The sequence below is a fragment of the Nelumbo lutea genome, chromosome 7, assembly GCF_056320005.1.
Source record: "Nelumbo lutea isolate HS-2025 chromosome 7, American lotus-T2T, whole genome shotgun sequence".
Classification (NCBI taxonomy): Eukaryota; Viridiplantae; Streptophyta; class Magnoliopsida; order Proteales; family Nelumbonaceae; genus Nelumbo; species Nelumbo lutea.
This window is the reverse complement of record NC_142690.1, coordinates 32779156-32851244: the sequence shown is the minus strand read 5'-3', so window position 1 is coordinate 32851244 and position 72089 is coordinate 32779156. Positions and strand designations below refer to the sequence as shown.

The 72089-nt window shown below is 41.2% G+C and overlaps 1 protein-coding gene across 3 annotated transcripts; it reads right to left on the bottom strand.

Annotated features, from left to right (window-relative positions):
- Window positions 1-22843: 22843 nt before the first annotated feature.
- Window positions 22844-59125, bottom strand: LOC148846016 (putative serine/threonine-protein kinase PBL3). Of its 3 annotated transcripts, none has more exons than XM_088954211.1 (6): window positions 58805-59125; window positions 54012-54352; window positions 53791-53926; window positions 38877-39013; window positions 38670-38793; window positions 22844-23521 (listed from the first exon to the last, which is right to left on the bottom strand). In XM_088954211.1, the coding sequence occupies exons 1-6, from the start codon at window positions 58866-58868 to the stop codon at window positions 23073-23075; spliced, it is 1251 nt and encodes a 416-aa protein (XP_088810337.1). In that variant the 5' UTR covers window positions 58869-59125; the 3' UTR covers window positions 22844-23072. The 3 variants fall into 3 exon arrangements, with proteins under 3 accessions (XP_088810337.1, XP_088810340.1, XP_088810339.1); XM_088954214.1 differs by having other exon boundaries at window positions 54012-54282; window positions 58805-59121; XM_088954213.1 differs by having other exon boundaries at window positions 54012-54349; window positions 58805-59117.
- Between the last annotated feature and the right edge of the window lie 12964 nt (window positions 59126-72089).

Sequence of the window (72089 nt, the reverse complement as noted above, 5' to 3'; positions counted from 1 at the left end):
AACAGATGGCAGAACAAATCCAGTCCGTCCAAAACGCCGTGAAGCAGAAGCTAGAGCAATCCAACACCAAGTACAAGATGGCCGCAGATAAACACCGCCGACCTCAAGTGTTTGATGTAGGTGATGAGGTTATGGTCTTCTTAAGGAAGGAAAGAATTCCCATAGGTACCTACAGCAAGTTGAAGCCTCGGAAGTACGGTCCATACAAGATCGTGAAGAAGATTAATGATAATGCCTATATAGTGGACCTACCAGATCATATGGGTATATCCAAGACCTTCAACGTTGCTGACCTTCACTGGTACCTGCCAGAGATAACACTTGCCTATCCTCATCACGACTCGGGGTCGAGTTCTCTCCAAGTGGGGGAGAATGATGGAGGCCCATCCCAAGGCCCATCTCACCCCTAGGGGCGGCAGCTCCTAGGATAAGGACAAGAGTCCAAGATAAGTCAAGAGATCAAGAATTCAAGACTCATCCAGAATTCAAAGAATCCAAGACTCATCAAGAATTCAAGAATTCTAGATAATCCAAGATTCATGCATGGATAAGATCAAGGGAGATCGGACGGGGGAGATCAAGTCAAGCAGAGTTCGATCCTATCTACAAGTTTGAGATGTTTAGATCAAATCTAATTCATTTTCCTAGTTCTTTTATAATTTCTCAATGTATTATAAATACTGCTATTTCGCAGAATTATTAATTAATTCATATTTCATATTTTCAGAATTTCTTCAAGTTCTCTTCTTCCTATTTTCGCTACCTTTTTCTCTCTCCTAGAGAAATCGGTGTTTTTCGCTAAGTGCTAGCGAACGCCCGGTGCTTGCATAGCCAGCTCCGGTTCTTATTACTTCCACGCTGCGTCATCTGAATATCCTATATAATTTTGTTTGTGGTCCTAAGGATCTTAATTTATTTTTAATTTAATTAGGTTATAGCTTGGTTAATGTTTCTTTTTGTTTTAGTTTAATAAAGGCATCATTTTCAATTAATTTGATCATTTGTGCATCTTACAGGCAAATTCTATTTGGCTTTATGATGTGCCATGGGGTTGAGCATTATGGGAATCTGACTGTGATTATAGATGAAAATGGTATGATATATCATATATGAAGCATCATGTTAGTATAGAGATTAGCATTTAGACCAGCAAGGATGGTATCTAAATTTCCATCCCTGCCCATTTTATCAGTTGTCCACTTGTCCTTACAGCTTTGTCCTTATATGGGGCTTGGCTAAACCTATGAGGAGAAGAGTCATTTGGGCTCCATGAGAAAACCGTCTCCTTATTTCTCATGGAGATTGGTGGTTGAGATTGGATGTTTTAGAAAAGCCACTGATCTTACTTTTCAACAAAAGGACTGATAAAAGAAGAACATGTTGAAGCTTTTTTTGAAAGTTGGCTCCCTTTAGCCTGATAAGATAGAAGAGTCCCCACCTTACCCATTATCAGAATCTACTCCATTAATCGTGGTTTCACTGAGTCATCCAGAACCTTCCTAGATTTCATTCTTGGCCATCTGGGCCCACCATTAATCCTCTGAACTTTGAAGTATGAAGGCAGCTTGAATGTCATTACCAGTGACATTAGACTATTAGAGAAGTAAATTTATATCATGGATCGGGCCCACAAGACAATACCTTAGCAGTTTACGTGTCAAATCTTCATAGGATTTAGGCCCATTATCAGATGGGCCCATGTAAGGGGATAGATGGGCCAGGAATCAGATTGAACAGATAGATGATCATCACAACTGTCTCATTCAGGGTCTCTCTGTGAGAGCGGTGGAAAACTTAGAAGATTAAAAATATGTAAATTTAATCATATTGATTTTTGATGTTAGGCAATCTTTCATGTGGGACAGTCATAGTGGTTAGTCCAAATTCTTTGAACATGGGAAGTGGTTGAGATTGGATCTCTACAAGTGATGTACACAACACTTCAAGATTGGATGTTTTAGAAAAGCCAATACATTGGAAGAAATGTATGGTTTACTTTTGCCTCTTTTGATTGTGTGATAGTGCTGCAAGTCGGGCTGGTTTAGGTTGGATTGAAGCCGGCCCTAGCTCAATTCTAAGTTTTAAACCCCCAATCCCAATCTTAACCCAATTTGACTTTCAACCTGATTTACCTAATTCAACCCAATCTAACACAAAGTCAACTTCAGGTTGGGTTGTGCCTATCCAACCTCCTTCCCATCTCTTATAATCTTGTAGAACTTCTTAATTTCATATCTTAACTCAACTTTCACTATATATATTAATCCTATGCTTTATTAGTATTTTTTTTGTTGATGTTTTTATTGGTTCTTTAAGTACAAAATTTAGAAAAAAAAAGTATTTGAAATGACTATAGTTTATTATGAGTTATGACTTCTAATAGATCTTTTGTGAATAACAAGCTATAGGTGGTAAAACAACAGAGAGAAGATAAAGAATAAAATATTCAAAAATATAAAATATGTTATTAAGGTTTTAGTATAAAATCGGGTTCGGATTGGATTGGATTGCCCAAGAGGTCAACCCTAACTCAACCTAAAATAAAGTTGAATTCATAAATTTCAACCTTAACCCTAACCCCAACATCAACCTGACCCAACTTAACCCAACTTTTTCGAATTGAGTTAAAGTTGGGTTCGGACTGACCTGGCCCAAGTTGCAGCCTTATTGTGTTCAAATATTTATTTCTTAATGAGTTCAAATATGCAAGTGGTAGTTGTTGTGGTGGTTGTTTTCTTTTTCCATGAACTGAGTTGAGTTGCCTTTTGCATCATTCTTTACAAAAGTAAAAATAAGGCACTTCTTTGTAGGCTAAATACACAAGATAAGGTTCCATAATATACGCATACACATGAAGCAATGCAGTTTTAAGAATTTATGAACCATGCTACTTAGGCTAAACATAAAAATTAACTAAACTTGGCCTTTTCATCTGACAATGTTCTTTTGTTTAGTCCCAAGATAAGAAGGTTTACCATGTTAAAACTGCCTTAATGAAAGTTCTATGGTCTTTTATGGTTAGTTTTCCCTAGGTGACTATACCATCCTACCCATTTAATAATTACAGAGTGAAGTTAAACCATCAAATTGGAATCATCATCATTGTAGGTTTTTCATATGACGTTGTTTTATCCTTTGCTGCCCCTTTTTGTACCACTAGGCTTAACATATAAACCCCAGTTCCTCACTTCATTAAGTAGCTCTGGTTTCTCATCGATATTTTGTTTTTTCATTTGAATTTCCATGTGAGTCTAACGACTGATCAACCATTGGTAGTAATAGATATATTAGCGGAGGGGTTTTGCTTCGCAAGGGTTGGAATGGAATTGTTGACCTGTTGATTTGGTCTCTAGCCAAAAACTATTGAATCGGTCAATGATTTATTGATCCAAGCGGTTGACCCGTTGATCCGTTCAATGGTTTTTAGTCGATTTTTTATTTTTTTAATTTTTGTTGTTAGAATGGGCCATCAGTTCGAGCCAAACACTCGAACCGGTGACCCAAAAACCAGTGGCTAAAACGGTTCCATTTTCAAGTCATATGAGTCACACGTTCGAATGACAACACTATAATACTGCTTAATGGACCTCACACACTCAATTTTTTGCCTGCAATTTTTTTTTTGTCAGAATGGGCCGTTCGTTCTTTTTATATTTTTTTAATTGGGAACCATCTAGGCAATCAATTCCGTTTTACCCAAATCCCGATCCCTGACCAAAAACCATTGAATTGGTTAATGACCCATTGACCGAGTGGTCAAACCGTTAACCTGTTGACCCGTTCAATGGTTTTTAGCTATTTTTTTTTATTTTTTAATTTTTGTTGTTAGAATGGGCCGTTCGTTCGAACCGGATGGTCAAACCGTCAACCTAAAAACCGATGGCAAAAATAGTTCCATTTTCAGGTCATATGAGTCACACGCTCAAATGACATAACATGTATGGTACTACTTAATGGACCTCATACACTCAATTTTTTGCTTATAGTTTTTGTTGTCAGAATGGATTGTCCGTTCAAACCGGACAATCGAGCCGTCGACCCGAAATCCGTTGCCCAAAATGGTTTCATAATTTTTTGTTGTCAGAATGGGCCATTCATTCGAATCAAATGGTCAAACCGTTGATCCAAAAATCGGCGGCCATAATAGTTCCACTTTCGGGCCATATGAATCATATGCTCGAATGACATAACACATATGATACTACTTAATGGGCCTTACAAACTGCAAAATACTAGTAGAGTCAAGTTAGTTATAAGGGATCATTGTATGATGGAGTGGTAAAATCCCAAGCTAACAATCATGAGAACACACGTTTTGTTTGAGAGCATACACTACAATTGGATAATGTCCCCTTTTAGCCTTTAAAACAATTGCATAATTTAAGTACTTCAAGTGATTGCAAAAAATTGTTAATCTATAGAAAAATAATATTCATGAGTCAATTAGAATTTTAGATTTTATACAGAAGAACTAAAGTTTTATATTCAAGTCTCAATCTCTAATAACCAATACAGGGCAGAAAATTAGCTAAACAACAAAATACAAAACTCTCTTAGAAAATGAAAGCTTCAGGAGGACAATTCTGCAGGATGTTGATAGTTGGGCGGCGGGCTTTGAGGTAATGGACAAGTCAGCGAGCATTGTGGAGTGAAGGATTCACGAGGTGGGTAGAGGAGGGCTTGAACTTGAACTTTAGACTTCATAGACCTCGTCCTCCCCATGGATGGGATATAGACATTTAATATTGGACTAGCGGAGGGGCCCTCTTGGCAGGGGCTAGAATTGAGTCATCAACCCATTGACCTGGTCTCTGATAAAAAATTATTAAATCGGTCAATAATTCATTGCCTTAAGCGGTCGAACTATCAATCCATTGACTTATAAAATGATTTTTGGTTGTAGTTATTTTTTTAATTGGGAACCATCAAGACAACCGATCCCATTTTTTAATTGCGGTAAAGACTTTTATTGTAATAGAGTTTCACCGGGGCAAAATGGCATTCCATGCCTGAGGGGATTTATAGAGCTCAGCACGCAAAAGTTTTCTACCTTTGTGGTTCACTACTTTAGTTTAATCATTAATCTGAGGATGATATGAGCTACTGAACTTGAGGTTGGTGTTAAGCCTTGCCCAAAGGTATCTCTAGAAGTGTCCCATAAACTTATTCTCTATCTGAAACAATGGACTTGAGAACCCCATGGAGCCTAAAGATTTCCCAAGGATAAGTTGGGCTATGTGCGAGGTATCATTTGTTTTTCTTATAGGGAATAAGTGAGTTATCTTAGAAAAGTAGTCTATGACCACTACAATCTAGGACCGAGGCAGGCTAAGAATGAAATCCAAGATGATATTAGCCCATGGTTTAGATGGAACAAGAAGGGGTTGATTAAGCCCAACATTGGACGGGCCACCTTTCGTGGTCTAACATATCTTGAATTGCTTTACAAATTTACGAAATCATCAATCTCCAAGAACAATTAAGAACACATAGCTAGTTGTCTTTGAATAAATAACCATCGTGGAGGTGATAACTGATGAAGGAAGATTTGGTCCGACTTCGTAATTATGCAATACGTGGCAAAGGCAACAGCTCGGCATAACAGCGCGCCTAAGGTGCGAAGGAACTAGCGGTCCAAACTACCTATCAGCAGTCCAAACTCACTACTGGGAGCCCGAACTCTCCCTTAGGCCCCGAGCCAAACCCGAATTGGCCTGCCCTATGGCAGTTCGAGATACACCTCTCTGAACTAGCCTGCCCTATGACAGTTCGGGACACGCCTCCGAACTAGCCTGCCCTATGGCAGTTCATGACATACCTTCGAACTCAAGACTTCACCTCGCTCACCACTCCAGCATTTCGCCTCCAGGACACCAAACTGAACAAACCGTACTATGTTTGACACCGAGGAAGTTCGTATCCCGGGGCGGGGCACCTGACTGACTTGGGATCTGACGCTTGTCAGCCGCACTTCAAACGGCCACCTGACACCGCCTTCTCCAGTTATAGAGACGGCTCCGACAAGGAGTAGTGGCGGTTCTGTCCCAACAGAAAGAATGACACCCGAACTGGCAGAAACATAGAAGTAATCATACCCAACTTGATAGAGGCCTCGGAGTGAGTGCGCGAAGTGGTTATAAAAGGCCCCTACCCCCAACAACAAGGTATGTGAACTTTGCGCCATCTAGTCTTTATCTTGCCTTTGAGAGAATACTAACTTGAGCTTCAAAGTTATCACACTAGGTTCCCCCCAGAGTTCCCTCATCTTCTCCGTTTTAGGCTCCCCATTGCTCCAATCAGAGACAAGATCCTTGACAACTAGGATCGGCCGGATTGCGCACCATCAATTGGCGCCGTCTGTGGGAATGCTTCTAAAAGCCTCCCTCTAAATCTCTCTTACCTACTCTTCTTCCAAAAAACTCCAACACCCATGGCTTCCTCCAACAATGCCGGACGTGGCACAGAAACGACCACCACTGGGGAACAACTCCAAGTTCCCGTGGTGTGCATCGGGCAGTTCACCATCCCTCTTTCAGTGGATGGGATTCCCAGCTTGAATGCGCCACAAGCAGTGGCGCCCCTGAACCTTCCTGCCTTGAATGCCCCTCTTCCACTCCCTACCGAAACAACCTTCGCTGAATCGACTGTTGTCCCATTGGCGACCCGCCAGAACCAGCTGGACGACTTAATGCAATGCATGTGAGCAATGCAAGCCCAAATGCAACAATTCCAGCAGCATCAACTCCAGCAGCACTAGGTACTACACCACCTCTCCCAACACCATTATCAGCAGCAGTTCCCTCAGCTACTCCTGAACCAGTCACTGCTTTCACCTCGACACCCTGTTCCGAAGCCGGTTAAGGCCTCCCCTCAAGGTTGACGCCCTCACCGAGGAGAAGCTTTCCAACTCCAGAAGCCCCCTAATAGTCAGGCCTCATCCCCAGGCCGAAAGCAAAGAAAAATTACCCCCGCCTCACAGCTCGTAGGTGGGTCGGGAACCTCGCCCACAAAGTCAGCACCTCAGTGCCCAAGCCTGAGTTCCCACTCACGGAGAACCGGTTCAGCGCCCTAGTAGTAGACCAACATTCCGGGCCCATCGAACTCGGCAACACGGAGGCCAGCAGCGCCAGCACCAGGCTCGCTCAATGAAGGCGTCGATGAAGTCGCCGAACTATCACTCATGTCCTACCTGAGCTCATAGGAAAGGAAGAGACGAGCTCGCACGAGGTAAAAGTTGCCCCGATTCTCTCAGTTCCCTCTCCCCTCGCATCAGAACTCCTGGTAGTCCCCATGCCTAGAGACTTCAAGCTTCCATCTTTGGACAAGTATGATGGGTCCTTTGACCCCAACGACCACGTCGATGCTTTCTAGTCACAAATGCACCTCGCTAGGGCCCGTGAGTCGTGCATGTGCGTAGCCTTCACCACCACCTTCAGGGGGTGGCCCGCACCTGGTACCGAAACTTAGCCCTTGGGTCAATAAGAAGTTGGGCTCAGTTCGTACAGATCTTCACCGCACACTTTGTTATCAGCAAGCGGTGCCCCAAAACCGAGGAAAGCATCTTCGGGGTGGTCTAGAGGGAAGGAGAATCCATCCAGGGCTACATCAAGCAGTTCAATGAAGCATGCTTGCAGATACCGCGTTTAGACCCCGCGGTACAGCTCGCGGCGGCCAAGAGAGGGGTAACACACAAAGAGTTCAAATGGCACATGGTGGCCAGCCAGCCTACAACCGTGACCAATTTCCTCAAGCTCATGGACAAGTTCATGAGAACAGAGGAAGAAATCAACCAAAGAACTGAAAGCGGGGTGGAGAAAAGAAAAAGAGAAGGTGAGCCCTCCAACCCAGGCGACAGAAGAAGCCAGGCCCGAGAGGCGAAGCCAAGCCAGCCGTCCCGAGCTCCCTTAGCAGTTCGGACGGATTATACACCGTTAAACACAAGGCGGACCGAGATCCTGATGACAATCAAGGACGCCCCATATGTAAAATGGCCACCTCACCTAAAGAGTAATTCAAATGAGAGAAACAAAAATCTGTATTATAGTTTTCATAGAGATCACGGTCACAATACCGAATAGTGTAATAATCTCCGGGATGAGATAGAGGGACTCATCCGTCGCGGATACTTGAGAAATTTTGTACAACATAATGATAATAATAATAAGGCAGGTCGGCAAGGGGAGCACGGAAAGGACGCCCCTGAGTCTAGCAGCAGACCGGCTGAAGCCTTGCAGTGACCTCCTCCAGAAGAGAGGCCAGTTCGGGGAACCATCCATGTGATAGTGGGTGGTTTAGTGGTAGCAGGGTGCACTTCGGCAGCAGCACGTACGTCAGTTTGTGAGGCAGCCCGAGAAGAACAGAACCCTCTAAAGAGGCCGAAGACGGAAGAACCGATCTTTTTCACGGAAGACGATGCGCGAGGTGTCCACTATCCCCACGATGACACGCTCGTCATAAAACTAAGGATCAGCGACTTCGAAGTCCGGCGCGTACTTGTGGACTCAGGTAGTTCGGCGGACATCCTCTTCAAATCGGCGTTTGACCAGCTACAATTGCAGAGAAGCGAGTTGAAGCCCGCAAATACTCCTCTGGTGGGCTTCAGTGGAGAGGAAGTCCGGTCTGTCGAGAAAATAACAATACATGTGGAATTCGGCACATGGCCTTGTGCGATCAGGCTCAACCACGATTTCCTGGTAGTCGCGACCCCCTCCCCATACAATGCCATAATAGGATGGCTAATTACGCACATTCTGCGGGCAATGGTCTCCACTTGCTATCTGGTAATGAAGTTCCCCATGGACTTCGGTGTGGGGGTAGCACGGGGCAATCAGCTTGAGTCCCACAAGTGTTATGTTGCCGCCCTAAAGGAAAAAACCAAGGCAGTCAGTGACCTCGAATTGGAGCGGCCTACAGAGCAGGGCGAGGAACGAGCTTCGCCCACAGAGAAAACGGTCGCGATCCCGACCTCGGCTACAGATCCAGCTCGAATGCTACAGATCGGTGCTTCCGTCAAAGAGCCTCTACGATCCGAACTGGTGAGTTTCCTACTTCAAAATTTAGATAAATTTGCATGGTCCACGGCCGATATGCTCGGTATTGACCCTGGCCTTATAACTCACAAACTTAACACTGACCCTATAGTCAGACCCATTAGACAGAAGAAACGCAACTCAGTCCCAGAGCGCTGGAGGGCGGTCAACGAGGAGGTCAAAAAGCTCCTCGTAGCGGACTTCATAAGGGAAGTTCATTACTCAAGTTGGGTAGCCAACCCAGTGCTGGTGAAAAAGGCAAACGGCAAGTGGTGCATGTGCGTCAACTACACCGACCTGAACCGAGCTTGCCCAAAAGACTGCTTCCCCCTCCCCCGAATTGACCGCCTAGTGGACGCGACCTCGAGACATGAGCTGCTCAGCTTCTTGGACGCCTACTCAGGCTACAACCAAATCAGGATGGACCAGTTCGATGAGGAAAAAACCAGCTTCATAATCGAGTTCGGTCTGTACTGTTACAAGGTCGTGCCCTTCGGACTAAAGAATGCTGGGGCGACCTTCCAAAGACTTGTAAATAAGCTTTTTTGGTCCTTAATTGACACGAAAGTAGAATGTTATGTAGACAACATGGTTGTCAAAACGCGGTTCTCGCAGGAATTAATACAAGACTTAGATTCTGTCTTCCAAATTCTATGACAATTTAGTATGAAACTGAACCCCAACAAATGTGTCTTCGGTGTCACCTCGGGTAAGTTTCTAGGGTACATTGTCAATCGGCGAGGTATTGAGGCCAACCTGGACAAAATAAAGGCCATCCTAGATATGAGACCACCCCAAAAAGTAAAAGAGGTTCAAAGGCTAAACGGCCGCATAGCTCCATCAGCCACTTCATGTCCAAATCGACAGACCGCTGTCTGCCTTTCTTTAAGGCAATCAAAGGCAAAGGGTTCGAATGGACCCGAGATTGCCAGCTTGCGTTCGACGAGCTAAAGACCTACCTCGCTACTGTGCCAACCTTAGCCAGGCCCGAGGAGGGTGAGGTCTTGGAACTGTACCTCTCGGTGAGCGACAATGTGGTCAGTTCATTACTAATAAAAGAAGTAGATCGGGTCCAGCGGCCCGTCTATTATGTTAGTAAAATTATGCAGAAGGCAGAGGCGAGATACCCGCAGATAGAAAAGCTAGCATATGCACTGGTAATTACAGCTCGGAAACTCCGCCCATATTTCCAAGCTCACACCGTCGTCATCTTGACTGACAAACCTCTAAGACAAGTCTTACTCAAGCCCGAGATTTCTGGTCGACTGACGAAGTGGGCCATCGAGCTTAGCGCGTACAATCTCCAATACAAGCCACTGACTGCCATTAAGACCCAAGCCTTAGCAAATTTTATCGCTGAGTGCACATTCGGCCTTGAAGCCCCTGGGTCGGTTGAGCCCGAGATCCCCAGTTCGGGTGAACCCGAAGCTCCCAAGTCAATAGAGTCTGAACCCCATGAAGTAGCAGTCAGTGTGGCATCTCTCCTAGTTAGGCGAAGCGTGAACTGGGATGAGGAGCCCTGGATCCTTCATGTAGATGGCTCCTCGAACCAACAAGGCAGCGGGGCTGGAATAATCCTATGCGGCCCGAGTGGCACAAAATTGGAATACGCACTACGCTTTGAGTTTGCGGCATCCAACAACGAGGCAGAGTATGAGGCACTGATAGCCGAGTTGAACCTAGCGCAAAAGGTAAGAGCAAAGCACATAGTCATCTGCAGTGATTCCCAGCTCGTGGTCAACCAGGTTACGGGCAAGTACGAAGCACGTGAGCTCACTATGATCGCATACTTGACAAAAGTAAAAGAGGCTCTGCTCAACTTCCAATCACACTTCATCAAGCAAATCCCGAGGTTAGAGAACACAGAGGCCGACTCCCTGTCCTAGTTAGCTAGCACGAGTCACAACACCATGAAAACAGTGTACATAGAGGACTTACCTCGACTTAGCATTCTCGGTGGGGCAGAGGAGGTCGCTCCCGTCCTTGAAGCAGAGTCAAGCTGGATCGACCCATTCGCGAGCTTCTTGCTAGATGGAACCCTCCCTATGGACCGCAATGTAGCCAAGAGGGTGCAACACTAGACAACCAAATACGTCATAATAGACGAACGGTTGTACCGATGATCCTACACGCTCCCCTACTTGCGTTGCCTACGACCTGTCGAAGCCGAGCTCGTACTCTGCGACACTCATGAAGGTCTGTGCGGTGGACACCTGGGGGGCAGAGCCCTCGCCCAAAAGGCACTTCGACAAGGATACTACTTGCCAACGATGAAGACAGAAGCTATCGAACTCGTCAGAAAATGCGACAAGTGTCAGAAGCATGCCAACATCCACCATCAGCCTGCTTCTGACCTCAAATACCTCACCAGTCCATGGCCCTTCGTGCAATGGGGCATCGACCTACTGGGGCCATTCCCGCCAGCAACAGGTGGGAGAAAGTTCCTAGTGGTGGTAGTAGATTACTTCACAAAATGGATAGAAGTTGAACCTCTGGCAATAGTTACAGCCCGAAACATACAGAACTTCTTTTGGAAGAGCATAGTATGTTGCTTCGGGCTACCTCGGGTACTGATCTCTGACAATGGCAAACAGTTCCAGGATATCAAGTTCCGAGAATGGTGCTAGAATATGGGAATTCGCCAGAACTTCACATCGATCGCACACCCGCAGGCAAACGGTTAAATAGAAGTAATGAACAGAGTCATCCTGCGTGGACTAAAAGCACGACTAGACCGAGCTAAAGGGTTGTGGGCGGACGAGCTACCAAGTGTTTTATGGGCTCACTGGACTACAGAAAAAATCGCCATGGGAGAGACCCCCTTTAACCTCACCTACGACACTGAAGCGGTAATCCCAGCGGAAATCGAAATACCTACACTACGACTAGAAGCATATGACTATCAGACAAACAGAGATGAGTTGCGTACCAACCTCGACCTACTAGGCGAGGTAAGAGACCTCGCGCACATCCGGACAATGGCCTACTAGCAGCAAGTAGCTCGGTATTACAATGCCAGAGTAAAGAAGCGAAGCTTCCGAGTCGGCGACCTGGTTCTCTGTAAGATTATGGTGCCCGCACCCAGCGTGGGCAAACTTGGACCAAATTGGGAAGGGCCCTACAGAGTAAAAAGAGCACTCGAGGGGGCATACGAGCTCGAAACCTTAGAGGGCAAACAAGTACCCCGAGCGTGGAGCATCGCTAACTTAAGGCAATACTACCTATAGACTGCCAAGCGAAGTGGACGAAATCGCTACGAGAGCCTAAGGGCCAGGATGCCGAGCTAACGAAGGAACCTCGACATAGGCAAGCAAAGAAAAGTCAACCAAAAGACTCAAGCGAAGCGAAGACAGTATTAAACACCGAAACAGGTCGTGCGAGTGCAATGACTCGGGCAAGAAATAGATCGGGCATATTGTTAGTTCGACAAATACGCCAGTTCGGGAGAAAGAACAACGGACACTTAACCAAAAGAAAAGTCCATTCCATTGCAAGATAAGGAAGAGTACATTTGATAAAAAAAATCACAAGCCCGGAGCTACTTCTTCCTCATCAGAAGGCACTTCAACGACACCCGAAGGTCCTACCTCGCCCTCGGAATCCAGCTCGCCATCAGCAGCATTAGCCATCTCCTGAGTTATATGCGAAGTGGATATGACACTAATATCGAGCTCGGGGTACGTGTTCCGGATCATCCACCGACTCAGTTTAAATCCCCTTCTGTACGAGTCGACCATCAAGTCGTCAAAGCGCGACGAGGCAATGTACTCATCAACGGCCTTCTTTTTGGCATCTTTGATGCCTTGGGAAAACATCTGCGTTTTCTCCCTTATGTCCTCCTGAATGTATTCGACCTGATGCTGCAGATCCAGCCTCAGGTTTGTCATATGCTTCACAACCACCCCCATGGCCTCGACATCCCTCTGAGACCTTGTTTGTCTGGCCATAGCAGCATGAGCAGCCTCCTTAGCAGCATGAGCAACTGCCTTAGCAGCTCGGGTAGTTGCCTCGGCAGCACAGAGAGCCTCTTCGGCAGCTTGCACCTGCCTTGAGCTCCTCTCCACCTGGGCCGCTAAGGTGTGAATAGCAAAGTTCACCTACCAAAAGGAACAAGTGGTTAAGAGAACGACAACAAGAGGGATAAAAACAAAGAGGACCGACAAGAAATTTGACTCACAATCATAGCATGAGTTGCGGCATGACAGGCGATTTGGTTCAAGGGAAGATCGGTCCACGCTGCTATCTCCTTGGGGAAGGTAGCCTCCCTACTCTTCTGAAGAGCATAGTTCGGCGACAGCATGCTCCTAAGTTCCCCTTGAGCTCCCGAGCCTGAGGGACCAACTTGCGTATGAGCGGACCCAGAGTAGGCGGGGGCACCCGTGTGAGTAGTCTCGGCATAAGGGGCCCCTGCCGCTTCTTGCATTGAAGGAGCCACCTCGGTCTCCTGGGCGAACCCTTCGATGTGTAGTCTAGTACATGAGGCTCCGCATCTTGGGCCGACTTGGCACGAGTTCGCTTGGCGACCCGCTTCCTCCTCTTCATACCTTGGAACAGGTGCCCAGCACGAGTCCTCTCTAAGTCCATCACACTTGCAAAGAAGAGTTCAGCATCAGAAAAAAAAAATGAAAAAACAAAGCAAAACAAAACCTCTGAGCAAGGAACCTACCCGAACTCAGTCCGACCGCAATGAGCTTGGCCTCCATCAGGTACTGATGGCATTTTAGCCTTACCCGTGCCCATTTCCGGAGGCCCTTCACCGTCTCTTTATCAAGAGTGACACTGGAGTCAGGGGCGGCCGTCCCCTACCCGGTTTGAAAAGGCCACCCTTGTGCACTTCGCACCCCAAAGTAGTCCCGCTTCCACGTCGGGACCTTGTTGGGAAGTTCGTGCAAGAGCTTAAAACCCGAGCGAGGAGACAGGTAATACGCCTGCCTACTCCTGGGAAGAGGACCCGCTTGTTTCTTGAGCATTAAAATAGAGGAGAATATCTCCAAGTCTAAAGGAAATCCCTGTTCACAAAAAAGGGAGATTGTCCCCACCAAGTTACGAATAGAGTTCGGGTGAAGCTGGCCAATGGTAATGCCGAAGTGGTTTATAACATCGACAAGAATGGGGTGGAAAGGCAATCGCAGCACTGCAGCGAGCTGCTCCCAAAATATCATGATCTCATTAGGACCGTGTTCCCAAGTAAAACTACCCAAAAGAATGAAATAGGCGTACCCCTAGGCAAATTGTAAGAGGTAATAAGAGATTGGAGCCCCTCGGGTGTCATAGTCGAATGACCAAACCTATCTAGCATCCGAGAGGTAGACGCCAAACTGCCCGAAGTGGGTCGGCCTACGGGTTCAAACTCATCCTCAAGTTCCACCTCAGGTTTGCTAAGGCCATCGAGGGATGCAACTCGGTTCGTACATCCTACATCAGACCCACTTGAAGAACCATCTGAGCTATTCAAGCTAGACATCGAGGAGAAAAGGTGCAATCTAGGAAAGTACTCACCTGGAAAAAGGTTTGAACAGACTCCAGAAACTGGAACAAGCAAAAAACCTTGAAGGCGAACTAACAAGCCTAGACGCAAGCTGAAAGGCCTGGATGCGAGCTGAAACTTGGACGCAAGCTCAAGAAGCAAAATGCAGAAGTGACAAATCGATTGGGGTCCCCTACTATTTATACCCATAGTAACCGAGAACCAACAGTGTAGATCAGAGCCAAATCTGACGGCCCACATTCGCGCTGACCGCACGTCCCCTGAGACCGAGACGTGATTGGCGCACGTCTTTCTAAAACTGACGAAACGTCGACACACGTCTTTTTGAAACTGACGAAACGCCGGTGCACGTCTTTCTGAAACTGACAAAACGTCACGCACAACTGACAGAACAACTAGCGCATGTCTCCTCTCCTTTTTGAAACAGCAGCGGCACGTATTTTCAAAATCGAAAAGACCCGTTGTCATGTCTCCTAGCGGGGCACTTTTTTGAAATTTGAAATAAGCATGCACCGACACGTCTGTCAGCATTCGTAAGCAGGTAGGCGCGTCTCCCGCCTTTTTGGTGCTTGAGAAACCTGAAGGAACTAGTGGTCCAGACTACCTACCAGTAGTCTGAACTCACTACTGGGAGCCGGAACTCTCCCTTAGGCCCCGAAACAAACCCGAACTGGCCTGCCCTATGGCAGTTCGGGACACACCTCTCTGAACTAGCCTGCCCTATGACAGTTTGGGACACGCCTCCGAACTGGCCTACCCTATGGCAGTTCAGGACATACCTCCAAATTCAAGACTTCACCTCGCTCACCACTCTAGCACTTCGCCTCCAGGACGCCAAACTGAACAAACCGTACCATGCCTGACACCGAAGAAGTTTGTATCCCGGGGCGGGGCACCTGACTGACTTGGATTTTCATAGGACAGTGTTTGATCATTATGGGCTGAGAGGACAAGTGTAAGAGACCATTAAGGGTTGCTTATTTGATGAGTCTTACTTAAGTCCATTATCCTTGGATTTTCATAGGATTGATGAATTCAATGATCATTTAAGTGTAAATGTTGAACTCATATTGAGCCCATAGTATTGTACTCAGAGGTTTATTGCATTTAATAGTGAATTCGGCAAAGCCTTTTCATAGAGGCTGGGCCGAACCCATGTGGACTAATGTGAGGTCATTATGGGGTCCCACGCCATACAAATTAAGCCTATGTTGTCCATGCAACATCCTTGCATCTTGAGCCTTATAGCTGATTGTCCTAAGGCCCATAATTAATATGATTAATTAAGATGGCTCATGGCAATTTAACCATGGGGTGAATCTGAGTTTGGATCTGGGTATGAAGCACCTAATCTTATAAGAAGATAAGGTATATCTCTAATTAAAATCTAGATCTGATTTAGATCTGGATTATCTCCATAAGAGATTATAAAAGAGGAGGGGGCGGACCAGTCCAAGACAGTTTCATGTATTTGTAGTTTCTGGTTCTCTCAACACCCTTTTTTCTCATAGTTTTTTCCCAGTTCGACATCATCTTTCAATGACTGATTTAGATCAATTTTCCTCTGATTTTTGCAAGAAAATTTCAAGGAACATCAGGCTCATCATCCTCAATTCGATCCAAGCAATGGATCTCAGTTTTATAGAAAATTGTGTTGTTGAACCGGCTTTAAGTACACATTGCACCACCTTCAATGGAAGCTGGTTTTAGGACTGATTTGGGCATGAACTTCCGCCTTGGGATCTGCATTTGTGGTATTCGTATCAGGTACAAATCTCCCTCTTTGTTTGGTTTCAAATCTAGTCTGATTCAATGCAAAATCAATCTAAAAAAATGCAATTTTTCAAAACATAGGGAATTCGATTCCTATAAGGATTAGGAAATATTTTAAATTTCGCCCAATTATCTAACATGGTTCAACCATCTATATGATGGGTCTTAACCCTTCCAACAAAAAGGCCACAGGTTGTTAACTGAAGTTATGTTGGTGGCAGTTGGTAGATGATGTTAGAGTTTCTTTAGCACCTATCACACCATTCAATGAGCCAACTTGCATCTTGCTTCATGGTCAACCAGCAGTATCCTATCACAAGGCTGTGTGTTAGGGCCCTACCCCTCAAGTGCTCACCACATATGTCTTTCTATATCTCCCGGAGAACATAGTCTACTTCCTTTGCCCTGAGGCACTTAAGATAAGGTAAGGTAAGGTAAAAGATCACTTGTACTAGTCTCTTTTGATGATAGAATATCTTGCAACTCGACAAGCGATTTTATGGGCTTTGGCTCGGTCTTCTAGGAGTTTTCCATCCTTTAAGAACTCCACAATATGGTCCATCCAACTAGGCTCAACACAAACATCTTGCACTGGTTTCTAGGCCTCCTCATTTATGCTAGGCTAGTGTCTCAATGCATGCTTTCCTCCTAAGGTTGAAGCAAGATGAGTTGACTAGTTTGGAGAGGGTGTCAACTCGCACATTTTTTGACCTAGGTATTTGTTGTAGAGAAAAGTCACTTAAGTTACTGATGTTTCCTTAGACCTTTTGTAAATACTTAGCCATTAATGATCCTTGAGCTTCATAGACTCCATTGATCTAACTTATGAGCTAGGAGTTGTTGAATGCTTCTGGCTTGTCAACTTTGAGCTTCTTAGAAGCCCTATTCTAGCTATAAGCGCCATGTACCCTGCTTCATTGTTAAAAGGCATTGAAGTTCAACCAAATGGCATATTCTAGGGTGGTATTGTCTAGATCGAGCAAGATGAATCCAACACCACTCCCCTTCTAGTTAGATGATCCATCAACATACCATCTAGGTAGGCAATACCTTAGGCTTAATGGTAAGTTCAAAATGGTTAGAAAATGTGCACTCTACAGTGAAGTTCAAGAACCTAGGCTTTGATAGCTTTCCAAGGTTTGTACTAGATGTTAAACTCCCCAAATTCCATGGCCCACTTAATCAGTCAACTAGACATCTTTGGTCTCTAAAGTACTTACCAAAGAGGTTGGTCAGTCAATATTGTCATGTTGTAGTCCTGAAAGTAAAGTCCCAACATATTTGATGAACACACCAAGGCCAAAGCAATTTTTTAGTGTTAAGTACACCATCTCTATGTTATGTACAACTTTGCTAATGTAGTAGATCGGTATTTGGGTTCCATCTTATTCTTTTATGAGGATCACACTTAGTGACTTCATCCCCAATGAGAGATAGAAGAAGTGTTCGTCATAAGGGCTCAACTTTGTGAGGAGTGTTGATGAGCATAGATATTTCTTGAACTATTGGAAGGCTTGTTTGTACTATTGTGTCCACTAGAACCCTTTGGCTTTCTTTAGAGCTTTGAACATGGGCATCTTTTAACACCAAATTTTTTATTGCAGGGTTTTTCCCAATTAATAACTTAAATATAATAGTTACAAAATGGAATGGAAGTTAATGAAAGAAATATGAGTAAATAAATTTCAATATAAAAGGCCTTAAAAATAGGAGTGGCTAATACAATTGCTATATATTAGCCACCGACATGGACCACATAGTGGAATAAAGATTTAACCATTCCACCCATGCCATGTATTAGTAGCTTCCAAGGTTGATATGTATCGATACTTTGAACATTGATACTAATCAAATGCTTAATAAACATGTAATGCGATTGAACGAGTTCATAATTTCCTAATAACTATTTTTCTAATCCCAAATACTATCTTGGTCGATAGATAGTCACTATTAAATTTTATTGATGATATCCAAAACAAAAAACCTATGAATGGGACATAAAAACCTCACCCCTCTATAGAAACCATACAAGGAGAACTTCAACTCAAAAAATTGATTAAAAGTTCAAAGATCCGAAAAGTAGTAGGCCAAAGTGAAACCAGAAAACCATATGCATAAAAGGGAATTGACAACAATCCTTCTTGATCTTTATTGGATATCACATGGAATATCATCAAATTAATTGAAGCACTTGATTGCTTGGAGATTACAAGCAATATTGGCTACTACATCAATAACACAATTTCCTTTTATATATACTAGAAAGTGCATTATAACTCATGGCAGTTTCTGATGATATCATCAATAAGATGCAATGGTCTAAGCAGCATAACCTATTCCATTAAGGGCACATCAACATTAGAATCATTTTCAATAATCACCTTGGAATATTCTAAGACCTTGGAACACTTCACAATTTCTAAAATGTTCTTGGCTTCTATGGTTCTCTAATAAACTGTTTATGGGAAGCCTATTAGGCTCATCTTTACACTATTTTGGGTTTAGGTTTCAAGTGGGTCTCTTTCAAATTTTGGCAACACTTGACTCATGAACAAGTCTAATCTTTAAATACCCCTCCCCCACCATATGTCCTTTATTTTTGTAAAGATATTAAGTTAGATGGTCCATAGTCATTTTCTTTTTATTTTTAGCACTATTTATGTCTTATGTCTTTATTAGTGGGCCTTAGTTATGGGCATGTTACTTTTCTTCTTGTTTTTATTGGGCTAGCCACCCTATTATGGGTATACTTGTAATTGTATCCAAACTATAATTATTTTCTTATTGTCTTCTCCCTTTAGAATACTTTTCTTCTTCTTCTTCTTCTTCTTCTTTATATTTCATAGTTATTATAGGTATGATTCACAACTTGGTATCAAAGTAGGTTTTTACCAACTTTAGTTTTTTGCCTTTATGCCTATACGCAATGTGTATGGAAAATTCAATGGTTGATTGATTGATTATTTAGATAGCTCAATTGGGGAGGTTTTTGGAGAAGAATTCAGCTTTTGTTTGTGGCCCAAGATAGGTTAGTGGAGATTTTCTTGAAAACCTTAGCTAACTACAAATTTTGGATGCTTTATTCTGGTGTAGAGGCCATACTATTTACACCGTATGAGTAGTTATAACTACTTTATTTTGTTTATTGGTAGTTTTTCTTGTTATACCTGGCTTTATCTTATATGATCACATATTGAAGTGCCAAAACTTGTGAAACAATTTCATGAATTTATACTTATCCAATTTGATATCTGCATCAAAATATTTTAATTAGACAATGTTAAGGAATATTTTGAAAAATACCATACCTTATACTTTGAGAGATTTGGGGTTATGCATCAAAGTTCTTGTGCTTGTACTCCATAAGAAAATAGAGTAACAGAGAGGAAAAACCTACATGTTGAAGTAGCTAGGAGTATTCTTTTGCCTTTCATGTTCTTGTGAGATTTTGGGTGATATTGTCATAATAGTTACCTATCTTATTAACTACATGCCTTTTTGCCACCAATAAAGAATTCAATCTCCATCACATTTTCAGCTCAAGAATTCAAGAATTCAGCATAGAACAATTCTAAATAATATAAGAGAATATAAAGATCAATTTTCAGATGATTGGCCCCATCTGAGAACCAAATTCTCAGAGATTTTTGTTGATTAGGTCAAATCAGCTAGACTAATTCTTGTTGATTTGATCTTTGATTCAAATCTGATTCGATTCAACCCAAGAACTGAACCTAGTAATCTGATATCACTGTTGGAAGGGTTAGAATCCATCATATATCATTACATTTCAAAATCTGAAATATGTAGATATATTATTGATGAATTAAATGAAAAAATAAACAAAATTTTCCCTCATATTCTTGATTCCAATGAACTTTTTCATTTATTTATTTCAGAAGTTCAAGTTTTATTGCAGAAGGAAATTTTCCCATAGGCATCTAAGATGAATATGGAAGGCTTGGAAGTAAGAAAATGTGCTAAAAAATAAAACTATTAATCAAAATCATTCTATTGGCATATAGGGGTGCAACTTGGGCGAGCCCAACCCAAATCTGGACTGACCCAGCCTGAAATTTTTACATAGGTTGGGCTTGGATTTTCGATCCTCAAGCTGGGTTCAGGCCTAAGAATTTGGGCATTTTTTTCATGTTGGGTCTGTGCATACCCCTTAGGTATCCCAACCCAACTATACACACATATATATATAATTTTAGAAGCGGCTCATTGAAAGCCTAGCCAGGGCTCAAATGCATCAAATTACAATGCGGACTGGGCTTGGGTTGAAAAGATCGAACTTGACCTCAAGCTCAAGCTTGAAAACCCAATTTTTAGGGTTGGGCCTGGGTTGACCATAAACCCAGCTCAACCAATCCAACTTGCACCCCTAGCGGCATATAATCCATATCAGTCCGTATGAAATGGATGGCCATCAATCCCATTTCACTCATGCCACATGCTGATTATTGTGGACAGAGATACGATATGCCCCCATAAGATGAAATTACGAAGACTAGGATGACCTATAAAGTCTCCATCCCTAATGCCTAGAAATCTACAATAAGATGCTAGGACACCTCAGGAGGGGGGCTGTCAAAATGCAATAGAGAGATGATTATTGTGGACATCAATCCCATTTCACTCATGCCACATGCTGATTATTGTGGACAGAGATATGATATGCCCCCATAAGATGAAATTACGAAGACTAAGATGACCTATAAAGCCTCCATCCCTAATGCCCAGAAATCTGCAATAAGATGCTAGGACACCTCAGGAGGGGGGCTGTCAAAATGCAATAGAGAGATGATGCTTGCTTAAGACCTAATTTCACGAATACATCCAACACAAACATTTCCCTCCGTAAGGCTGCAACAGTGTTGTAAACAAACTTCACAATCACTATCCAACAATTCCAAAGTGCTTTGAAACAAGTATGTTTTCTTCCAATTTTGGGCAGTTTCTTTGCTGAAGATTTGTTGATAACATGTTAAAGGACCACCCTCCGGGACCCTTCCTGCCAAGCCAAACAAAGCCCATAATAGATGCCCCATAGTTCAACCATAATTCCCAATTTGAGAGTTAATCTACCTGAGCCATCTTCCATTAGGGTCACAAATGAGGCACCCTGCAGCAGCAGGGTCTGGGTTGCCTTCTATTCCATCATTTATCAATATTTTCCCAAGGTTTAAAGTATTGGAAACGTAAAGTGTATCAGAAAGACAATTTTAAGAGACATATCGGGATACACTTTAGATATATATGGATACGGATGAAGAATCAAGATACACATAAATATAGTAGAAAATTCAAATAAATCTTAAAAAATATATTACTAACAATATTTACAAATTTTATATGATTGTAAATAAGCCATTTAAATGTAAAAAATAATAATTTAATGATTTATATAAAGTGTGACATATCGGGACACAATTAGTAACCGTTGAAAATGATGGAATAACTAAAATGTAAAAAAAAACCTAAAATATGAATGTCAATTTTCAAAAAAGCAATATAACTAATCTTAATATTTATTAGTATATAAATTTTAATAATTAATTCTAGCATTTATTAATAAACACTTGTCACTCATTAAGAAAATTGGATTTACTTTACATTAAAAATACATATAATCATAGCAAACAAATGTTTGTGGCTCATTGGCAAATTTGTGGTTGTAAAACTCAAGTGACCAAGGTTCAAATCTTGCTATTTCTAAAATTTGAAATTTTTATACTAACAAAAAGAAATTAATGAGAGGAGATCCTTAATTGAAGGAATTAATGAGAATTTGAATTAAGCGTTAAAATTCAAATTCAAATTTAAATTTACTTTAGAGTAATTAACTAATTAATGAAAGAGAAATTAGACTAAAATACAAAATGAATTAGGCTGCTTCCTATTTGAACCTTACATTTCCCAATTGCTTCCACATGGTTTACAATTCCCATAACTATTATTTTTATGTTTATAGCTTCTTTAAAGATCATCTAAAACCTAAATTCAGTATAATCGATGCAACTTTTGGAACTTAATTGAGTTTTTCAATGTATCTCTCCGTATCCTGAATTTTTTCAAGGGAAATGTATCTTAATTTTTTCACATATTCTGATATATCTCTTAAAATTGTTTTTCCCACGTTTTTTGCATTTTCAATCCTTTAAAACATGTTCATAAAACATGAGGATCTTCTAGAACAATTCGGACATACACAGCTAGAGCTATTTCCGAAACATAAAGACCACCTTGACAATTTAAGAAAAGCATACACTATTTCTCTCCAACCAAAATTAAAAATAAAAAAAAAAGACAAAAATACATTTCTGTACTGATACATTGAAAACTGAAATGCACTACTAAGCTATTAATTTTGCAACATGAACAACTCTATAAATCTGTATGTTTGCTGAAGGTGTAATATTTGCAGATGAAGGTGCATTTTATAGTTTGGGAAGGGGGAGTTATTAGTGTGGTGCCTATCACCAAATACCAAGAGAAAAAAGTGCATTTTGTAATAACGATACTGAAAAATGTTCTCTATACCATCTAATTGCTGACGAAAAACATAGAACCGCCATTCTATTAACACAAACATGAAACAACCAAATAATTTCAGAAAAAAAAAAAAAAAAAGAGTCCGTATAATGCAAGGTTCCGTCTATTACAGTCTTTGCTTTGTCATAAAACAATCAAAAGCCCTAGAATTTCTACGGAATACCAAATATGGGTACAACAAAATAATTTACATTTGGACCAGAAAGAATGAAAAATTCTGCTGCTCAACGAACACGTGGAGATCGTCTGTGGGATGGCAAAGGAGAAGCACTTGGTGTCAGATTCATTGCTGAATGATGATGTCTTAATGGAGATTTAGGGACAGAATTAGAGATTTTATGTTCCGACTGGGTGTTCTTTGCATTCTTCGGGGCTTGGAGCTGCTCCAGTATTACCAAAACCTCAGACATACAAGGCCGGGCCTTGGCTTCAGTACTGAGGCACTGTAAGGCAAGGGTGGCAGCTTGATAGGCTCCTTTCTGGGGATACTGGCCCTCCAATTTGGTGTCCATAATCCGGAACAATTTGCGCTTGTCACCCAAATATGGCTTTGCCCAGTCCACTAGGTTCTGCTCTATGCCAACTTTTGATTTATCAACAGCACGACGCCCAGACAACAATTCCAAAAGAACAACCCCAAAGCTATAAACATCACTTTTTGCAGACAACCGACCTGTTCATCATTGCAAGTGTTAGTGCATGGTTATTAAACCTACAAGATCTCTTTCGCCTTAGTAGGGCATTCACCAATCAAGTTCCAACTCTGGCTTGTAGCCACATGTACTTAGGATGAGGACCTTTTCATGCCCCTTAAACTACTATTTTGAGGAACCTAAATCCCACAAGCATGTAGTAATAAGAAACCTTGATACCCTGGTGTAACCAGGCTAAGTCATTAAAATGGCCGACACAGCGGGCTGAGAAATGTTTTGGAAAATGTGCATGCAAAGTTGTAAACTACCAAGAATATGGATCGCCTGGATACATTCAAACAGTAAAGGTGACTTTGGAGCAGGTAGGCGCACAGGATGAGCATGCAGAATACGCACAGGAAATTTTGTGACACTTGTCCCATTAAATATCCTCAGCTTACCCTTAAAATGATTTAAGGGGCATGCAAGGTTTTATTTCCTTTCTGGCACTAGTAAGTTTTCATTCCTCTAAAATATTTTCGCATAGAAGCAAACTATATCATCGCAGAGGGGCAGCAAAAGAGTAAGTAGCAACAATCAGCCCCCCAAACTTTCATTTGTGACAAAGAGACACCCTTAACTTTCAGATTCCAGCATTTAGCCCCCCACCGCATTAATAGACTTGCTGGAAAAGGGGTAAAGTTTATTGGCAATCTGTGCTACATGCAGTAATATGGGGAGTTTGGGATGAAAGAAACGAACGCCTATTTGACAACAAATTCAGGCCCCTCAGAGTTAATTTCAGATATCACCTACCTCTGTAACCTCTGGACTGCCAATCCAGATCTGTTCAAAGGACTCTCAGGCAATGATCTCAATCGAGATGCTCACTCTTTCTTTTCCTTCCTCACCCTCAACAAGCAATATTGAGGCAGCCAGCTGTTTTCAGTGATGGAGTGGTGACTTTAAACTTTGATGGAAGTGCTTTAGATAATCCTAACTTAGCTGGAATTGGAGGCATGGCAAGGGATGAAAGGGGGGTAACATGCTGGACGTTCAGTGGTCCAACCGGACTGGCTGATTCACAAAGGTTAAAGTGAGTAAAAATATTGGGAATTCAGAACTTAACCATTGTAGGTGACTCGGCAAATACTATAGTGGGGGGGCTTTGGAGACAGCCATTTTTTGGAAGAGGCTATGGACTCCTTGGACTGTTTAAACGCAAGATTAGATTGGATTGCTAGGGAACTAAATCATATGGCAGATGGTTTAGCCAGATGTGGGGTTTATTTGGATTACTTGTATAGTGACAAGCTTCCTGTGTAATCTTTTGGGGATCCTCCCCTGTTTTGTACATCTCATGTACTTCTTTTTTTAATGAAATTTGGTTAAATTTTCCTCAAAAAAAGATAAAATTAGGATAACGCCCATTCAAAATTCTGGATTGTTTTGTAATTTTTTGTCTGTATTTTTTCTGTCTGCAATTTTCTGTATTTTGTTGTATTTTCTTAATTACCTTTTTGTTGTTTTTTGCAATCTCAGTGTTTTTTGTATTTCCTCTTTTTGTTATATTTTCTGTGATTTTCTGTTTTTTTGTATTTTGTTTTATTCTCCTTTTTATTTCTTGTATTTCCTGAATTTTTTCGAAGGGTTTCTTCAGTTAGCTCCCCCTTAGAAATCAAAATCTCAACTGGCATGGTACGGAAACCAAAAACCATGCCAGCCCCAGCCAACAAATTGCAAATTTGTTTCACCTCCTCCCCCCACGTCAGCATAAAAAATTTATCATCATACCCCTGGACCCCAAAAAAGAGTTGTCTTCGAAATTAATCTGGCCGTTGAAGCACTGCTCTGTTCGAAAACCGAAACCTTCTTCTTCCCCATCTCATCCGGTGAATATCTGGATCGTTTCGTCTCCCCAGCTCATCCGGCAGCGACGTTAGTTTTAGTTGAAGCTCTGCTCTGTTCAAAAAACCTCTCGGTGTTGAATCTCTGTTCAAAAACGTAACCTTCTTCTTCCCCATCTCGTCCGGTGACTATCCCAACCGTTTTGTCTTCTTCCCCATCTCGTTCGACAAAATATTTGGGTGTTGAAACCATGGTCGAAAACACAAGGATTCTTAGAGCCCCCTTGTGTTCACCGGTTACCAGCCGTCGACGGCACTCTACATTCGAAGCTCGAGGGTCGGTTTACTATACACCGACCATCAGAGGCACTCTACATTGACTGTTGAAAGTAGATCAAAGCTAGGTTTAGCGGCTGTTGGAAGGATTCTCAGGCCCCTTGCGTCCAACTGACTTAGAGGCCCTGTTTCCCTGTGTTGCCGACTCACTCCAGTTGGATGTCCCCTGTGTTTCTGGCTAACTCCGATGCTTTAGCATTTTGTTGGCCACCCATGCGAAGCCTTCCCCAGCTCGTTGCACTCTTATGGGTCATTCTCAATCAGTGTCAATGATCGACCGTTCAACCCCGTATTCCAATCTTGGTAATTTGCGGCGCACAGAAGATTGAAATCCCTTTTTGTTAACACTACTCAACCACATGCAATTTACTTTGTTACTTGATTTTTCTTGGTTGATTGTCGAAAGGACTTATGTAAATGAATTGTTTAATGTTAATTAAGATATGAATGTTGTTACCGTGGGATATTGAACATTTGTAAGCATGAATAATAGCGAACGAAGTATCGGGAACCAATCCCCTAGTAGTTTGCAATATGATACTAAGTATTGCTAATGCAAACGGAAATGCATCCCTCGAATTTCAATAACCCGGAATAACCCGCATAAGTTGTTTTATAGTTGTCGATTAAAATCTGAGGTAATATTTTTGGTGGGACGATATTATTTATTAGCATTGATATAAAGCATGTACATTACAAGTCACATGTGTTGCACTTGCAGGAGCAGGTGCTGGATAGCCCAACGACTGAAAGTGATTCTGTTGGTGGTTGCAAATTTTTTGAGTGGGCAATTCCTCGAGGTGGGTCGAATGAGGTTACATCTACAAGTAGTCATGGTGATGTTGTGGAATGCCTTGGAAATGTGGACAAAGCAGTTGATGTTTGCATAAGGAAAATTGAGTCCATGAAATCTGCCCATGAGTTAGTTGTTAAAAGTATAGCTACAGTTAGGTGACTTGTTTTTGTTCTTTTTGTTATTATTCTCCTAACACTGGTCTTCTGAAAATAGTTTATCATAAGTGGTGAATACGTTGGTTCAGCGTTTTTATGATTGTGTTAGAAGACTTCCCTCCTTTTGTTTTCATATTGGTGAACCATTTTGGCGCTTTGTTGTAGTTATGTTGGACTTTTAAATATAAATATTTAACATAATTTATTTTGTTCACTAAGAAATATTTGTATATCCATCGAATAGACGTTCTTGTAGGAGATAGAGAAACTTAGGCTCACAGAAAAGCCGATGGTAGGAAATATTGCTTTTGTAGAACCATTGTTTCCCATTGATGGTCTGGGTCATTAGGTCAAGGGGCGACCAAAAGGTGTGAGGATGCTTGGTAGGTCAGTGGCAGTAGGAGAGTGTGGGTATGGTGGCCACCACACCCCTCCACACCCGTCGGAGCTGCCAATCGGTGAACCTAGGTAAACTAGCGGAGGTTCCACTTCCACGGGGTGGGGAGAGGTCTCCAAGACGTTCCTACAGGAGGCAAAGACACACCAAGCCAACGAGGAATGTCGACGATGGGAAACGATGCTTTTGTAGAACCATTGTTTCCCACTATCAGTCCAGGCCGTCGGGCTGATGGGCGACCAGAAGGTGTCGAGATGCTTGGTGGGTGAGTAGCAGTAAGAGGGAGTGGATGTGGTGGCCAACGAACCCCTCCACACCCAACAGAGCAGCCTCCAGGTGATTTTGCTATTTTCGACACGGTCCTAGAGTGGGGCACAGGGGTAGACAGGCGGTGGTACCATCTCCATGGGGTGAGTAAAGGTCTCCTAGACGTCCCTAGAGGAGACAAAGATGGCCCAGACCAGACCGATAGTGGGAAACAGTGCGCAGAACCACCATTGGGCCGATGGGTGACCGTAAGATGTCAGGATGTTCGGTGGGTGAGTGGTAGTAGGAGGGTGCGGTACCACCTCATAAATTGAAGTAAATGTAATTGTTAGGTGTGACGTGCAAACCTATACTATATTTTTGGCACGTAGACATATAGATAAACCTAAGGGAATCCAATTGGCATGCATAAAGTGCAAGCATGTATCAACAGTACACGACTACATCCATTAAAATTTTCACATAGATGTTATACTAGCATAAAGGAAATGGAAGGTTCCTAACACCCCTAATGGGGGTGGTTCCATGCTGTTGGAATAGTATTTAGGTTGAGTGGGGGTGGGGGTAGTAGGGAGTAGGGACGATGAAAATATATGGCCAATAGATATCATTAGTCCCTTCACGGTACCAAATGCACCGATGGCAACCACAAGGATCATTATTCTCACTTTACAGATTGTTGCTCGATACACTAGTTTCGGCCCATGCTCTCCTCTCTGTGACCCCGCATCCAAGTTCCAAATTTTGCTGTCTCAAAGCTAAATTCTCCTGCATCAAAGCATCCACGTCTCTCTGTAGGTTCCAACTGTGCCAAAGAACATGGCGGTATTCTGGGTATGTGATATCAACCACAGACGCAGTGGGCTTCTCTAATGTGGCGGATTCCTATAATAACCGTTGTTTGTATGCTAGCTTCCAGCAATGGACGAAGTTCACCGGTAAATGATAACCCCGTGCCCATGTACATTGAAGGCCACAGTTTCTTAATAGAAGCCCTTTCTGCCACTCACAATCCACTCTTCATCCTGTGCGTTCAATTCATGGAGGATCAAGTTAAGCAACTCCCACTATGGAATAATTTCAGTGGTAACATCATTGTGCTCCATCATGGACTTGAAAAAACAAAACAAAATTTGGTTAGAATATAAAGTGTGTTAACCGAATTCATGATCCACCCCATTTATAAATGTTTTAAGAGCTTAGCTAGGCCAACAGGTCATTGTAATGCAATATATTGGAATGATTGTCAAAGGTTAATTCCATGGGAATGTCTGTCTAAGGGTCATCGCACTGACTGATTGACCTACATCATGTTGTAATGCTCCTCCTTTACATCAGATTGCCCCATGGTCGTTGGGGCCATCAAGCACCTATCGTCGTGCCATCAAAGTGCCTACAGCGTGCCTTCTAGGTGTCATCATGTGTCATGGGTGGGCTATGTATGTATCTTGTAAGGGGGGACCGCCAATGGCATTATTGTAATTACTTAGTATGATTTTCCACTCTTCTGATGTTTTCTTATGTCACTCCCCCAAAAGCTTAACATACTCTTTGAGGGGAGGTAGGTAGTCGAGTGAACTCATAAGCGTGTAAAGGTTAAGCACGAGATCCCCTCGACACTGTACTGTGTGCTTGTGCTTACCACTGATTAATGCAATACAAGTTGCCTTTTGTCTAATTTGTGTGCCTTATTGTTGCCTTTTGTGTGTTGTTGCTTGCATTTGTAAGCTTTCTCGACCCCATCGAGCGCCACACGGGGCCTCGTCGATTAGCCCTGTGACAATGGGGCAATCTAATGTAAAGGAGGAGAACTATAGCATGATGTAGGTCAATCGGTCAGTGCGATAACCCTTAGACAGGCATCCCCATGGAATTAACCTTCAAAAATCATTCCAATATATTGCATTACAATGACCCGTTGGAATCGCTAGACTCTTAAAACATCTATAAATGGGGTGGATCATGAATTTGATTAACACACTTCATATTCTAACCAAATTTTGCTTTGGTTTTACAAGTCCACGATAGAGCACAATGGCGTTACTATTGTAATTATTCCACAGAGGGAGTTGCTTAACTTGATCCTCCGTGAATTGAATGCATACAAAGTCGATTGTGAGTGTTGAAAAGGACCTCTATGAAGCAACCATGGCCTCAACATACTGTTAGAATTCACAGAACATGGGTATTTTGGTCATTTGTGTTTATCTATTTGAGAGTGAAAGGTTTGTTTTATTCAAGTTTAAGTTGTATGTCCCATCACTTATGAGGGACAATATTGTCTTTCTTGTAACTAAGCTTATGTGAGATAAATGCAAGTGGGTCGACTAGAGAAGACTGATTTTCCTCTACTAGCCGAACCCTTCTCCTCTGCTTCTTCCTCTTCTTCTTCTCTACTTTAACCAAAAGCCGAATAGGGTTTTCACATGGTATTAGAGCAGTAAACTTTTTTTCTTCTTTCCTCGTCATCTTTCTTCTTCCTGGGTTCGCCGCCAGCCATATCAGCCTTCTTCGATTTTCTTCTAGCCTGAGTGAAAGCTCGACAAGAGGCCAAAAAGGAGTGGTTGTTTTGTGGTTTTGGAAGTGAGTATGCCTCCAGTTGCTGTGGTGGTGGTCATTGAAATGGTGTACTAGATGTCCTCTATTCTGTGATACAAAGAGGACTATTTGTGGACATGGACAGGTATGAACAGTTTTTTTTCACCCAAGTAATGGACTGCAAATGCTGTGTTTTGGTCTAAAATATTCTTCTGTGGTTGTGTGAAGTGATTAGTATGCATATCAGTCTTGTTTTCCTCTATTTATACCTGGGATTGTGCATAGAAAGTAGAGTTTTCAGTTGCTGAATTTCACGACAACAGTGGTGTGGTGGTGTTTCTACTGTGCTGAATAGTGTGTGGCTGATTCTGAATAGTTGGAAGTAGAACCTTGTGTCGTATGGTGGTGTTTACACTGATTTCTGTGGTGGTGTTCATACTTCCTTGTGAGATGAGCAGATTTGGTTGAAAATGACATCAATCGATGATGGTAGTGACAATAAAACTGGTGTTATGATCTCTCCAAATTACCTAAATGTTCAAATGACATCTATTAAGTTGAATGGTGAGAACTGTGCCGTGGGCCAAGTGGAGGTGTTCTTAAAGGCCAAGAAGGTAAAGCTTGTGAGAGAAGAAAAGCCTTCCTCTGACCCTCTAGGGTTTAGTGATTTGAAGCAAGAGGATGCTAAAATTATGACATGGCTGTGGAATAGCATGGAACCAAAAATCAGTGTGAACTTTATGTTCCTAGATACAACTAAAGAAATCTAGGATCATGCTAAGAAACTGTATTCCAAGCAAGACAATACAACTAGGGTGTATCAGTTGTACCAAGAATACTTTAATCTGAAGCAAGGCAGCCAAAGCTTAGAGGAATACCATGCAAGTTTGAGAAATATCTTAAATGAGTTTAATGTGTATCATCCTCTGACACCAGATGTTCAGGTTCAAGAACAACAGCATGAGCAACTTGATGTGATGAGGTTTCTGGTGGGTTTGAAGGCTGAATATGAACCTGTCTGAGCACAAATACTGGGGGGGATCTGTGCTCCCCTCACTTGAAGAAGTGTTGGCCCATCTTAGGAGGACATCTATTGAGTCTACAGAGCATTCTTCTCTCTCAAACAGATCTGGTTTGGCGGTGATTAGAGGGGGCCGTGGAAATAGAGGTGGTGGTGGTGGTGGCAGTCCAGGTAACCATGGTGGTCCCAGGTTTAACCGTGCTAGTGGCCGGAGTGGAGGTCAGTACTCAGGGGGAGGTCATGGTAAAGGAAGAAATAATGCCCCTAGAAAGTGCACAACATGTGGATTAGAGGGGCACACGGTTAATTTCTGCTATGATTTACATGGTCCACCCAACACTTGGGCTAACCATGCTGTGACTAGGGTAGTGGTACAGCTAGTAAAAGTCAACAAACTTACCTGATCCCCCCTCATCTACTGGTGCTTCAGGGAAGTAGATGGTGAGTGTACCCCGTGCAGTATATGAGCAATTCCTTTAGACATATTCTTAGCAGAACACAGTTACCCTTGCCCATTCAGGTATAGCTTGGCTTCCAAGCCTTCACACTGGATCATTGACTCTGGATCCCCGGACCATATGTCTGGGACTCTAAATGTATTTTCTTCACTTTCTCGGTCCACATCTCAAATAGTTACTCTTGCTAATGGTTTTACATCTCCCATTTGTGGTGTTGGTGATGTTGATCTCTCCCCTGTATCCTTATCATCAGTTTTATATGTTCCCAAGTTTCTTTTAAACCTTATATATGTTAGTAGATTAACCAAGTCACTTAACTGTTCCATAACCTTTTATTCCTTTTCTTGTATGTTTTAGGATCTCAAGATGGAGATGAAGATTGGTAGAAGGCATAAAGCAAGTGGATTGTATTACCTTGATGGTTGTGGCCCTCCCGTAGCTTTTCAATCGTCTCTTACTCCTCTTCAATGGCACTGTAGACTTGGTCATCCTTCTCTCAAAGCCCTAAAGTTGTTGGTTCCTTAAGTCATCTTTCATCATTAGATTCTGAGTCATGTCAGCTTGAAAACATCATAGAGTCTCTTTTAGTTCGAGAGTTGATAGTCATGTCTTGAGTCCTTATTCTTTGGTTCATTCTAATGTTTAGGGTCCAATTAAAATAATGTTATACAATGGTTATAAGTATTTTGTAATTTCTTTTTATGACTTTTCAAAGATGACATGGAATTATCTTATGAAAGATCGTAGTGAATTGTTCTCTATTTTTCAGAAATTTTATGCTGAAATCCGTACCCAATTTGGTGTTCATATTAAAATTCTTCGCTCTGATAATGCAAAAGAGTACACCTCAACACCCTTTTAGCCATACTTAGAGTGTCGTGGGATAATTCATCAAACCTCTTGTTCCTACACTCCGCAACATAACGATGAAGCTGAAAGGAAGAATCGACATCTCCTTGAAACTGCTCAGCCTATGATGCTTAATATGAATGTCTCAAAGCGTTTTTGGAGTGATGCTATTCTCACGTCATGTATTCTCATCAATCGGATGCCCATGTCTATCCTTGGAAGTCAATCCCCCTTTTCAATGGTGTTTCCCACCCTGTCTCCATTTCCTCTCACCCTGAGAGTCTTTACGCGTGTTTGTTTTGTTTAAAATTTGGGGCCTAGTTTAGATAGGTTAAATGCACAAGGGCATAAGTGCTATAACCCTAACTCCCATAAGTCATTTGTGTGTTCCGATGTCACCTTCTTTGAATTGGTTCCTTTTTTCGTAGACATTGTGGTTCCTTCTCCTTCCCCCGTAGTTCCTCTTCCTGTCCCTGTTGAGGATCTTCTTCCCATGGTTCCCATTCCAGTTGCGGATTCCCCTCCCGTGCCAGTTACTACTGAGAGGCCACCAACCAGACAAGTGAATACTCACAGAAGAGCATCGGCCCCTCCTCTAATTCAGCCCTCGTCGACAGATCCTGTGGTTGCATCTTCTCCCTCAGGCCTTGATCTTCCTATTGCCCTATGGAAAAATAAACGTACTTGTACTTCTCATCCTATTTCTCACTATGCTTCCGCTACTCACATTTCTACTTCCCATCGCAACTTTATATCATTGCTATCATCTGTTTCCATTCCCAAGACTGTCTAGAAAGCCCTTACCTCCCCAAGGTGGCAGCAAGTAATGGAAAAGGAACTGTCTTCTCTACAACACAATCACATGTGGGAACTCATTGTTCTTCCTCTTGGTGAGCATGTTGTTGGGTGTAAATGGGTCTACACAGTGAAGTATCTTCTAAATGGCAGTGTGGAATGATTGAAGGCCAAGTTAGTGGCCAAGGCCTATTCTCAATTGTACGGTGTGGAATATATGGAGACATTTTCTTCTGTGCCTAAAATTGGTTCAGTTCGGGAGTTGATTTCATTAGCTGCTATGTATGATTGGCCTCTTTTGCAACTTGACATCAAAAATGCCTTCCTACATAGTGATCTCATTGAGGAGGTGTATATGGAGCAACCGCCAGGGTTTGTTGCTCAAGGGGAGGATGGTAAAGTTTGTAGACTCAAAAAGGCAATTTATGGATTGAAACAATCTCCACGCGCATGGTTTGGCAAAGGTAGTGAAAAACTTAGGGATGAAACAGTGTCAAGTAGATCATTCTTTATTCAACCATGACTCAAAATATGGGAAAATCTTGCTAGTGGTGTATGTGGATGATATTGTCATAACTGTGAATGACAATAATGGGATTGACAAATTGAAGAAATTCCTACAGGACCACTTCAATATGAAAGATTTGGGTAAGCTGAAGTACTTCCGGGGAATAGAAGTTGCAAGGTCAAGACATTGAATTAACTTATGTCAAAGAAAATATGTCATTGACCTACTTGAAAAAATAGGGTTGTTAGGTGATAAACCAACCGAGACTCCTATGGAACTGAATGTCAAGTTTGAGTGTTGATGCAGGTGAATAGTTTGATGATCTTGAAAGATACAAGAGGCTGGTGGGAAAGTTGAATTATTTGACTATTACCCAACCAGATATATCATTTGACGTAGTATGGTGAATCAATTTATGCAACATCCTCGGATTCCTCATTGGAAAGTAGTTCTGAGGATTATTAGGTACTTGAAGGGTGCTCCAGGTCGTGGTTTGCTATACAAAAGTGAAGGGACTCTTGAGATAGTAGGGTATACAAATGTTGATTGGGCTGGTTCTGTATCATACAGGAAATCAACTACATGGTATTGTACCTTCCTTAGTGGCAATCTTGTAACTTGGAAGAATAAGAAACAAACAGTGGTAGCAAGGAGTAGTGCAAAAGCTGAATACAGGGTTCTCAGTTAACAAACCATGAGACTATATTGTAATAATCAAGCAGTTGTTCACATCTTTTCCAACCTAATCTTCCATGAGAGAATTAAGCATATTGAGGTCGATTGTCACTTTGTAAGAGAGAAAGTGATTAGTGGAGTGATAACCACATCTCATGTGAGCTCGGGAAATCAATGGGCATATCTCTTTACAAAGGGATTGTTTCGGGGCAGAGTACATTATATTTGCAACAAGTTGGGACTATATGACATATACTTTCCAGCTTGAGGGGGAGTGTTAGAATTCACAGAATAGGAGTATTTTGGTCATTTGGGTTTATCAATTTGAGAGTGAAATGTTTGTTTTATTCAAGTTTAAGTTATGTGTCCCATCACTTATGAGGGACAATATTGTCTTTCTTATAACCAAGCTTATGTGAGATAAATGCAAGTGGATCGACTAGAGAGGACTGATTTTCCTCTACTGGCCGAACCCTTCTCTTCTTCTTCTTCCTCTTCTTCTCTACTTCAACCTAGAACTATATAGGGTTTTCATACATACGTAGGCACGAGGTATCATTTACCGGCTAACTCCGTCCATTGCTGGGAGTTAGCATACAAACAACGGCTGCTATAGGAATCCGCCACATCAAAGAAGCCCACTGTGTCCATGTGGTTGATGTCACGTACCCAGAATACCACCACATTCTTTGGCACAGTCAGTACCTATAGAGAGACGTGGACGCTTTGATGCAGGAGATTTTAGCATTGCGATAGCATAATTTGGAACTTGGACGCAATGTCACAGAGATGAGGGTGTGGGCAAAAACCAGTGTATCGAGCAACAATCTGTAAAGTGAGAATAACAGTCCCCATGGTCGCTTTTGGTACCGCGAAGGGACTATTGATATCTATTGGCCATATATTTTGATCAATAGTTGTATTGTCCTTACTCCCTACTACCCCCTACCCCACCCAACCTAAACACTATCCCAATAGCATGGAACCACCCCCACTAGGGGTGTTAGGAACCTTCCTTTTCCTTTATGCTGGTATAACATGTAAGTGTCGAGTATGTAGGGGTATTTCTGTCTTTTGTGCTTGTGTTTAGGTGCTGATGTGTAAGTTTATGTTAGATTTAATGTCCCTAACTTAAGTAGGAACATATGTGACTTTTCCACATTATTTTAGTAATATAAAATACATCTGGCCGAATGGGAGAGTGTGCTTTTTCTCTCATTCGAACCAAGATCTTTTCTCCTTGTTCCTCTTCTGCTCTTCTCCTTTATCTCTTTCTCTCCTTCTCTCTTCTCTCTCTCTTCCTTGACTATTATCAATCTAATAGGTAGACCGAACACTAACAATGTATATGAAAATATTAATGGAAGTAGTCATGTATTGCTGATACGTGCCTGAACTTTACACGTGCCAATTGGGTTTCCTTAGATTTATCTATATGTCTATATGCCAAAAATATAGTATAGGCTTGCACGTCACACCTAACAATTTAATTTACTTCAATTTATGAGGTGTTACTGCACCCTCCTATTGCCACTCACCCACTAAGCATCCCTACACCTTACAATCGCCCATCGGCCCGACGACTCAAACCGGCAATGGGAAATGGTGGTTCTACAAAAGCATCGCCTCCCACAATCGGCCTTCCTCGTTGGCTCGGGCCGTCTTCACCTCCTCTAAGGACGTCTAGGAGACCTCTCCCCACCTCGTGCAGATAGTACCACCGCTCGTCTACCCCGCACTCCCCCTCTAGGACCGCGTGTTGGAAATGACAGAATCACCCGGAGGCCGCGCTGGCTGATGTGGAGGGATTCACTGGCCACCAAACCTACTGCCACTCACCCACCGAGCATCCCGACACTTTCTCGTCGCCCATCAACCTGACGGCCTAGACCAACAATGGGAAACAGTGGTTTTGCAAAAACATCGTTTCCCACTGTTAGCCTTCCCCGTTGGCTCGATGTGTCTCGGCCTCCTGTAGGGACATCCTAGAGACCTCTCCCCACCACGTGGAGGTGGTACTTTCGCTCGTCTACCTAGGCTCACTGGCTGGCCGCTCTGGCGGGTGTGAAGGGGTACGGTGGCCACCATACCCACACCCTCCTACTGCCACTAACCTACCAAACATCCTCACACCTTCTGGTCGCCCCTCGGCCTAATGACCCAAACCATCGGTGGGAAACAATGTTTCCACAAAAGCAATATTTCCCACCATCGGCTTCTTTGTGAGCCTAGGTTTCTCTGTCTCCTACAGGAATGTCTATTCGATGGATATACAAATATTTCTTAGTGAACAAAATAAATTACATTTATATATTTATATTTAAAAGTCCAACATAACTACGATAAGACGCCAAAATGGTTCGCCAATATGAAAACAAAAGGATGGAGAGTCTTCTAACACAATCATAAAAACACTGAACCAACGTATTCACCAATTATGATAAACTATTTCTAGAAGACCAGTGTTGGGAGAATAATAACAACAAGAACAAAAACAAGTCGCCTAACTATAGCCATACTTTTAACAGCTAACTCATGGGCTGATTTCATGGCCTCAATCTGCCTTCTGCAAACATCAACTGCTCTGTCCACATTTCCAAGGCGTTCCACAACATCTCCATGACTACTTGCAAATATAACCTCATCCGACCAACCTCGAGGAATCACCCACTCAAAATGCCGGCAGAATCACTTTCAGTCATTGGGCTATCTAGCACCTACTTCTGCAAGTGCAATACATGTCACTTGCAATGTACATGCCTTATATCAATGCTAACAAATAATATCATCCCACTAAAAATATTATTACCTCATATTTTAATCGACAACTATAGAACAACTTCTGAGGGTTATCCCGGGTTGTTGAAATTTGAAGGATGCATTTCTGTTTGCAATAGCAATACTTAGTATCATACTGCAAACTACTAGGGGATTGATTCCCGACACTTCATTGGCTATTCATACCTACAAATGTTCAATAACCCACGGTAATGACATAAATTAACATTAAACAATTCATTTTCATTAGCACTAAACTAAGCAACATTAAAAAGTTCATTTATAGAAGTCCTTATGGCAATCAACTAAGGAAAAAACAAGTAACAAAGTAAATTGCCAGTGGTCAAGTAGCATCAACAAACAGGATTCCGATCTCTGGTGCGCCGCAAATTACCAAGATTGGATTAGGGGGTTGAACAGCCAATCACCGACACTGATTGAGAATGACGCATAAGAGTGCAACGAACTAGGGAAGGCTTCACAAGGGTGGCCAATGGAATGCTAAAGCACCAGAGTTAGCTAGAAACACAGGGAGCATCCAACTGGAGTTAGTTGGAAACACAGGGAACACAAGGCCTCCAAGTCAGTTGAACACAGGGGGGTTGAGAATCCTTCCAACAACTGCTAAACCCAGCTTCAAGCTCCCTTCAACGGTCAATGCAGAGTGCCTCCAACGACCGGTTTTTCTTCACCATCGGTCGGTTTCGGGATGCAAAGATGGGTAAACCAACGGTTCAATTTGGTTTTGGTTTTCATCTGTGAAAACTGAAACAGAACCGAACCGAACCGAGTTATATAACTACTTATTACTTGTTAGTTATTACTTAACTAGGTTGTCTCTATCCTAGTTACAACCTAACTTAGTTTCTAGTCTTCTCTTTAGGATTGCCATTAATGGCAAGTATTGCAAGGCAAGGAATCCCTAGTCCTACTCCCTACACCTTTACTCCTTTAGAAATATTAACTTGATAGCTTCTTGCATTTTTTGGAAAGGTTTAAAGAAAGGATCCCTACTCTCTAAGGCTCTTTACACCAAATAGGCAATGATAAATAGGTGTCCTTTTTTTCTTAGATTAGAAGTCTTCTTCCAATTTCCAAATTTCATTCTTCTTTCTCTTTGACTCTTCTTTTCTTGGTAACTTAATCCGCCCTCAATTCAAGCACTCTCATTCTTTCAACTCTCAAGAATCAAAATTTTCAAATTTCAAATTTCAAGGAACCAACCACAAGCAAGAAGGGACAAGGCACAGTGGATGGACAGCAAGTAGAACAACAAAGTTTGACTTCCCAAATTATTCAAGTGACAATCCTATGACTTGGATCTTTAAGGCCAAGAGATACTTTGAATATCACCAAACCGACCAGGTCGGTTTTGCTTAGTATAGGGTCGGATTTGGTTTCATCTTTAGGTAACTCTACCAGGTTGGGTCGGTCAGAAAAACACCAGTAAACCAACCAACCCGACCCATGAACAGCCCTAGTAACATGAGAATCGCATGAACATTGAATTTGCACAGTTTCCTGATGCCTTTTATACAGATAATGTTCAAATTATAATAGAAAAAAAAAAAGAACATAAAATAAGAAATTTCCATCATTGTCAAAAACGATATGAAGGCTTGGTCTAACTTTTAAGAGGGATTTTAAAATACCAAAAGCATTTAGAGTTTCACGGAGAACAATAATATGGCAATAATAGGAAACTTTGTAATTAAGAAATATAAAGATATAGGAAGAACAAGCTAATTAAATATGGGAGACGAATGGACCTGTAGCAACATATTCAGGTGCTGCATAGCCATGAGTACCCATGACCTGGGTTGAGACATGAGTCCTGTCACCAGTAGGGCCTGCTTTTGCCAAGCCAAAGTCAGAAAGTTTTGCATTAAATTCCTGCATCAGTAAAGAATGATAAATTTAGGAATATTTAAGGATCAGGATCCATCTTAAATGCCGATGGAACAATTTGCAGATACCGCATCTAAGAGTATATTAGAAGCCTTGAAATCCCTGTATATGACTTGAGATTCAGAATCATGCAAAAAAGAGAGCCCTCTGGCAGCACCAATGGCAACTTTGATCCTTATTGACCAAGATAGAGGCTGGGGTCCTCCTGCAAAATAAGAACTTTTTCTAATCCATAATCACAAATGACAACGTAGCTAGAAGACTTCAGGTTCTCTCATGCAGTAAACCTATTATGAATTTATATGCTTTGATAAACTCCTGAAAATGGTTAGCATATATATAAATATAGTTAACTACTTAAAGAAGTCAGCATGATCCAATTCCATTTTATACATCCCATCACTAAAAGATCAATATTGTACATTTTTTATTGGTAACTTTATCAAATGATTTGAGGGAAAGTGGACTAGACGGTATGGTCATGTGCAGAGAAGGCCACCTAAAGAACCAGTATGAAGCAATCTGTTACAAGTTGAAGGAACTAGAAGAGCTAGGAGCTGACCAAAATGGACATGGTTTAAAGTAGTGAGAAATGATTTATGGCCTCATAATTTAACAATGGATATGGTACTGAGCAGAACAGAATGGCAGAAAAGGACTCATGTAGTCAACCCCATATAGTTGGGAGTTGGGACAAGACTTCGATGATGATGATGATGAACTTTAACAGGTGATTGTACTTCTGAAGTAGATGTCAAAGGATGAAATCCTAATATATAGACTCTACAAATAATACAATTAATCCTGGCCAAGTAAGATTTTTTTAATTTTTGGGACGGGGCTAAAGAAGGAGAAGAAGACAAAGAAAGCTCCTCAGATAAGAAGCAAACGCTCTGTTTAATCTCTGGAAGTGCTGAGAATTTGGGTAAAGTTTGAAGTCAGCATTTCATCGGAATTGATCTTTTGGGTTCAGGGTGCGTTCATGATTTTAAGGTAGTAAGGGGGGGATGGTTGGGATGTTACATTATTGTATGTTTTTCGATGTGTTTTGTGTAAGGGTTTTTGATATTTGTGCTGGGTTCTTGGTAGCTGTATTTGGGGTGGGGCTTTCAGGATGTCTTTGATGTTTGTAAGGTTGATCATCTCTTGTATAAGGGGTTAAGTTGAAAGTTGTGGTTTGTTCTTTTGTTGGATGATTTCTTATCACCCTGTTGTATCCTTTCTTATTTTCTTAATAAATTTTATTTTTTATTTATCTTCAAAAAAAGATCTTTTTTTTTTTTGTTTTGGTAATTAACTAGATGATTTTCATTCAAAAAGTCTTGACGCAGAAGATAGAGACAATACAATTGTGCAGAGGACACAACCTGGGGGGGAAACTGAGTCAAGTACTAGTATCAATTCAATCTTTGTACCAATCCCTCTTGTGTGCCTGAAGCAGGTGTTCCTGTTTCCTCTTCTCCTGTCAATCCAAGAGCCCATGAATATTCAGTTCCAATTGAGATGGCTGAAGGGGAAGGTCAGAATTCTGAGGGGGAGAACAAAGGAAGAGAAGGAAAAGGGTGAAAAAAATATGGAGGTTATTTTGCAATTTCCTGGAAGAATTAAAAAAGAATGACATAGAAAAGATGATAGAGAATTCTAAGAGAGCTCTATCAGATGCAGGAGAGGAAAAACTCGATGAGAGGAATGGAAAGTCAAATAGAAAGAGTTGTGAAGAAGTTGTGAAGAAGTTGTGAAGAAGTTGAAGACTCAGTTGTTGGTTTCATTGGGAAATTAGGTAGCAAGCTCAAAGACACTACTGAGTTGAAAGCCTACATCAAAAAGTTTGAAGAAGGGGAGAAAATTAGTAAGAGGAAGCTAAGTGAGAATGAGAGACTAAGACTGGATGTCAAAGGGGATAAGGAATTTAGTGGAAGAGGATAAAGAAGAAGAGGGAGTTAATAAAAGGGATTATTATCAAGGGGAAACCAGATAAAGTTATTATGAGGATAATTAGCTGGAATGTACATGGTTTGGGGAGTGCAAGGAAAAGAGCTATCATAAAGAAGGTTATTAGGAAAGAAAAGCCTGATGTGGTGTTGTTGCAGGAATCCAAATTCACTGACTTTGATAAAAGGTGGGTAAGAAGTCTTTGGAGATCCAAGAGGATAACCTAGGTGATATCCCCCTCTTGGGGGGCCTTGGGAGGTAACATCACACTATGGAGGAGTGAAGTTCTTTAAGGGGTAGAAGAGTTGATTAGTAATTTTTCAGTCTTCATTAAATTTAAACAGGTTGAGGATGGATTCGAATGGGTTTTAACAAATATTTATGGACCAAATAGTTACAGAGAAAGGAATGAGATGTGGGAAGAACTCAATGCGATTAGAGGCCTGAGGGAGGGCCCTTGGTGTATTAAAAGTGATTTCAATGTTGTTATATTTTCAGAGGAGACAAATAATCCAAGGCAAAGGATTACAACCAGCAAGAGGAAGTTCAATCAATTTGTGAATTCCATTGAACCCAAGGATTTGCCCCTTGCCCATCATAATTTTACTTGGTCAAGTCTCCAACTCAATCCCCCATAGATTGGGAGGAGCATTGGGGTGGACTAGTATTGAAGGCACTACCCAGAATAACATCAAACCATTGGTTGATAGCATTTTTTTTTTTTTTTGATAGATAAAATTCAATTGATTACATTAGAAGCAGATGATAATTAGTTTGTTGCAAGCATCCCAATATGAGGCACGAGGTGCACCCTCACTCATTGATACAGAAACATCATAAAATTACAATTAGGCCCAGTATAACTGTTCCCTGGTTACCCTTTTTTAGCTAGAGAGTCAGCAAAAGCATTTGCCTTGCCTCCCTCCCCACCCATTGCATAGTTACCTCCATCTGCTGAGTTAACCATTTGAATTTCTTCAATTCATTTCTGTAAACCCAGATCACTGAATCTAGGTTTTTTAGCCAACCCACCACCACCTTGGAGTCCCCTTCTACCACCAAATTTTCCAATCATAACTCTCTTGCAATCTGTACACCTTGCAGGGCAGAGTACAATTCTGCCTTTAAGGAGTCTCCATTCCCCACTGGTCTTGAGAAGAGTGCTTTTAAGTTTCCTTCCTGATCTCTGATGACCCCTCCTATTCCAGCTGGGCCTGGGTTGCCTTGACTACTCCCATCGAAGTTTAATTTCAGAAATCCTTCAATGGGAGGAGCCCAAGCCAACCTTGCCATAACCTTCTGCATTGAGCTAGAAGCCACCAAGGACCAATTCCTCCAAATATCATCAAATGTGAAATTTTTGAATAATTCCACCGTTGGTTGATAGCATTATACAAGGAAGAACTGAGAGGTTGGAGTCCAACTCCCTTCAAATTTGAAAACATGTGGTTAGGTCATCCGGGTTTTATTCAAAAAATAAAGGAATGGTGGAAAGAGGAAAGGCCTTAGAGTACAATGAAAAGGAATGAGTTTTCACATGAAGTTACAAGGGCTGAAAACAAAAATCAAAGAATAGAATGATTTGCATTTTGGTAGACTAGAAGAGAGCAAACAAGAGGTTTACGATCAGATTGAAAAGTTGGATAATAAAGAGGCACAAGGTTTAATTGAGGAAAGAGAGAGAGATTTAAGGTGGTGTTTGAGAACACTTAGAAGAATAAAAGTACTTCTTTTAAGATACGGGACCACACATTAAGTGGTTTTTAAGTACTTGTGGGTGTTTGGTAAAAAAGTGGGGAAGTACCTTTTTTAAAGAAGTACTTTGAAAAAGTGACTTCAAGTTGGCTTTTTTTTAAGTACTTCTTGAAGAAGTACTTCTCCAAAATAATAGGACGAACCAGCCCCTGACAAATTTTTATAATGACCAAAAAACCCCCACGAGGTTATACCTCCCCCTTCTCCACTCATTCGACCCTCAAACCCTAGCAGCAGCAACGCACCAGTTGGCAGGTCCACCAGCGACGATCGGCGGTGAGGAACAGTGGCCGGCGGATCTGTCGTTTGGCCACTTCCTCCTATTTCCTGAAGTTTGTTTCTCATTTTAATCATTTGTTTTGGTTTTTTTCTAACCTGAACTCCCTGTTCTTCACAGATCTACACTTGAACTCCCTTGTTCGAACGGCGACATTCTCACCGTCCGGCCACCGGCAACAAGAGGTAAGTTTGCAGATCTATACTTGACTGTCCGTTTTTTCTTCCTAGTGTTTTTTTAACTTGAAACTCGACAGAGACCTCGTAAAAGGTTTGATAATGATTTGCTTAGTGCCCTAACCCAAATTTAGAGATCAACTTCAACTACATCAAATGACTGCTGCATTAATTGGTCTCATTGACTTGTAATTGATGGCCGTTATCCTCAAAAGCACATAACCTCATGGAAAATCTGTTTTGCTTCTTCAGTTATTCTTCTTTCTTGTGGATTTCTTTTCCCCACGTACAGTGTGTGAAACCCACTAAACGACATTCCATGTTTGAGGAATGCAAGGGCTGCATGAATTCCTATTTTAGCTAGAATTTCTCAATAGGCTACACAGTTCCTGACTTGTACACGATAACAATGCGGCTAATTGATTCAGGGACACTCTGGAACCTGGATCCCTCAACTGTTCAATGTTTGAGGAAGATCTGTTCAATTTTCTAATTGATTCAGGGACACTTCAGATTTGTCATTGACCACTGAAAGCCTACCTATTTCAAAGCAAGTTTCTAATTGTTCAATGTTCTAATTTCTGATTTGTGTGTAACTAGGAGCCTAAAGTCTTGGCATTGACCACTGAAAGCCTACCTATTTCAAAGCAAGTTTCTTCTCCACATCTTACAGCTAGAAATAGGTAAATTCACACCCATTTTCTTTACAATACTCAGGGTTAAGAAATCACTCAAAAAGAATGAGGACATTCCAAAGTTAATTTCACAAGAATTCTTATTCTTTTCAAAATTTTCACATTTTCCTAAAGCATATGTTGCCTCACTTTTTTACTTTTTAGAAGCTTATATGGTTATGATTCAGAAAAAAAATTCACCACTTTCTTCATTCTGATATGTCCTTAATTATTTTCTGGTTGCATTAGCTGAATTTATACTTCCATGCTGAAAAGATCTGATCAATTGCAAATATGCAACTTATTAGAGATAAACTTGCTATTTGCTGAAATGAACTCTTCAGAACTAGAAATTTCTATGCCCGGGGCTGGGCTGAAATGAACTAGTAATTTGCTTGACAGAGAACTCTTCAGAACTTGTCCATTGCCAGCACCTTGTGAAAAAAAAAAAAAAAAAAAAAACAGCTTTGAACCCCTGACCCTAATCCTAACCCTACCCAACTTTCAACCTGATCTATGCAATCTTAACCCAAAGTTGAATTCAGGTTGGGTTGTGCCCCACCGGACCATCTCCCATCCTCATAAAAGTTGACTTTTTTTATCACATATTGATCTTATTTTTATTGGTATTTGATCGTTTGATGTTGTTATTGGTTGTTTCAGTACAAATTGAAAAAGATATGTTCCAAATGTTTAAAATCTATTATGAATTATGATAGATCTCTCATTGGAAATCTAAAATTATGAAATCATCAATAATAAAACATAAAACTGTGAAACAAAAATCAGTGATGATAACTAGTCCTTGGGATTAGGGCTTAAGAATTGAGCCAAAGCAACTGCTCAACATTAAGAGGTCAACTAAGGGCTACCGAACTTCATGGATAGTTGAAAATCCCAGAAATTTCTGATCATAATTCATACACTTGGATTTAGGTATTTATTCTTTTGGAGATTTTCTTTTAGAGCTAAACCAAGGTCCAAGCCCATATCCCCTTAGTCCAACTACAGTGTCAAACTGTCAACCTAAGCTCATTGCCACCTAGAATCCTAAGCCCATTCCAATGTAGAAGCCCACCTTAGGCCCAAGCTCATCTCAAACCAATTCCATGCTCAGCCCAACTCGGACAAGGCCATATAGGCCGGCTGTAACCTTAAGTCCAAACCATTCCAACCCACATCCAAAATCTGCCAAGGCCAAGGAAGTCTAAGCTCAAACCCATTTCAGCCTATGGCCCAACCAAGGCCAATGTCAAATAGGCCTAGGCCAAGATATCTGTCTGGGGTGTGAGGTAGGATGTGTATAAACATGCACTTATGTAAAAAAAATAATAAGATGCAGCCATGAATAATTCTTTGGATTCTCCCCAAAAAATCAAAAAAAATAAGAAAAAAATAAGAAACAAGAACAAAGTGATATGTTAAGTGGGGTAGAGCTAAACCTAGGTCCAAGCCCATATCCCCTTAGTTAGTCCAACTAAAGTGTCAAACTGTCAACCTAAGCTCATTGCCACCTAGAATCCTAAACCCATTTCCAACTAGTATCCAGCTATACCTAGATTCAAACCCATTCCAATCTAGAAGTCCACATTAGGCCCAAGCTCATCTCCAACCAATTCCATGCTCAGCCCAATTCGGCCAAGGCCATATAGGCCGGCTATAACCTTAGGTCCAAACCATTCCAACCCACACCCAAAATTTGCCAAAGCCAAGTCAGTCTAAGCCCAAACCCATTTCAGTCTATGGCCCAACCAAGTCCAATATCAACTCCAATCTAGAAGCCCACCTTAGGCCCAAGCTCATCTCAAACCCAAGTCCAAATCTACCTTGGCCATAAAGGCCAAGCAAATGCTAGTCCAAGCCTATTCCATGCTCAGCCCAACTCGGCCAAGGCCATATAGGCCAGCTGTAAGCTTAGGTCCAAACCACATCCAAATCTGCCAAGGCCAAGGAAATCTAAGCCCAAACCCATTTCATCCTATGGCCCAACCAAGGCCAATGTCAAATAGGCCTAAGGTGTGAGGTAGGATGTGTATAAACATGCACTTATGTAAAAAATAAATAAAATAAAATGCAGCCATGAATAATTCTTTGGATTCTCCCCAAAAAACCAAAAAAAAAAGCCTTTCCAGCCCATTCCCAGTTCAGCCAAGGCCATATAGGCCCAACAAGACCCATTCCAAACTAAATCCAAATCTGCCAAGGCCAATGTCAAATCCTCTCTTTTCACACCCACTGAAAGTAGAAGTAGTACAGACGATCCTCATTAGCTCATCCATAGCTTTGATGGTATGGTCTAGTTCATGGGACATGTTTGGGCTGAACTTTGCCCCTTGATTTAATACAAAATAGCAGGCTCAAGCCTGAATTCAAAACTTGATTTAAGAATAAACAAATTCATATACTTGTCAATACTAACATAATTCATATACTTGGACTCAGGTATATTATTCTTTTGGCCATTTTTTCTTCGATTTTATTGTCAATATTAACATAATTAGTATTGCATAATTAGTAGGTTATGGCTAGTAGTCAAGGGAGAAATGGGGGGAGTTCTCGGGCTACGTGGACTCCTGAATTACATAAAGTTTGGGTGGATGTATGCTTGCAACAAGTCATTGCCAGCCACCGAACCAATACTACATTGGATAGACAAGGATGGGCAAATGTCATTCAGGATTTCAACAGGATAGCAGGAAAAAACTACACCTAGAAACAAATGAAGAATCACTGGAATGCAGTAAAGAATGAGTGGAAGATATTCCATAAACTGTCAACTTTTACTAGATTGGGTTGGGATCCAGTGAATGAAACATTCACTGTTGGTGATGACTTTTGGAATGACTATCTGAAGGTATGGTGTAATTTTTAATTTTTAACATAATAAACGTGTAGGTTAATCATTTTGTTATGCAGAACCTTACATAGTTTTGTACTTGTGTGATAGACATGCCCTGATGCGGCTCAATTTAGATACAAGGGTCTTCCTCATGTGGCAGACTTGGACATCATATTTGGTGGCACAGTTGCCCATGGCTACAATAGTTGGGCACCAAATGAGGGTACACTACCAGAGGTGGTGCCGTTAACCCAATCGACTCTAGATGATGACCGGATGGATGAGGAATTATAACATGAACCAAAGACACCCAGGCCTGCATCTGAAACAATGCAGGATGCTGGAAAGGTCCCAACAAACACTCACTCATATAGAGTTGTCAACAAAGTCATAGGGGAGGGTAGCAACTCTACCAGGAAAAAGATGTCGGGTGCTATGCGGATTGGCAAGAATCTGGACAGAATTGCCTCTGCATTTGAGCTATCAACTGCCCATAAAGTTGGCCAAGACAAGAGGCTAAATTCTATGGAATGATGCTTTAGCCTCCTAAAAGAGATCCCTGAGATTGATGAGGAGAGTCCTTTATTCATGTTTGTTAGTCTCCGGTTCATGAAAGGTGAATTCTGTGACTTGTTTATTGCGATAAGGTCCCCTACCTTACGATTGTAGATGATTCAAGAGTTGTATGAGCATCCCAATAATGTGTGAAACTTGTTTGCATCAATTTGTGTTTTACTTTTGTTGGTCACATAGACTAGAGAACTTGAGTACTATTCATTTTGACAAGTATTTTCGTAGGATTATTATCATTGGACTTGATTTATATTTTAATGTTAATTAAATGTGTTTTTTATATTTTCTGCAATTATGTCTCCATTCATTGATTATTAATTTTGTTTATCTTTACTAAATTGCATGATAGCGTAAGAGATGACTAGTGATAAGGAAACTGAAACGGAGACTGAGGTATCAGATACACAGTCGAATTACAATAGTAGTTTCACTTACAATGGGGTGATGGATACCGATGATGAGCATGAGTGCATTGTGAATGTTGTCTCAATGGTGAGTGGGTCTTATTATGATACTTGGGTTCACAAAGAACCCAAAAACACCATGGACCATACGGGAGTAGTGTACACAAGGTCTCTCCTTGAAGGGCACGATGACTGATTGTTATGAACTTTGTCATATGGACAAAGACATATTTATATTCGGGGATGAAGAGGGTAAAGTTACTGCTCTATATTCAGGCCTGGTAGGGGAGAGAGACTCTCTCAGAGCAGAGACTTTGGCAATTATGGAAGGAGTACAAAGGGAAAGGACATTGAACATTAAGAAGATAATAGTGGAAGGGGACTCGCAATCGGTTGTAAACTAGCTTCATAGTGAAGAAATAAAGATATGGACCTACAACAATGAGAAGAAAAAATCTAGGTGGCTGACAAGGGGCATGGAAGTATCTTTTAGTTAGATATACATTAGCCAAACAAGGGGTGGGGTGACAAATTATTTTCTGGGGACAATTGTAAGAAAGGGGTGCTGTCAAGGGGAGAGATAAGTCTTTTATCTCCCAGTCCTTACCTGTATATTTACTTTTTGTATCATACTTTTTCCTAATATTAATGAAAGTTTACAGTTATTGACAAAAACAATTATATGACTATTGCAACTGTTGTAAGGCCTACTTAATTGTTACTTTATAGCTGCTGTTAGTAGGCTGACTTCTTAGGATACTGTCAGTTAGTTACTTGTTTTTTTCTTATTATTTTGGTTCTAGGGTGTGCCGCCAGGGGCATACTTGTAATTTCTATTCCTTTATTAAGTTAATATAAATAGAAGACTGGTGAAGCCAGTATGAATTTTTTTCTCTCAATCGTACCTCTCTTTTCCTTCTCTCTCTCTCTCTCTCTCTCCCACTATCCATAAATCATTACATGGTATCAGAGCAGGTTTTCTAGGCTGTAAAAGACCTACGATCCCTCCTGTTTTGAGCAAGGTTTCCTTCTTTAAAAGTTTTGGATGTGGAAGACAGAGAAACCCTAGTAGGTTACTGGCGGAAACCCTAGCAACTTTCTGGCGGCAATTTCTGTGGAAACCCTAGCAGTTTTCCAGCGGAGTTTCTGTGGAAACCCTAGCAATTTTTCTGGCGGCAGTTTCTGTGGTTTTTTCCTTGGTCGTAATACCAAGAAAACCCTAGTCAGAGAAGGGCGATGCTGGTACAGACTCCCTTCCTCCTCTGTCCGATGCTGTAAAGTCAAGTTAAGGTTAGCACCTTCGTACAAGTGCTGAACAGGTGTGTTTTTTGTTTCAGTCTTCTTTGGCCAATGGTGTGTAGGGCTCATTCCTTGGTTATATAGGTATTTGTTTGGATGTTTGATGGTTAGACTGTATGAACTACAGTCAGACTGATAGTAATGTCTGTCTTGGTGGTGTTGAACTGATTACCGGGCTGGTTTAATGACTGGTTGTGTTCACTGAACCTTCTCAGAGTTGTTCTCAGCAGTGTTTTTTGTTCTCTTGCTCACATCTTAGAAGTAAATTCCTTGAGGGTTGGTATTCTGATTGTGGTTGTTGTGGTTGTTGTGTAGTTGGGTGGTGTTTGGATTGTTTTTCAGTAGTATCCGATGGCAAATTATGAATCAACTTCATCGGGGGTTACACCGACCCGCAGCACTGCGGGTATGGGAGGTGAAAACATGGTTTTTCCCATGCCAATTACCCCTTTAAACAGTCTGAACTACCTGGAGTGGGCTAAGAGCGTAAAACTCTATGTAACAGCAAGGGGTAAAAGCCAGTTACATTAATGGAAGGGTGAAAGAACCCAAAGGTGAGACGGTTGAACATGATAGGTAGGACCAAGAAAACAGTATGGTGATGTCTTGGCTCCTCGCAGCCATGGAACCTGATGTGAAGAACTTTATGTGGACAGACACCGCTAGTGAGATCTGGAAACAGGCCAGAACTACCTATTTTGAGCAAAGGCATTATGCCAAGGTTTACCAGTTACAAGCTAAATCTTCAACATGTAAACAAGGAAACTGTAGTTTGTTTTCATATTATTCAGCCCTTACCTCCATATGGAAAGAATTGGATCACTATCAGGCTATAGAGTGGAAACATGATGATGATGCTAAGGCCTACAGGAAGCTGGTCTCTCAGCAATGTGTGTTTGCTTTCTTGTTGGGACTGAACCCTGCATATGAACCGTTGAGGGTACAGATCCTAGGAAGCAAAGAATTGCCTACGATTCACGAGGTATACTCCCTTGTTCAATCGGAAGAAAGCAGGCAGAATGTAATGATTACAGCTGAGGGGTAGCAACAAGTTGCTTTGGCTGCAATGAATAATAACTCCACGGGAAAGAAAAGTGACACTAAGAAGACTGATGATAAAGATAAGTTGTTCTGTACCCACTGTCGCGTTCACGACATACACGTGACACTTGTTGGGACATCCACGGGGAACCCAAGTAGGCAGCAAAGAATCAAGAACAGGGTAAAGGTCAAGGTCAGAAGAAAATGAACACAGCACATGTGGCAACCCAAGATACTCAAGTTGTCGGTAGTACCCGGGACCACCCTAATAAGTCTGACCCCAAGGAAGATATAATGAATTCCTTCAGAGAGAACCTGGAATCTTATGGTAGGGCTTTGCAACAAATGGACAGCTCAGTCACTAGTACTCCCTCTACTTCATTTGCATCTACTTCAGGTAATACGGCTTCTGCATTCCATGTCACTCCCACGGATTCCCCTTGGATCATTGACTCAGGGGCCTCCAACCACATGACCGGTAAGCCGAACTTGTTTCAAACTTATAGCCTTTTGTCAGGAAGGGATAGAGTGAGACTTGCAGATGGTTATTTTTCTTCCATTACAGGCCAAGGATCAATATCTCTTCCCCATGGCTTTAACCTGAATTGTGTATTACATGTCCCTCAACTTCCTATAAATTTGCTTTCAATTAGTAGCATTACAAGCTCCTTGAACTACAGTGTGACCTTTTTTGCTGACTCATGTGTTTTTCAGGACTTAACTTCTGGGAGGACGATTGGTAGAGGAAGCCTAGTAGATGGTCTCTACATTCTCGACAACAAAGCTGGTCTCTCGATGTCATCCTCAGAGTCACATGGTCAGTCAAATAGGAGTCAAATTTTTTTTGTGGCATAGTCGTTTAGGTCATGCTTCTTTCGAAATAATAAAGTCTTTGTTTCCAGTTTTATTTAAGTCATGTTCAGTGTCAGAGTTCATGTGTCAAACGTGTCAGTTGAGCAAACAATGTAGAACAACTTTTCACTCAAGTAATAAAAGATCAAATGTTCCTTTTCATGGGTAATTCCTATGCGTAGTAGAGACAAAATTCCAAAGATAGTGAAAGACTTCCAGAGGATGGTGTTTACACAGTTCCATGTTGAAATACAGATCTTCCAATCCGATAATGCAAATGAATACTTCCATGGGAAGCTCAATGAGTTCTTTGCCTCCCACGGATCTATTCATAGGAGCTTATGCGCCAGAACACCACAACAAAATGGTATTGCAAAAAGGAAAAACAGACACCTCCTTGAGGTAGCTCGCGAGATGATGTTACACATGAATGTTCCAAAAAGGTTTTGGGTGGATGCTATACTTGTAGTTGCTTATGTCATCAATCGCATGCCCTTCAAAGTGCTGAACTACATGGCCCCTCAACAGTTATTGTACCCTCAGTCTCCTTTATTTTCCATCCCCATGAGAGTCTTTGGTTGTCGTGCCTTTGTCCATGATTTGTCTCCATCCTGAGGTAAGTTAGATTCTCAATCCATTCCTTGTGTCTTTTTGGGGTATCCCTCCTCTCAAAAAGGGTATCGGTGCTTTGATCCAGTTAGTCATAAGTTTTTTGTGTCTATGGATGTGTCATTCTTTGTGTCTAAGCCATTCTTCCCTTCTTCTCCTCAGGGGGAGAGTTGTAGTGTGGAAGAGGAGAAGCAGGTTCAGGTATCTCTTCCTTCTATTCCAGACCTTACTCCCTTCCGTGTCTTCCAACATACACGTCGTAGAGATCAGCGGTGTGATAAAGATATGGAGCAGCCAAACACTGAGCAACTGACACCATTAGACTCCTAGGAGGTAAGTCCACCCCCTAACCCTGCTCCTACTGTGGATGACCTTGACATTCCTATTGCCCAACGAAAGGGAGTTAGATCATGCACTATCAAACACCCCATTGCCCATTTTGTCTCCTATGATCACAATTGCCCCTCATACCGTGCCTTCCTATCTGCAGTTGATTGCATCCTTGTTCCCAAAAATGTTACAGAAGCTTTAAAATGCCCTAAATGGACAGATGCCATGAAGGAGGAGATTAATGCTCTTCACAAAAATTAGACTTGGGAATTGGTAGATCTACCAAATGGGAAAGACCCTGTGGGGTGTAAATGGGTGTTCACGATTAAGTACAAGGCAGATGAAACAGTTGAAAGGTACAAAGCAAGATTAGTAGCCAAAGGATACACACAAGTATACGGGATTGACTATGATGAGACTTTTGCCCCAGTGGCTAAGATGAACTCAATTAGGGTTCTCATGTCCTTAGCTGCTAATCTTGACTGGGAATTGCATCAATTGGACATAAAGAATGCCTTTCTGAATGGTGACTTAGAGAATGAAGTATACATGGTTCAACCCCCTGGATTTTGTGCCAAGGGGAGTAAAAATAAGGTGTGCAAGCTGCGAAAGTCTCTTTATGGATTAAAACAGTCTCCCAGAACCTGGTTCAGTAAGTTTCACATGGCAGTTCCACAGATGAGCTTCAAACAATGTCAGTCTGATCATACACTCTTTGTGAAGAGATGTCAGGAACAGGTTGTTGTATTGATAGTATATGTGGATAATATCATCATTACAGGAAGTTGGAGCTCAGAGATACATAACTTGAAACAATTCCTTGCTTCTAAATTTTAAGTGAAAGATCTATGCCCCCTAAAGTATTTCCTTGGGATTGAAGTTGCTGGTTCAGAAAATGATATCTTTGTCTCTCAAAGGAAATACACCCTTGATCTATTACAGGATACAGGCAAATTGGGTGCAAGGCCGACAGATACTCCTATGGATGCGGACCACAAGTTAGGTGACTGTGTTGGTGAACCTCTGAAAGATGTGAAACAGTTCCAAAGGTTAGTGGGAAAGTTGATTTATTTGTCCATGACCCGTTTAGACATTGCCTATTCCGTTGGGGTCCTAAGCCAATTCATGCACTCTCCTAAGAAACCACACATAGAGGCAGCAGAGAGAGTTCTTAGATACTTGAAGAAATATCCCAGAACAGGCCTATTCAGTAAATACAATCACCTAAAGGTGTAAGTCTTTACAGATGTTGATTGGGCAGGAGTTGTGGATGACAGAAAGTCCACTAGTGGGTATTGCACATTTGTGGGAGGAAATCTGGTGACCCAGAAAAGCAAGAAACGAAGTGTGATAGCAAGGTCAAGCGCTGAAACTGAATATAGAGCTATGGCACATGGGGTGGCTGAAGTCCTTTGGCTAAAGAATCTTCTAGGGGAGCTTGGAGTTGTTGTTCATAGTCCTATGTCCCTTTACTGTGACAACAAGGCTGCAATAAACATCGCCAACAACCCTGTCCTACATGAGAGGACCAAGCACATTGAGGTGGACAAACACTTCATAAGGGAAAAATTGGAAAAAAGGGAAATTTGTTATGTGACAAGCTAGGCATGATAGACATATTCAGCCCAACTTGAGGGGGAGTGTTGTAAGGCCTATTTAATTGTTACTTTACAGCTGCTGTTAGTAGGCTGACTTTTTAGGATACTGTCAGTTACTTGTTTTTTCTTATTATTTTGGTTCTAGGGTGTGTCGTCAGGGGCATACTTGTAATTTCCATTCCTTTATTAAGTTAATATAAATAGAAGACTGGCGACAGCCAGTATGAACTTTTTTCTCTCAATCGTACCTCTCTTTTCCTTCTCTCTCTCTCTCTCTCTCTCTCTCTCTCTCTCTCTCTCTCTCTCTCTCTCTCTCTCCATAAATCATTACAGCAACAAAGGCCAAGGCCCTGGACCTGGACAACCCCAAATCAATTCAGATCTTGAAGCTTCTAATTTGGTTAGGTAAGGGTTTAGACAGGAGAAAATTGAATTCATAAATGTAATTAGCCAATGATAAATGACTAACAACAATTTTGAAGTGCAAGGAAGGTGAGGAGGAAGTTGAAGTTAGAAAATGATATTAACAAAAAGTTAGGAATTTGAAACCATGCTCACGAGTATAAACATGACAGGGCCAATAAATTCATGCCTAAAGAAAAAGATCGAAATGATTCACTTACGTCTAAACAAATGGTTCTCTAAGCTTCCCTTTGGCATGAACTCGTAGACTAAAAGCCTGTTCTCCCCATCCAAGCAGTAACCAATAAGTTTAACCAAATTTGGGTGATGAAGTTGGCCAAGATAGTCAACTTCTGTCTGAAATCAATCAGCTATTAGTAAAGGCACACAAAAGGAAGAGGAAAAAAGAATAAGATAAAATACTATTGATGAGGAAACCTACCAACCACTCCTTGTGGCCTTGGAAGCCTTCTGCCTTTAACTTCTTCACGGCAACAACCATTCCAGATCCAGGCCTTGCAGCAGCAAGGGTTTGCTCATCAAGCCATCCTTTATAAACATAACCAAATCCTCCTTCCCCAAGGAGGCTGTCGGGACGGAAGTTTCTAGTTGCATTCTTTAGCTCCATGAAAGAGAAGGCTTTCAAATTTGGAGAGGATAATATCTCACCTTCAGATCTGGGAGTAGGAAGACTCTCAGTGGTGCTTTTCTGGCTGTAAGATGGAAACGTCAAATTGGAAGGAGCTGAAGACAAGCCTGTTTTGCTGGTAACTTTTGAAGCTGCTGGAAGTTAAAGGGGGCAAAAAATAAATAGCAGTAGATAGTTTCTATGAATAAATTGAAGTCAAAAAAATAATCTAAGCTCAAACAGGCACCTTTAGTGGCTTTTCAAAATCCTTTTGAAAAAATAATAGATAATTGTTATGGTTTGCCTATATTAAGAATGAGAGATCCTGAAGAAATGCAAAAGAGTGTATCTTATAAACTCAAAGAGAACTGGAAATAACATATTACAAATATGATTTTTCAAGTTCAACTTTGGATTCAGCAGACAGTTTTGCAATTCTCAACAAACTCCCTGGTTTGTGGGAAAAGAGCACTAAGAGCTCCCTACCATATTTATCTATTCTAGGGTGAGGGCCATGAGGCATGAACATAGCACATGGTGTAAAATTTAACATAAAACAACAAAAGAATCATAATTAATAACTCGTTAATAACACAAGAAAACAGGTAGCTATCATTCAAAATGGTAACTGCTTAGGCACTTCCTATATTACCCAGATTGGCAAGGACACAACTGGATACAGTATCAGATTCAAAGTTTATATTGCTCAAATCTCTGTATCAAATTTTGGGTCTTCCTTTTGGAGTGCTCTTGAGATCCAAGAATGTAATCTGGTTTAGCTTTCTGTATTGTTTGATGGTGTAATCTCTACACCTTGATGTAATCTGTGGTCTTTTTTAATAAATTTTTCTTTTATGTTACTATAAGAAAATATTACATTAAAAATTGAAGTATCCAACACCACACCACACCCTTGTTCAGGTATCCAGGTACCATAGGTCACTTGTTCAGGTATCCACATATGACCTCTCAGTTATAGTACAATTAGTTTGGGTGGAAACTTTTAAATGACCAGAACATCCTTTTGGATGCAGTAGTACTTTCATAAAGAAATTATGTTTTTACCAAGGCTAGTCAAAGGCACATGCTTTACACATTATGTTACACTTAAAATGAAAAGAAAAAAAAACATAAAAATTAAAGAAAGAATTACTATTAATAGTCGTAATTGCGAATTCATTAATACTATAAGGAGAAAATATGGCAGTTACTATTTTTTTTAATAAATCCAATTTTAGGAGAGGAGCTTCAAGAAAATGTTACCTATAAGAAAGCAGTTACTAATAATAGCCATAATCCAGTCTACCACTCCCAAGACCCCAGATAGCCAGGACCAACAGTAGGCTATGACCTTTTTTTGCCCTCCCTTAATTAAATGATAAAGATAACATAATGGCCTGAACAAATTTACATCCAACAACCAAGATTAACGCATAAAACTATACTTGATATCGTAGTCATTACTTGGGCAAAACTCTAAATAAGACTATTCCATAATATCTCTAATCTGAACAGATTTTTGAAATGGCTATAACATCCTAGACTAAAGAGATATGCAGAACCGTAACCAGTGATTGGTTTGATGGAAAAATCATGGGCTGACTGACAAGCATGGGAACTTGAGTTCAAGTATGAGAATGACCACAAAAAAAAAAGTGAGGCATCAAGTATTGATTTGAAAATATGATTGTAAGAGCATATATGATTATCACCCTGTACAACCAGAGGTTCTACACATGGAACCAAGAAAACTGAGCAAGTACTAACAAAAGAATGAATTAATAGCTATATGTTTTATACTGAGATCAAGAAATATCCCTGAACAAGTTGGTGACTGAGAACCAGAAACAAATTGTGCCAATAACCCTCCTCAACTGTATCCAGTAGAAATGTGTAATCCTAGAAAATATGACCCCATTAATTTCAGTCTAAACAACCCAAAAAATCATAGAGGGGATAAATCTCACAAACCCTTTCCCCTTTCTCTTAGGCCCTTCAGTTGCCAGAACATAAAAAAGTTCCTAACAAATAGCAGCAAAACCCATAATGTACCAAGTACAAAATACAAAGTCTTCCTTTAAACATTACATAAATACTAGCTTTCTCTTGCAATATGAAACATCAAAAGTCTAAATTAAAATCCACAATAAAATAGGAATTGTAACATCTTATTAAGGGCTTCAAAAAATAAGCAACATCTTATTAAGATTTGTCATTTATCAATCAAATGAATATGCAAACACTTTTACATTAAGTTTGAATGCATAACCCTTGAAACTGAAATCACCTGAGCTGCATTGTAAATATGGGTTGAGCAGATAGCCATTTTTCTTTTCTTATTTATGTTGTACCACTCAGCTTTTAAGGTGTATGAGGAATGGGGTTATTTTAGGATTAGGAAGAAAAATTTATAGTCAGGAATTTTAATGTATCAACCCCCCCATTGGGATCTTTTTATAATTCTAATATTAATATAACGAGTCTCCCTTATTAGAAAGAGATATAGGCATGTGGTGTCGCTAAACTCAACATTTTATCTTTCATCTCCTTGTTCTTCCCTTTCTCTTTTCTCACCTTATTTACAACAAGAAGACTCTGACAATGATGAAAATGTTGATGATGGTGTATTCATATCTGCAAATTAAATCTCTCGATAATCTATTTTTCTTATTCTACAGTTCTTCTTGTATTCAGTACATATTTATTTTTTGGCATTTTGGGATGTCTATCAACACTCAACAGTCCTGTTAGTTCAATCTCCTTACTCCTAATCTCAGTTTATCCTTGCATGGTTCCTTTTATCAGATATGATTTTACTATATATAGAAAGTTGTTAATTTACTATAAATAGTAATGTTGTTTTATTAAAAATAGTAATTATTATCTATTGGTTTGTCACTCTTGAATTTCCTAGGCCTTAAGAATTTTTAAATAATTCTTAATCCATAAAAAAAGAGTTCTAATTGCTTCCTGAAAATCAAGAAAAATTGTATCTGATGATTTCTGCTTGACTGGTGCTTTTCTATCCAAATCTAACATGGCTCAAGACTTTTTATTTTTTGATAGGAACATGGCTCAAGACATTTTAGGATTCTTATAAATTTCTAGATCCAGCTATTCACATTTTGTTGGATCTTGTGAAGAATTTTGTGAGAGCCCCCATTTGTCCCCTTCTATTTTGATGCCTATTGGGACTTATCCCCTTGAGTTTATTTCCTAATCACATAAATACATAGAGGCTTGAACAAAAAATTGAACATTAACATGTTAGAATTCCAGAGGTTACATGTCATAATGCATGGAAGCAATAAGGCACATGCCTGAATCCAGCTAACCACCCATTTACCAATATCTCCCCATCTATAGGTAGTTGCATTATCAAGTTGATCCACAATGGTGGGAATAAGGTTTAGTATTCTTGAACCAACTTCAAGGAAACTCTCAAACCCATAAAAACTATCAAAAATTCAAAATAATAAATGAATGAAGGACCACTTAAATTGACTCCATACAAACCATAAACACCCATAAGTCCAATTATTGTGCATTTCAAAATTTTTACAGAACATTACATCAAAATTTCGACCAATCATGTTAAATACGTCACATGGTCTACTTACTTTTCATTGGTTCACGTTTAACAAGGTGTACTTTTACATGGTTTTTTTTTATCATCAAAAACTTTAACAACGTTAAATATAGCACTGTGATGTGTTGCTTTATCACCGGCTCATTCATGTTTGAATTTAGTTGCAGCAATTTCCATAGAATGCACCATGGATTTTGCCAACACATCCAAAACAAATTAACATCATAAGACAAAATTGAATAAAGTCGTATTTTAATGGTAACGAAACCATAATAGTTTTAATTAATAATTACTCTAAGGCTCAGGGATCCAAAAAGACAAGTAAATGCAACATAAAATTAATGAGCATCTCAAGCCGCTCAAAATATAACTAATGATTCAAATTTATAAGCACACTAGAGAAATAAAACCGCTTGTTTACCAGTTTTGGAAGTCCAACCTAAACCTCAGACCCCAAATTAAAAAATAAAGTAAACGAACAGATGAAATCCGTCAAAACCCATGAAAAATTCGTATTTCAATATGCATTGAATGTTCAAGAAAAGAAAGATCAATAATACGCATCAAATTCAAACCAAAGTACAAAGCTAAGATACAGAAAACAAAGTTCGGACTCAAACGGCCAAAGGTCCCGCTAAACTAGCAAGCAATCCATCCTTCCTCTCCAAGTTCAAAGTTATAACCATGGAAAGCCCAACAGAATTGGGAAATCCAGCACTGGAACAGAACCATAAATAATCAGAGACAAAACCAACTCCCAAAATCACGAGCAAAAATAGCTAAAACCCAATCTATAGAGACAGATGTAGCGCGAATTAAGCCCATAAAACCACTCCTAGCCTTCTGCAGACCTTTAATTCACAATTATCAGATACTCAGCACAGAAATCCAAAACAACCAAAACCCACGGAAACTCCTCATTCCTAAGCCCAACTGCCGAACCAAACCCAAGAAAAAACTTCAAATTTCACACAAACAGAAAAAAGCAACAGAAAAAGAATTTTCCGTCGAATCTTACAAGAAGTGTTCTGAGTGCTATGAGCATTCTCTACCCTGGCGGAAGCATCCAAGCAGTTGCCCATGGATGCTGAAATGGGAATTCCCTTAGTACCAACCGATCAACAGCTCATGATAAAATTAAAACACCAAATTCCACTGAATCCAAGACCAACAGTCTGTTCGGTTTCCAGAGAGAAATTGAACTAGAAGCTTGCGGTTTCTGAAAAACAAAGCAACAGCGGAGGAAGCAGGATAGAAAACTCAGAGAAGAAAGCGACGCCTTGGTCCCTGTAAGATAAGACAAACCTTTGCGCGAGGTCTGAGGTCTCACTGTCTGACTGTCTGATTCTGAGCATTTCAATGAAATAATGAAATTACTAAAACACCCATTAGTGTGGGAAAAGGACAGTAGAATTGTGCAGAATGACAAAATAACCCCTCAGTATAGCTGTCTTCCGAATCAGGATTTCGTCCTCACACCCTTTCCAGCCGTACATTAGGAGAATTTGTCTTGTCTTTCGTAATGGATTTCGAAGCTAAGATTGGACTGGTCTCTTAAATCTAAACCATCCAATATTTACCCGTTAGACGTTACGTAGATATCCGAAAGTAAGGTTTGGATCGTTGAAATTATGGTCCTTGATAAATTCGGATTTCGTCGCACAAAAATGACAAAACCGTCCTCGCATCATCCGTGCCCCACAGCCAATCCCAGCTGTGTATTGATAAAAAGATTAATCCCACTCCTAATAAATTCAACAATAATAATACAATTTTTTTCTTATGGTAGATAAACTAAATAGAGATGGTGGAATGCATTAAATTATTAAGATATCTATTTGAACTTTTTTATTTTTTTCTTTGCCCCATTCTCCTAAGCCCTAATTGATCTAGAAATACTTCCACTTTTTCCAAACTAAACCAGTTAAAATAATATGGGAAAACAAGTTTCTTTAAATTTTTAGCTTATTTCACCACACTATTATCTTTCTTTATTTAAAAATAAAAATAAAAATTATCCACTCCTTTTTTTGATAAATCAAGAAAATCCAAAAGAAATCTTGAATCTAAAGAGACATCTACCATTTTATTTAAATATTGAATCCAGTCAGAAATCTATAAGAATTTATTAGAGTAACAGAGAAGACTTCAATATTATATTTAGAGAATTAATCAAATTATAAATTGTTAAAATAAATGAGAAAAGGGTAATTTGGGGATATAAAAAATTAAACAATTGAATAGGAATCTTTTTCAAAGTTAACTGAACTCAACTGAAGGGGGTATTTTTGCAAAGTAAAAGTTTAGGGGTCTTTCTTGCAAATGAAAAAATTAGGGGCAATTGTCACTAACCCCATAATATAGGGGGTTTTTGTAATTTACCCAAAAAACTGAGGACCTAAAACAACTCAAATCAAATTCTCGTTGCAATTGCATATTGAATAGTATTGACTATTAACAAATTAAACCAAAAATTAGTTCGATATTATACATCATTTTATAAAACTTGAATCAATGGCCCTTTAATAAAAATACAACATTCAAACCAACTTTATATAAATCTTGTGTTTATATACATTTAAATCAAACCAAATTAGATTATGTGGGATCGGATCGGGGTGGATCCATATTAGAATTCAAATCACCCCTCACCAAATCGCATTTTAAACTCAAACGATAAGTGGATACCATTCGTAGCCTTAATGAGGCTCACTATGAGGAACCCACTTGGACTGACAAAATGTTTCATATATGTGATGCATAATGCAATGTTGCAAGTATTTGGACATGCTTACTCATTTTCTTCATCCAATCTGGTAATAATTTTTTAGAGATCGGTTTCAGTCAGTGCAAAATCCCTTCAAGCACCCATTACAGTCTTGCATTAAGAATATCTTCATATTTCTGTGATTTATTTCATGGGAAAATATTCTCAATACAAAATATAAAGATTGTTCGAATGGGGCTTGCACCGACTCCGGTTTCGTGCAAAAGGGTTGAATCTAAACTCTGATTTACTTTTGCCTCATATTTGACTTTTTTGTGTGTGTATTAGAAGTAAAACAGAAAGTAAAATGAAGTGACCTCACTTTAAATGAAATAGAATGAAGGTAGTAAGAGACTTATCTTTTATAAGTAAGGAAGGATGCAAGATAATGTGGCCCCACTTGGAAAAGAATTGAGGTAGGAGGAAGGTGGTGCAAGTTTTGCATCAATTTTTGGGATGCAAAATTCACACTACCAGTGAATAATACCCGTGGTTGGTTGGACTGCTCCAAGGAATCTACATGAGGCCAAGAGCTTCCATAGACTTGCCTCATCCTACAAACGGTTTATCAAGGATTTCAGCACAATTATGGCCCCCGTCACAGATTGCATGAAGAAATGGGCCAAGGTAGCCAATAAGCCAAACAACCTTTGGGATCATAGTCAAACTCGTCAACACCCCAATCATAGCACTTCTAAACTTCAACATCTTGTTCGAGCTCAATTGTAATGCTTCTAAGGTCGAGATAATTAAGAGTTGTTCTAATGCAACTGAAGCAACCTATTGCCTTCTTCTGTGAGAAGCTAACAGGGCCCAGATAGGGGTGCAAATGGATCGAATTCAAAACAAATTGGTAACATCCGAATCCGATTTCAATTAGAAAATCCGATGTAGAATTTGATTCGATGTCGGACAAATATTGAAAATTAATATCCGAATTCGAATCCGATTAAATATTTAAATATTTGATTCGATTCAAATTCGATTAATTAATATTTTATTGATATAAAGTATATAAATATATAAATTATTTATATAACTTAATTATTATGTATATAAATTATATAAAATATTTTATATATTATATATAAGAATTAAATAATCGATCGAATTCGGATATCTATCAAATCGAATCAGATCACATCTAAATTCGAATCCGATTAACTATTCGGTATGAATAGAATATTCAAATTCAACCAATTAAATATTCGAATTCGATTCGATTATATCGAATATCAAATTCGAAATCAGATATACCCCTAGCCCCAGCTCAACTACAACACTTACGATGTTGAGTTCTTTACCAATGTTTGACACTACCTCACTTCTATTGAGTTAGTCATCTATTCAAACCACAAGGCCCTTAAGCACCTTCACTCTCAAAACCACCTTAACGCAAGGCACGCCAAGTATACTAGCTACATTCAGGAGTTCACAAGGCAAGAGAGGAAAAGTGTAGATGTTCTTAGTAGAAGGGTGTATCTCATAACCATGTCCTAGATAAAGGTGTTTCACTTTGGCTATTTAAGAGGCAAGAACATAGATGACAGTGAATTTGTTTTATTTTTCATTCTATTTCTATTGGTGAGCATAATAGTTATTGATGGTGCACAATCTGACCGATCCTAACTGTCAAGGATGTCTCTGACTGGAGCAACGGGGAGCCTGAAACGGAGAAGATAAGGGAACTCTGGGGGGAACCCGGTGTGATAACTCCGAAACTCAAGTTAGTATTCTCTCAAAGGAAAGATAAAGACCAGATGGCACAAAGTTCACATACCTTGTTGTTGGGGGTAGGGGGCCTTTTATAACCACTTCGCGCACTCACTCTGAGGCCTCTATCAGGTCGGGTATGATTACTTCTGTGTTTCTGCCAGTTCGGATGTCATCCTTTCTACTGGGACAGAACTGCCACTGCTTCTTGTCGAAGCCGTCTCTGTAACTGGAGATGGCGGTGTCAGGTGGCGGTGGCAGGTGGCCGTTTGAAGTGCAGCTGTCAAGCGTCAGATCCCAAGTCAGTCAGGTGCCCCGCCCCGGGATACGAACTTCCTCGGTGTCAGGCATGGTACGGTTTGTTCAGTATGGCGTTCTGGAGGCGAAGTGCTGGAGTGGTGAGCGAGGTGAAGTCTTGAATTTGGAGGTATGTCCTGAACTGCCATAGGGTAGGCCAGTTCGGAGGCATGTCCCAAACTGTCATACGGCAGGCTAGTTCAGAGAGGTGTGTCCCGAACTGCCATATGGCAGGCCAGTTCGGGTTTGTTTCGGGGCCTAAGGGAGAGTTCGGGCTCCCAGTAGTGAGTTCAGACTGCTGGTAGGTAGTCTGGACCACTAGTTCCTTTAGGTTTCTCAAGCACCAAAAAGGCGGGAGACGCGCCTACCTGCTTACGAATGCTGACAGACGTGTCAGTGCATGCTTATTTCAAATTTCAAAACAGTGCCCCGCTATGAGACATGACAGCGGGTCTTTTCGATTTTGAAAATACGTGTCGCTGCTGTTTCAAAAAGGAGATGAGACATGCGCTAGTTGTTCTGTCAGTTGTGCGCGACGTTTTGTCAGTTTCAGAAAGACGTGCACTGGCGTTTCGTCAGTATCAAAAAGACGTGTGTCGACGTTTCGTCAGTTTTAGAAAGACATGCGCCAATCACGTCTCGGTCTCAGGGGATGTGCGGTCAGCGCGAATGTGGGCCGTCAGATTTGGCTCTGATCTACACTGTTGGTTCTCGGTTACTATGGGTATAAATAGTAGGGGACCCCAATCGATTTGTCACTTCTGCATTTTGCTTCTTGAGCTCGCGTCCAGGCCTTTCAGCTTGCGTCTAGGCTTGTTAGTTCGCCTTCAAGGTTTTTTGCTTGTTCCAGTTTCTGGAGTCTGTTCAAACCTTTTTCCAGGTGAGTACTTTCCTAGATTGCACCTTTTCTCCTCGATGTCTAGCTTGAATAGCTCAAATGGTTCTTCAAGTGGGTCTGATGTAGGATGTACGAACCGAGTTGCATCCCTCGATGGCCTTAGCAAACCTGAGGTGGAACTTGAGGATGAGTTTGAACCCGTAGGCCGAGCCACTTCGGGCAGTTTGGCGTCTACCTCTCGGATGCTAGCTAGGTTTGGTCATTCGACTATGACACCCGAGGGGCTCCAATCTCTTATTACCTCTTACAATTTGCCTGGGGGTACGCCTATTTCATTCTTTTGGGTAGCTTTACTTGGGAACACGGTCCTAATGAGATCATGATATTTTGGGAGCAGCTCGCTGCAGGGCTGCGATTGCCTTTCCACCCCATTCTTGTCGATGTTATAAACCACTTCGGCATTACCGTTGGGCAGCTTCACCCGAACTCTATTCGTAACTTGTTGGGGACAATCTCCCTTTTTTGCGAACAGGGATTTCCTTTACACTTGGAGATATTCTCCTCTATTTTAATGCTCAAGAAACAAGCGGGTCCTCTTCCCAGGAGTAGGCAGGCGTATTACCTGTCTCCTCGCCCGGGTTTTAAGCTCTTGCACGAACTTCCCAACAAGGTCCCAACGTGGAAGCGGGACTACTTTGGGGTGCGAAGTGCACAAGGGTGGCCTTTTCAAACCGGGTAGGGGACGGCCGCCCCTGACTCCAGTGTCACTCTTGATAAAGAGACGGTGAAGGGCCTCCGGCAATGGGCACGGGTAAGGCTAAAATGCCATCAGTACCTGATGGAGGCCAAGCTCATTGCGGTCGGACTGAGTTCGGGTAGGTTCCTTGCTCAGAGGTTTTGTTTCGCTTTGTTTTTTCATTTTTTTTTTCTGATGCTGAACTCTTCTTTGCAAGTGTGATGGACTTAGAGAGGACTCGTGCTGGGCACCTGTTCCAAGGTATGAAGAGGAGGAAGCGGGTCGCCAAGCGAACTCGTGCCGAGTCGGCCCAAGATGCGGAGCCTCATGTACTAGACTACACATCGAAGGGTTCGCCCAGGAGACCGAGGTGGCTCCTTCAATGCAAGAAGCGACAGGGGCCCCTTATGCCGAGACTACTCACATGGGTGCCCCCGCCTACTCTGGGTCCGCTCATACGCAAGTTGGTCCCTCAGGCTCGGGAGCTCAAGGGGAACTTAGGAGCATGCTGTCGCCGAACTATGCTCTTCAGAAGAGTAGGGAGGCTACCTTCCCCAAGGAGATCGCAGCGTGGACCGATCTTCCCTTGAACCAAATCGCCTGTCATGCCGCAACTCATGCTATGATGGTGAGTCAAATTTCTTGTCGGTCCTCTTTGTTTTTATCCCTCTTGTTGTCGTTCTCTTAACCACTTGTTCCTTTTGGTAGGTGAACTCTGCTATTCACACCTTAGCGGCCCAGGTGGAGAGGAGCTCAAGGCAGGTGCAAGCTACCGAAGAGGCTCTCTGTGCTGCCGAGGCAACTACCTGAGCTGCTAAGGCGGTTGCTCATGCTGCTAAGGAGGCTGCTCATGCTGCTATGGCCAGACAAACAAGGTCTCAGAGGGATGTCGAGGCCATGGGGGTGGTTGTGAAGCATATGACAAACCTGAGGCTGGATCTGCAGCATCAGGTCGAATACATTCAGGAGGACATAAGGGAGAAAACGCAGATGTTTTCCCAAGGCATCAAAGATGCCAAAAAGAAGGCCGTTGATGAGTACACTGCCTCGTCGCGCTTTGACGACTTGATGGTGGACTCGTACAGAAGGGGATTTAAACTGAGTCGGTGGATGATCCGGAACACGTACCCCGAGCTCGATATTAGTGTCATATCCACTTCGCGTATAACTCAGGAGATGGCTAATGCTGTTGATGGCGAGCTGGATTCTGAGGGCGAGGTAGGACCTTCGGGTGTCGCTGAAGTGCCTTCTAATGAGGAAGAAGTAGCTCCGGGCTTGTGATTTTTTTTATCAAATGTACTCTTCCTTATCTTGCAATGGAATGGATTTTTCTTTTGGTTAAGTGTTCGTTGTTCTTTCTCCCGAAATGGCATAATTGTCGAACTAACAATATGCCCGATCTATTTCTTGCCCGAGTCATTGCACTCGCACGACCTGTTTCGGTGTTTAATACTGTCTTCGCTTCGCTTGAGTCTTTTGGTTGACTTTTCTTTGCTTGCCTATGTCGAGGTTCCTCCGTTAGCTCGGCATCCTGGCCTTTAGGCTCTCGTAGCGATTTCGTCCACTTCGCTTGGCAGTCTATAGGTAGTATTGCCTTAAGTTAGCGATGCTCCACGCTCGGGGTACTTGTTTGCCTTCTAAGGTTTCGAGCTCGTATGCCCCCTCGAGTGCTCTTTTTACTCTGTAGGGCCCTTCCCAATTTTATCAGTCCTTTTGTTGAAAAGTAAGATCAGTGGCTTTTCTAAAACATCCAATCTCAACCACCAATCTCCATGAGAAATAAGGAGACGGTTTTCTCATGGAGCCCAAATGACTCTTCTCCTGATAGGTTTAGCCAAGCCCCATATAAGGACAAAGCTGTAAGGACAAGTGGACAACTGATAAAATGGGCAGGGATGGAAATTTAGATACCATCCTTGCTGGTCTAAATGCTAATCTCTATACTAACATGATGCTTCATATATGATATATCATACCATTTTCATCTATAATCACAGTCAGATTCCCATAATGCTCAACCCCATGGCACATCATAAAGCCAAATAGAATTTGCCTGTAAGATGCACAAATGATCAAATTAATAGAAAATGATGCCTTTATTAAACTAAAACAAAAAGAAACATTAACCGAGCTATAACCTAATTAAATTAAAAATAAATTAAGATCCTTAGGACCACAAACAAAATTATATAGGATATTCAGATGACGCAGCGTGGAAGTAATAAGAACCGGAGCTGGCTATGCAAGCACCGGGCGTTCGCTAGCACTTAGCGAAAAACACCGATTTCTCTAGGAGAGAGAAAAAGGTAGCGAAAATAGGAAGAAGAGAACTTGAAGAAATTCTGAAAATATGAAATATGAATTAATTAATAATTCTGCGAAATAGCAGTATTTATAATACATTGAGAAATTATAAAAGAACTACGAAAATGAATTAGATTTGATCTAAACATCTCAAACTTGTAGATAGGATCGAACTCTGCTTGACTTGATCTCCCCCGTCCGATCTCCCTTGATCTTATCCATGCATGAATCTTGGATTATCTAGAATTCTTGAATTCTTGATGAGTCTTGGATTCTTTGAATTCTGGATGAGTCTTGAATTCTTGATCTCTTGACTTATCTTGGACTCTTATCCTTATCCTAGGAGCTGCCGCCCCTAGGGGTGAGATGGGCCTCCATCATTCTCCCCCACTTGGAGAGAACTCGACCCCGAGTCGTGACGAGGATAGGCAAGTGTTATCTCTGGCAGGTACCAGTGAAGGTCAGCAACGTTGAAGGTCTTGGATATACCCATATGATCTGGTAGGTCCACTATATAGGCATTATCATTAATCTTCTTCACGATCTTGTATGGACCGTACTTCCGAGGCTTCAACTTGTTGTAGGTACCTATGGGAATTCTTTCCTTCCTTAAGAAGACCATAACCTCATCACCTACATCAAACACTTGAGGTCGGCGGTGTTTATCTGCGACCATCTTGTACTTGGTGTTGGATTGCTCTAGCTTCTGCTTCACGGCGTTTTGGACGGACTGGATTTGTTCTGCCATCTGTTCTGCTGAGATACTGGCGCTGGGTACCTTGGGTAGTTTTACTAGATCCAGCGCATGGTTAGGGACCTTCATGTACACGATGGAGAATGGGGATCTGCCTGTAGAACTTTGCACTGCATTGTTATAGGCGAACTCAGCCTGGGCTATGGCGAAGTCCCACTGTTTCGGCCATTCCCGGCATATGCTGCGAATTAAATTCCCTAAGGTTCGATTTACCACTTCTGTTTGTCCATCTGTCTGCGGATGGGCTGTACTGCTGAAATTAAGTGATGAATCAAACAACCTCCACAGGGTCATCCAAAAGTGACTGAGGAACCGTGTGTCACGATCTGAAGTGATGGTCTTGGGTACCCCATGTAAGCGAACAATCTCTCTGAAAAATAATTTGGCTGTTGTTGATGCATCTGCTGTTTTCTTGCATGGGAGGAAGTGAGCCATTTTTGAGAACCTATCAACCACCACGAAGACAGAGTCCATGTTCCTCTGGGTCTTTGGCAAGCCAAGCACAAAATCCATGGACAAGTCTTCCCATATAGCAGTAGGAACGGGTAGGGGCATGTAGAGACCTGTGTTCTAGGTTTGTCCCTTAGTTGTCTGACAAACATAGCACCTGCTTACGATGGTAGACACATCCCTTCTCAATTTCGGTCAGTAATATCGCCCCTTAACAGATTCTATTGTTGTGTCCCTTCCCAAGTGTCCTGCTAGTCCACCCCCATGCAAATCCCTGATGATCTTTTCGTGGAGGGAGGTGCAAGGGATACACAGCTGCTCCCCTTTCATAAGGAACCCGTCATAAATAAAGAAGTCTTCTGCAGACTGCTTATTCACACATTTCTCCCATACCTGTTGGAAGTCTTCATCTTGGGCATATAAATCTTTTAGGCACTCAAAACCCAGAATCTCAACGCTGAGGGTCTTGATGAGAGTTACACACCTACTAAGTGCATCAGCCACTTTATTCTGTTGTCCTGTCTTATACACAATTTTATATGGGAACTTGTCTAGAAAAGCAGACCATCTGGCATGTAGATCACTTCTTAATTGCTTTTGCCCACTAAGATATTTTAGGGCCTGGTGGTCAGTATAGAGAACAAATTCTTTTGCAATTAAATAGTGTTCCCATGTTTTCAAGGCTCTTATCACACCATAAAACTCCTTGTCATAAGTAGGCCGCTTTCTCCTGGCTTTACATAATTTTTCACTAAAGAAGGCAATGGGTCTTTTTTCTTGGGACAATACAGCCCCTATGCCAACTCCACTGGCGTCACATTCAATTTCAAATAATTTATTGAAATCAGGTAAAGCAAGAACAGGAACAGTACATAACTTTTCTTTTATGAGAGCAAAACTTTGCTCTTGTTCTTCTCCCCATTGAAATTTCCCCTTCTTCAAGCATTCAGTAATGGGAGCCATGATACTATTAAAATTCTTAATAAAACGCCTATAGAAGGTTGCCAACCCATGAAATCGCCTGACATCTGTGACAGTGGATGGGGTCGGCCACTCTCTAATGGCTTTCACCTTTTCCTCATCTACTTTCACACCATCCTTGCTTATAATAAATCACAGGAATAATAAATTATCATTCATAAAGATGCATTTCTTCAAATTAGCATATAATTTATTTTCCCTCAATGTTTTTAGGACCTCCCTAATATGTCCCACATGCTCAGTGATAGATTTACTGTATATCAAAATATCATCAAAATAGACTACCACAAATTTACCAATGAAGGGGCGCAATACCTGGTTCATCAGCCTCATGAAAGTGCTGGGTGTGTTGGTTAGTCCAAAGGGCATGACCAACCGCTCGAGCAAACCATCTCTAGTCTTGAAGGCTGTCTTCCATTCATCTCTGGGACGGATCCTGATTTGATGATATCCACTCCTGAGATCTATTTTTGAGAAAACTACAGCTCCGCTTAGTTGGTCCAGCATGTCGTCCAGCCTAGGAATGGGGAATTTGTACCCAATGGTGATCTTGTTAATGGCCCTGCTGTCGACACACATTCTCCAACTGCCATCCTTCTTAGGTGTTAATAAGGCAGGTACTGCACGAGGACTCATGCTGATTTGAATGTGCTCCTTTTTCAATAATTCTTCTACCTTTTCTCGTAAAATTTCATTATCCTTAGGACTCATCCTGTAATGTGGGAGGTTAGGTAGATTAGCACCTGGAACAAAATCAATATGGTGTTGTATATCTCTCATGGGAGGGAGTTCATTTGGTAACTCCTTTGGAACTACATCATTAAATTCATCCAGTAGTCCCTGTATTTCAGCTGAAATTGCATTTTCATCATTAACATCTTCTCCTTTTACTACTAACAAATGTATCTCATGAGTATCCTTACATTCTTTAACAAGTCCCTCTATACCAAGATCTCCACTAAAAGTAGGAATATCTACCTTGAGTTTAAATTCATCATTATTCCTTCGGGGGTTGAAATTACCTTGATTATGCCAATTTTTACCGTTTCTGTCGTTGCCGGGAAGAGCTAGAGCACCATCAAATTCGAAGTCGTCATCACTGTCGCCGTCAAGAACTGGACGTCGGGACATAGTAGCGACGGGTGGTCTGTCGTGGTCGTCTCCTGCGATCTGCTGTGGATGTTCCCGGATTCGTGGGACAACCTCCCGTAACAAGGTTTGCAGTTGTTCAGTCACCTCTGCCAACTGTAGTTCGATGTTACGTGTGGCTGTACGCTGCTCTTCAATTGCTCTCCAAACAGCTGGGAACCCCTGATCTCCGTCACGGGGTGGGTTGTGACTGCTACCGTCTGGGTTGGACATGACTGGGTGAATTCCCTGCTCTGATACCACCTGACGCAGCGTGGAAGCAATGAGAACCAGAGCTGGCTATGCAAGCACCGGGCATTCGCTAGCACCTAGCGAAAAACACCGATTTCTCTAGGAGAGAGGAAAAGGTAGCGAAAATAGGAAGAAGAGAACTTGAAGAAATTCTGAAAATCTAAAGTATGAATTAGATTTGATCTAAACATCTCAAACTTGTAGATAGGATCGAACTCTGCTTGACTTGATCTCCCCCGTCCAATCTCCCTTGATCTTATCCATGCATGAATCTTGGATTATCTAGAATTCTTGAATTCTTGATGAGTCTTGGATTCTTTGAATTCTTGATGAGTCTTGGATTCTTTGAATTCTGGATGAGTCTTGAATTCTTGATCTCTTAACTTATCTTGGACTCTTGTCCTTATCCTAGGAGCTGCCGCCCCTAGGGGTGAGATGGGCCTTGGGATGGGCCTCCATCATCAGAAGATAATGTGGCTGCCTTGGAAGACCCAAATCATCATTATATCCAACTAAATTAGTTGGACCAATTGCCAGCTCCCTTTTGAAAACTGCAAGGTTTACACAGAATCATGGATCAGTGAGAGAAGTAATTCTCTCAGAACAAAAGGGGCGATATAGTATGGAAAGAAGAGATAATACAAGAAATTCCAGCATTCCAGTCATTCTGATAGCGTGGGGTTTGCTTGTTTGTTTGACGCTGGTCATACACGTAGCCTGTACTGTAGTGGTTGAAGCCCAGAAAATCTAGAACCCATCACTATTTTAACCTCTTCTTTTGTAAATTTGGGAAGCCTCTTCCCAACGATATCCTGCATTGTCTTTGAGTACTCACCACAATACAATGGGATGAAGAAACCTGCAGTAAACCCAAAAGAATATCAAACAGCACATGGCATGCCCTAACAAAGTTCCGTTCTGGCCGAAACATTATTAAGGGTCCGTTTGGTTTGCAGCTAGAATTGGAATCGAAATCCTTTAGGGGTCCATTTGTAGGAATAGGGGTCTGGAATCGGAATCGGAATGGGCTATTCCGATTCCAACTGTTTGGTTGGACGGAATCAGAATCCCATTCCCATTCCTTTTGGAATGCCATTCTCCCATTTGAGGGAATGGCCATTCCCTGCCCCTCTCTTGGGAATGGAATCTCATTCCTACTTATTTTAATTCCCATTCTCATTCTTGTCTGAACCAAATAGATTATGGGAATGGACTATTCCACTTCTGATTCCGGAGGATTTCGATTTTAATTCTGATTCCAATTCCAACTATGAACCAAACGGACCCTAGAATTGGAATTGGAATGGTCCATTCCCATAATCTGTTTGGTTGAGACAGGAATGGAAATGGGAATTAGCAGGAATAGGATTTCATTCCCAAGGGAAGGGCAGGGAATAGTCATTCCCGCAAATGGGGAAATGTCATTCCAGCAGGAATGATAATGAGATTCCGATTCCGCCCAACCAAACTGTTGGAATTGGAATAGCCCATTCTGATTCCGATTCCAGACCCCTATTCCCACGAGCCAAACAGGCCCTAAATGATGACCATTTGAGTAATTCAATTCTGTTACCTTTGCTCTTTGGGCTGCAAATTGATCAGCTTTTGCTCTGGTAAATGGTTCATACCAAACAAAATCCAACACAATTGCAATCCTCCCTTCTTGGTGTGCCTATATACATATAAATAACAAATGTGGTTCTAATCACCTCACCTGATACTTGTCACGGTCATGGTTTTCAAAACCGGACTGGACTGGACAGTCGGCCCTAAAAAATTGGGAACTGGTCAGGTGACTGTTCGATTTTCTCCAAAACCGTTGATTTTAGTCAACGAATCGCTGAACCGAGCGATTAATCATTCGAACGATTTTAACTATTTTTAATTTTTTTTATTAGAACGAGCTAAACATCTAATTCAAACGATCAGACCATTTGACCCGATAACCGGACCCTTTACCAGTTCAGTCACCAAGTCGGTTTTAAAAACCAGTCACAGTATCTCTGAAATACAGCTGCATGAGACAATAATAGATTATGGGCCACAATGTAAGGTTCTATTCCAAAATTCCTAGCTGTACAGT

Excerpts from the sequence above, each read along its gene's own strand:
- LOC148846016 (XM_088954211.1), bottom strand. The coding sequence starts at position 58,868 with ATGGGCAACTGCTTGGATGCTTCCGCCAGGGTAGAGAATGCTCATAGC. Across the intron at positions 39,014-53,790 it reads AGAGAACCATTTGTTTAGAC|GAGGACCCCAGCCTCTATCT; the intron begins GTAAGTGAATCA and ends CTTATTTTGCAG. Across the intron at positions 23,522-38,669 it reads ACCTGAATATGTTGCTACAG|GTCGGTTGTCTGCAAAAAGT; the intron begins GTCCATTCGTCT and ends AATGATGAACAG.